This window comes from Macaca mulatta, chromosome 10 (genome assembly GCF_049350105.2).
Source record: "Macaca mulatta isolate MMU2019108-1 chromosome 10, T2T-MMU8v2.0, whole genome shotgun sequence".
In the NCBI taxonomy this organism is placed as follows: domain Eukaryota; kingdom Metazoa; phylum Chordata; class Mammalia; order Primates; family Cercopithecidae; genus Macaca; species Macaca mulatta.
This window is the reverse complement of record NC_133415.1, coordinates 83,671,131-83,741,659: the sequence shown is the minus strand read 5'-3', so window position 1 is coordinate 83,741,659 and position 70,529 is coordinate 83,671,131. Positions and strand designations below refer to the sequence as shown.

General features: G+C 47.6%; 3 protein-coding genes across 12 annotated transcripts in view; 1 reads left to right on the top strand and 2 right to left on the bottom strand.

Moving 5' to 3' along the window:
* The window catches only part of RBCK1 (RANBP2-type and C3HC4-type zinc finger containing 1), a 21,459-nt gene extending 7,144 nt beyond the window's left edge, over positions 1–14,315 (top strand). For 2 of the 8 annotated variants that reach the window (XM_077948773.1, XM_028827373.2), the window contains 10 exons: positions 2,712–2,805; positions 2,918–3,116; positions 4,552–4,673; positions 4,777–4,950; positions 5,941–6,192; positions 7,294–7,405; positions 10,604–10,783; positions 11,777–11,875; positions 12,237–12,380; positions 13,640–14,315. In XM_077948773.1, coding sequence (XP_077804899.1) covers positions 3,006–3,116; positions 4,552–4,673; positions 4,777–4,950; positions 5,941–6,192; positions 7,294–7,405; positions 10,604–10,783; positions 11,777–11,875; positions 12,237–12,380; positions 13,640–13,720 — 1,275 coding nt within the window. In that variant the 5' untranslated portion in view covers positions 2,712–2,805; positions 2,918–3,005 and the 3' untranslated portion in view covers positions 13,721–14,315. 8 annotated transcript variants of the gene reach the window in all.
* A 5,208-nt stretch (positions 14,316–19,523) lies between these two features.
* Positions 19,524–46,709, bottom strand: TBC1D20 (TBC1 domain family member 20). The gene is made up of 8 exons (XM_015149310.3): positions 46,530–46,709; positions 31,042–31,227; positions 28,189–28,269; positions 25,291–25,477; positions 25,021–25,122; positions 23,690–23,831; positions 22,444–22,631; positions 19,524–22,176 (listed from the first exon to the last, which is right to left on the bottom strand). Exons 1-8 carry the CDS (start codon positions 46,597–46,599, stop codon positions 21,921–21,923), a joined length of 1,212 nt encoding a protein of 403 aa, XP_015004796.2. The 5' UTR covers positions 46,600–46,709; the 3' UTR covers positions 19,524–21,920.
* A 22,047-nt stretch (positions 46,710–68,756) lies between these two features.
* Positions 68,757–70,529, bottom strand: part of CSNK2A1 (casein kinase 2 alpha 1) — a 63,388-nt gene continuing 61,615 nt past the window's right edge. For 2 of the 3 annotated variants that reach the window (XM_015149293.3, XM_015149295.3), the window contains one exon: positions 68,757–70,151. In XM_015149293.3, the coding sequence (XP_015004779.1) occupies positions 70,036–70,151 (116 nt within the window). In that variant the 3' untranslated portion in view covers positions 68,757–70,035. 3 annotated transcript variants of the gene reach the window in all.

Sequence of the window (70,529 nt, the reverse complement as noted above, 5' to 3'; positions counted from 1 at the left end):
ACTTTGGGAGGCTGAGGCAGGTGGATTGCTTGAATCCAGGAGTTCAGAACCAGCCTGGGCAACATAGTGAAACCTTATCTCTACAAAATATTAGCTGGACATGGTGGTGCACCCCTCTAGTCCCAGCTACCCGGGAGGCTGAGGTGGGAGGGTCACTGCAGTCCAGGAGATTGAAGCTGCAGTGAGCCAAGATCATGCCACTACACTCCAGCCTGGGTGACAGAAGTGAAACCCTGTCTCAAAAAAAACAAAAAACAAACAAAAAACCCTCAATACTATTATCACACCTTAGAAAAGGAATAAGAATTCCTTAAAATCCCCTAATGCACTGTTTATATTCAAATTTTCCTATTTCATTAGTGCTTTTTACAGTTTGTTTTCTTCAAATCAAGAACCAAACAAGATCTACACATAGCATTTCTTAATATGTCTTAAGTCTCTTTTATTCTTCTCTATTTTTATGCCACTAGTTTTTTTTTAAGAAACCTGGTCTTTTGACCTCTAGAATTTTCCCCATATTCTGGATCTATCCATTACCTCTTCATGGTATGTATTAGCCACTCTAGCATTGTTACAAAGAAATATCTGAGACTGGGTAATTTACAAAGAAAAGAGGTTTGGCGGGGCGCGGTGGCTCACGCCTGTAATCCCAGCAGTTTGGGAGGCCAAGGTGGGCAGATCACAAGGTCAGGAGATGGAGACCATCATGGCTAACACGGTGAAACCCGTCTCTACGAAAAATACAAAAAATTAGCCGGGCGTGGCGGTGGGCACCTGTAGCCCTAGCCACTGGGGAGGCTGAGGCAGGAGAATGGCGTGAACCTGGGAAGTGGAGTTTGCAGTGAGCCAAGATCGCGCCACTGCACTCCAGCCTGGGCGACAGAGCAAAACTCTGTCTCAGGAAAAAAAAAAAAAGGAAAAGAGGTTTAATTGACTCAGTTCTGCAGGTTGCATAGGAAGCATGGTCCTGACATTTGCTTGGCTTTTGGGGAGGCCTCAGTGAGCTTTTACTGAAGCGGGAGCAGGCACTTCACATGGTGAGAGAGGGAGAAAGAGAGATAGTTGCGGGGGAGGTGCCACACTTTACAACAGCCAGATCTCACGAGGACTCACTGTGGCGAGAAGTCACTACGGTGAGAGCGGCTCCAGGCTGTGAGGGAGCTGTGCCTATGACCCAAACATCTCCCACCAGGCCTCACCTTCAATACTGAGGATTACAGTTCAAGATAAGATTTGGGCGGGGACAAATACCCAGACTGTCATAGTGTCATTTACTATCTCCCATTTTTCCTGTAACTGGTAGTTAGAGATAAAGGTTCAGGTAGTCAGCAGTCACTTTTTTTTTTTCCTTTTTTTTTTTTAAGACAGAGTTTCACTCTGTCGCCCAGGCTAGAGTGCAGTGGTGCAATCTTGGCTCACTGCAACATCCGCCTCCCGGGTTCATGCCATTCTCCTGCCTCAGTCTCCCGAGTAGCTGGGACTACAGGCGCCCACCACAGCGCCCAGCTAATTTTTTTTTTTTTTTTTTGTATTTTTAGTAGAAACAGGGTTTCACTGTGTTAACCAGGATGGTCTTGATCTCCTGACCTTGTGATCCACCCACCTCAGCCTCCCAAAGTGCTGGGATTCAGCAGTCACTTTTAACGTGCAGGACTCTTTCTCATTTTTTGGTTACTTCATGCCTTTTCTTGCTTTCTGAACGCAATGTTTTCCCAAATCTCTCTGAAGGTACTACTTAGACTTCACTGTTGCTTATTGTTCTATACCCTAAATGATCTCTGTTTGCTTTGGGGTCAGTTCTGCTTTTTCATCTTCTCATGCTTTTGATTTTTCAAAAATGTTGGAGGATCCTCGAGAAAGTTAAAACCACTTTCTCTGGAATAATACCATGTGGATTTAAATCCTGCCTCTGGCTGAACACAGTGGCTTACTCCTGTAATCCCACTTCAGGAGGCCAAGGCAGGAGGATCACTTGAGGCTAAGAGTTCGAGACCAGCTTTGGCAACACAGTGACACCCTGTCTCTACAAAAACTTAAAAAATTAGCCATGGGGTCATGAGCCTGTGGTCCCAGCTACTTAGGAGGCTGAGATGGGAAGATCCCTTGAGCCCAGGAGGTTGACGCTGCAGTGAGCCAAGGTAGCACTACTGCACTCCAGCCTGGGCCACAGAAAGAGAGCCTGTGCCTTAAAAGTAAATCAATATATACAAATGAATCCTGCCTCTAACAGTTATTAGTTGCTTAGTTTGGCAGAGTCACTGTAACCTATCTGTGCCTCACATTTTTATCTGTAAAACAGGGATACAGCAGTACCTGCCTGATGGGTTCATTAAGAGGATTAAATGAGTTAATACACATTCAGTGCATTGAATAGTCTTAGCATATAGTAAACAACAACTTTTGGTGGTTTGACTAAGGAGCAGGAGAGAGAAGATAGAAGAGGTTGGAGAGGTCAGGGAGGCGCCAGATCATGGAGGCCCTCGTGTGCTGCCATGAGTTGATTCTAAGAGTAGCATGGAGCCATTGGAGGGGCCTAACTTTGGGTTCTAATAAAGGAGGAAGCATGGGTGGGGGCCTACCCCAGACTGGGGGTTGTGTGTGTGTATGTGCATGGCCATGCGCCTGTGTGCAAATACGTACATGTCTGTAGCCGGTGGCTGAGGCTGGACCCCTGGCCAGAGCCCATGCTGAGCCCCTGCTGTTCTCTGCAGGCTGTGGGTGAGCGTGGAGGATGCTCAGATGCACACTGTCACCATCTGGCTCACAGTGCGCCCTGATATGACAGTGGCATCCCTCAAAGACATGGTGAGTGAGGAGGCTGAGGGCGACACTGGGGTGGAGGCTCTCCCTTTCGCTCCTGCTTCCTCTCTCTCCTCTGGCCCTGCCTTCCCACTCTCTCTCTCGGTGCCCCCACCAGGTTTTTCTGGACTATGGCTTCCCACCAGTCTTGCAGCAGTGGGTGATTGGGCAGCGGCTGGCACGAGACCAGGAGACCCTGCACTCCCATGGGGTGCGGCAGAATGGGGACAGTGCCTACCTCTATCTGCTATCAGCCCGCAACACCTCCCTCAACCCTCAGGAGCTGCAGCGGGAGCGGCAGCTGCGGATGCTGGAAGGTGAGGCTCTGCCCGAGCACCGTGGGACCCAGCAGGGGCCCTGGACTCACTTGAGAGTGTAGGGCAAGCAGGGGCAGAGCCCCTGGGTTTTTAGTCAGGGGCTCACCCAGAGGACCCTATCCAAGTGGGGAAGAGAGGACCTAAGACACATGGGAGGGAGCATTTCAGGGACCCATCATGACAACAGCTGGCATGGGGACGGGTGGATTCCATCCAGGCTCTGGCATTCCCAGCTGTGTGACCTTGGGCAAGGTTAGTCCCATCTGCTGCCCAGTTTGCTAAAATCATAAACTGGGTATGACGGTGATGATAACTAGTGTTTATTCTTAATTTTTTTTTTTTTTTTTTTTTTTTTTTTTTTTTTTTTTGAGACGTAGTCTCGCTCTGTCACCCAGGCTGGAGTGCAGTGGCCGGATCTCGGCTCACTGCAAGCTCCGCCTCCCGGGTTCACGCCATTCTCTTGCCTCAGCCTCCCGAGTAGCTGGGACTACAGGCGCCCGCCGCCTCGCCCGGCTAGTTTTTTGTATTTTTTAGTAGAGACGGGGTTTCACCGTGTTAGCCAGGATGGTCTCGATCTCCTGACCTCGTGATCCGCCCGCCTCGGCCTCCCAAAGTGCTGGGATTACAGGCGTGAGCCACCACGCCCGGCCTATTCTTAATTTTTAACTTGTGAAATGTTTCAGACCTACAGAAAAGTTGCCAAATTTTACAAAGTAGTATATAAAGAATTCCCGTGTGCCTTTCATGTGGGTTTTACCATATTTGCTTTCTTTTATCATTCTCTTTCTATATAAAATTATTTTATTTTCTGAACCATTTTGAGAGTAAGTTGCAGCCATGGTGTCTCTTTCCCCTAAATAATTCAGTGTGCATTCCCTTGAAAAGAAAGGTCATTTTCTTACATTACTAGGCCTAACAATCCAACTCAGGAAACTAACACTGATACAGTACTGGTATCTGATCTACAGATCTTACTCAGATTTTACCAGCTGTCCCACTATTAGCATTTATAGCAAAGACTTGGCATTCAACTGTCATGTCTCAATCCCTTTCAAAGAGTCTAGGCCAGTTTCTTTTTTGTGGCGGGGGTAGGGGCTGATGTTTCCTGGGGAATGGAGTGAGCCACTGTTTTGGCAGGACCGCCTCAGCGGTGCTCTTGTGTCCCACTTGGTGAATCCTTCAGGAGGCACAGAAAGGCAGGTGTTATGGTAGATTTTGAAGCTCAGAGGACATAGAAGCATTTGCGGGTGGAGTAGGGACCCTGACCCTGGAGGAGCCAGGATGCCCATTTGGCCAGATGGAAGCTGGAGATGCCCCCAGGGAGGAGGGAGAGGATAGGGGGAGGGTCTGCCTGGCTGGCTCAGGGAGACCCACCCCCATGGGTGTGGACCAAGCGGGCCACGTGGAACCACCACCCCTTAACCCTTCTCCACAGATCTGGGCTTCAAGGACCTCACGCTGCAGCCACGGGGCCCTCTGGAACCAGGTCCCCCAAAGCCCAGGGTCCCCCAGGAACCCGGACGGGGGCAGCCAGATGCAGTGCCCGAGCCCCCACCGGTAAGCTGTCCCTGACAACACTTCCCTGGCCTCAGTATCCTCTTCTGTGCCCCTCCCTTGCCCCACCCTGTCCAGTCCGGCTCACAGCCCGCCCTGCTCCCAGGTGGGCTGGCAGTGCCCCGGGTGCACCTTCATCAACAAGCCCACGCGGCCTGGCTGTGAGATGTGCTGCCGGGCACGCCCCGAGGCCTACCAGGTCCCCGCCTCATACCAGCCCGACGAGGAGGAGCGAGCTCGCCTGGCGGGCGAGGAGGAGGCGCTGCGTCAGTACCAGCAGGTGGGTGCGGAAGTCCCTGGACAGACACCTGCAGACCGCACGGGGGAGGTGTAGGCCAGGAAGGGAGACACCTGTGCATTGCTGCTCCTCCCCATTATTGCCTTGCCCCTCCCAACCACGCTGCTGGCAGTGACCCTGCACCTGGCTGTGACCTGCCCTCTTTCAAAGGTCACCCTGTGGCTGAGACCCACTCCCTGGCTGTGACGCACATCCAGATTCACATGCCTCACTCCCACGTGAGCTGTGGCTCCATCCCTAGCTTTGACACACCACACAAGTATGGCTGGCTATGACCCTAGCATCCTAGCCATGACCACACCTCAGCTCGGACCTCACCCTCACCTGCCTGTGACCTAATCCTACTCCACCTCCCCGTGACCTCCCCCTGTACTCTCCTACTCCTGACCTCATCCCTCTCGGGCTTGGCCCACCCTTGACTTCCTGAGAGCCTGGCCTGGCCCCTCACTGCTCCCTAGGGGGATGACCCCCAACCCTGGTCTTGCGCCTTAGCCCTCCCCCGCCCCCATCATGACACACACACTAATGACACAGACAGTGACCCCCGAGTGCTCCCCATTCTGATCTCACCCCTGGCCCACCTGTATTCCCCTTGGACCCGGTGCTACCCCTGGCCAGCCCACTCCTGTTCTCATCTCAGCCTTGCTCTGCTCCCCGGCTTTGTCACTTCCTCACCCCTGACCTTGAGCTGGCTCCACCAGCCCTGGCCCAGGCCCTGCCCTGCTACCTGACTCACCACTCAGACCCTGGCCCCCTTCCTTTCCCTGCTGCCACTGCTCCCTCTCCTGATGCCTTCCCTGGCTACCTGGCCGGCCTCCCCTCCCTTGGCTTCCCCATGGTCCGCCTGGCCTCTCTCCCAGCCCCGCCCCTCCCAACCTTCCTGCTCCTGACCACCCCTGCCCACCCCCATCCCGGATACCCGATCCCGATCCCGACTGGCTCCCAGCTTTGCCTCTTGCTGGTCTGACCCAGCCCTGACCACGCCCTCCGGTCCTTCCCCCTTCGTGGTCTGACCCGCCCCCGAGGCCCTGACCCACCCCGTGGCCCCGCCCCGTGTGCCCAGCGGAAGCAGCAGCAGCAGGAGGGGAACTACCTGCAGCACGTCCAGCTGGACCAGAGGAGCCTGGTGCTGAACACGGAGCCCGCCGAGTGCCCCGTGTGCTACTCGGTGCTGGCGCCCGGCGAGGCCGTGGTGCTGCGTGAGTGTCTGCACACCTTCTGCAGGTGCGGCCCCCAATCCCACCCCCGGCAATGCAGCTTTATTAAAGCCGCCAGTTACGCAGGGCTGGACGTGGGTGGGGCCCTGTGCTCTGATACCTCACTGGACGCCCGCGAAAACCTACGAGGTAGGCTCCGTCTCCCCATTTTGCAGATGAGGAACCTGAGGTGCAGAGAGGCCAAGCAGCTTACCCAAGGCCACATGGCTCGTAAGAGAAGCAGCCTAGACATGAACGCAGGCATGGGTGGAGACTCCAGAGCCTCCCTTCCCCTCTACCTTTCACCACCCAGGCTCCTGCAGCCACGCTGCTCTGAGCCTCGCTGTGGGCATCTGCCAGTTTCTGAGTCTCCTGTCATGGCCCTTCCACCCCTGAATGTGGGGAACACAGACCCACTCACCACAGCAGACCCTTGTGGAGCAGTCCCTGGGTGACAGGCTCCATGCCTGCCTCCTGGAGCTTACATTCCAGCAGAGAGGCTGATGTGAATTGGATAATCACTGGTTGATGTCCTTGTGAATTATGTCAAATGCTACATACAGTACGTTAAGAGACAACAGGAGTCCTTCCTGGAAAGGGTGGTCTGGAAGCTTCCAAGGAGGTAGCTCCAGAGCTGGGACTGGAAGCCCTGCTGTAGGTGTGGGCCTGGCGTGTTGGAGGAGGCTGAGGAGGTCTCTTGGTGGCTGGAGCAGAGGGATGAAGGGGGTAATCAAAGAGCAGGATAGAGAGGTGTTGGGTCTGTGAGCAGCGATGAGGAGTTGGGATTTGTTCTGGGTGGGATGGGGGTCACTGGGGAGACATGGCTGCTGTTCTGAGATAGACTTTAGGGGCCAGATGGATGCAGGGAGCCCAGTGAGGAGGCTCCTGAAGTCGCCCAGGCGGGGGATGTGGGGCCTGGACCAGAGAATTGGAGCGGCCATATGGAGACAGGATTGGAGGCCTTGGTGATGGGTTGGTGAGAGGGATGGGAAGGAAGGGGATATTGAGGAGAAGCCCACCTGGGGTGACTGAGTGAGGCCCCTGGGGTCAGGCCTTGCCATGTGAGGGGTGGAGTCCCCAGTGGATGGGGTTCCTATGATCCTAACTCTTCTCCCCTCCCCTCCCCTAGGGAGTGCCTGCAGGGCACCATCCGCAACAGCCAGGAGGCGGAGGTCTCCTGCCCCTTCATTGACAACACCTACTCGTGCTCGGGCAAGCTGCTGGAGAGGGAGATCAAGGCGGTAAGGCCTCGGGGTGGGAGACATACCCCAGTCCTAAGGAACTGGGCCCGGAGCAGGCAGCTAGGGACTGGCTGAGGCAGCAGGCATCTTTTCTTTCTTTTTCTTTTCTTTTCTTTTTTTTTTTTTTGGAGATGGGGGTCTCCCTATGTGGTCCAAGCTGGTCTCAAACTCCTGGGCTTAAGCGATCATCCATCCTTGGCCCCCCAGACATTTTTCAAGAGATTTGTCTATGTGGGGTGCTGAGACCCCAAGCAGAGAAAGAATTGAGGGGAGTAGCTAGTCAAGAAACCACATCTATGAAGGAAAGACAGCAGAGTTGCTAAGAGTCAGGGACTTGGCTCGGCGTGGCAGCTCACACCTGTAATCCCAGCACTTTGGGAGGCCAAGGTGGGCAGATTGCTTGAACCCATGAGCTCCAGACCAGCCTGGGCAACGTGGCAAAACCCTGTCTCTCCAAAAAATATTCAAAAAATAGCCAGTCGCGAGGGCGTGCGCCTGTAGTCCCAGCTACTCGGGCGGGGGTCAGGAGTGAGTGGGCTGAGGTGGGAGGATTGCTTGAGCCTGGGAGGTCAAGGTTACGGTGAGCTGTGATTGTGCCACTACACTCCAGCCTGGGCAACAGAGTGAGACCTTGCCTCAAAAAAAGAAAAAAAAATAGTCGGGGAACTCTGGAGCCTGGTGGCCTGGGTGTGTGACCATAAGTCAGATATTTAACCTCTCTATGCCTCTATCTCATCTCTGTTAGAGTCAGAGTTACAGCTTCTATTTCCAGGATTACAAAGATTATGGCAGAGCATATGTGTATAGAATTTAGAGTAGTGCGGCCAGGCACAGTGGCTCATTCCTGTAATCCCAGCGCTTTGGGAGGCCAAGATGGGTAGATCACCTGAGGTCGGGAATTCGAGACCAGCCTGACTAACATGGAGAAACCCCATCTCTACTAAAAATACAAAATTAGCTGGGTATGGTGGCACATGCCTGAAATCCCAGCTACTCCAGAGGCTGAGGCAGGGGAATCGCTTGATCCCAGGAGGTGGAGGTTGCAGTGAGCTGAGATTGCGCCATTGCACTCCAGCCTGGGCAACCAGAGCGAAACTCCGTCTCAAAAACTATATATATATTTAGAGTAGTGCTTGTCACATGGTAAGCCTTTGTTGTTGTTAGCACTTACTGTGTAACAAATCACTGCAGGCTCAAAACAACAGTCATTTATTTAGCTCATAAATCTGCAAGTTGGCCGGGCGCGGCGGCTCACGCCTGCAATCCCAGCACTTTGGGAGGCCGAGGCGGGCGGATCACAAGGTCAGGAGATCGAGACCACGGTGAAACCCCGTCTCTACTAAAAATACAAAAAAAAATTAGCTGGGCGCGGTTGTGGGCACCTGTAGTCCCAGCTACTCGGGAGGCTGAGGCAGGAGAATGGCGTGAACCCGGGAGGCGGAGCTTGCAGTGAGCCGAGATCGCGCCACTGCACTCCAGCCTGGGCGACAGAGCGAGACTCCGTCTCAAAAAAAAAAAAAAAAAAAAAAAAAAATCTGCAAGTTGAGTTGGCCGTCTGTATCTGTGGGTACCACACTGGAGAATTCAACAACGGTGGATAGAACATATTCTTAAGAAAACAAAAAAATTACAGTAAAAACCAAATTTTGGAAACAATACAGCATGAACTGTTTATATAACATTTATGTTATATTAGGTATTATAAGTAATTTACAGGTGATTTAAAGTGTATGGGAGGATGTTGGTAGGTTGTATGCAAATACTATGCCGTTTTATATAAAGAGTTTGAGCATCCCTGGATTTGGGTATCTGCAGGGATCTTGGAACCAATTCTCTCTGGATACCGAGGGATGACTATAATTTGGATTGGACTTACCCGGATGGTTCTTCTGATCTGGGCGGGGCCTCGCTGATTTCACCTGGGCCTCGCTGGTGGGTCAGCTGTTTGTTTAATTTTTATTTTTTATTTTTGAGGGTACATAGTTGGTGTATACATTTCTGGGGTACATGAAATACTTTGATACAGGCATGCAGTGCGTAATAATCACATCATGGAGAATGGGGAAGCCATCCCCTCAAGCATTTATCCTTTGTGTTATGGACAGTCCAGTTATGCTTTCTTAGTTATTATAAAATGTACAATTAAATTATTGACTATAGTCTGTCTGTTGTGCTATCAAATACCAGTTCTTATTCTATTTCTTTGTACCAATTTACCATCCCCACTCCCTTCCCATGCCCCACTACCCTTCGCTGCTTCTGGTAACCATCCTTTTACTCTCTGTCTTCGATAGTTCAGTTGTTTTGATTTTTAGCACCTGCAAATAAGTGAGAACATGTAATGTTTGTCTGTCTGTGCCTGGCTTATTTCATTTAACATAATGACCTCCAGTTCCTCCATGTTGCTCTAAATGACAGAATTGCATTCTTTTTTTATGGCCGAGTAGTACTCCATTGTGTATATGTACCACATTTTCTTTATAGAATACTAGTTTAATCATGTCTTTCCCAACATTGCTTATTGTTTATGTTCCTTTCTTTATTGTGAGAAAGTAGACATAACATTTACCATTTTAACCAGTTTTTAAGTGTACCGTTCAGTGGCATTTAGTACATTCACACTGCTGTGCAACCATTACCACCATCCACCACCAAAACTTTTAGAAATTCCCCCTACTTTCTTTTTACTTTTCTTTTCCTTTTTTTTTTTTTTTTTTTTTCCAGCTAGGATTTCATTCTGTCACCCAGGTTGGAGTGCAGTGCATCAGTCATGGCTCACTGCAGTCTTGACCTTCTGGGCTCAAGCGATCCTCACAACCCAGCCTCCCAAGTAGCTGGGACTACAGGTGTGAGCACCACACCTGCTTTTTTTTTTTTTTTTTTTTTTTTTTTTAATTTTTTTGTAGAGATGAGGTCTCACTGTATTTCTCAGGCTGATCTTAAACTCTTGGCCTCAAGGAATCCTCCTGCCTTGATTGACCTCCCAAAGTGCTGGGATTACAGGTATAAGCCACCACGCCTGGCCTAAAATCCACTTTTTGAATGGAGTTTTTCAACACTATGAGGATCACATGAAGGAAAAAGCCTGGCCTGGGTTGGAGTTTATGGGCTGGGGGCTTTCTGGAAGGTATATGGTGGTCAAGGGTCATATGTCAGGTGTTCTGAATCCTGAGCAACAAGGACGTGGTCTGTTGGCAGCTCCTGACCCCTGAGGATTACCAGCGATTTCTAGACCTGGGCATCTCCATTGCTGAAAACCGCAGTGCCTTCAGCTACCATTGCAAGACCCCAGATTGCAAGGGATGGTGCTTCTTTGAGGATGATGTCAACGAGTTCACCTGCCCTGTGTGTTTCCACGTCAACTGCCTGCTCTGCAAGGTGGGGCCAGGGACTCACCCCACCTAGTCACTGTCATCTTGCCTGGAGCTTACCACTGCAAGTGCGTGTTCTCCTGGGAAGGGAGCTATGACCCTGGCCTGCTAGTCATGACTTAGAGCTGCATGTCGGTGGGAGAGTGTGGCTCGAGCCTGAACCAAGCCCTGGCCCCACAGATGGGGTCCCAGACCCGGCCCCAGATGGAGCCTCCAACCTAGGCAGCCCTGGTCCACAATGGAGCCCTGACCTGGGACCAGTCAACCCCGGTCACAGACTGAATCCCAGTCCCACACTGAGCCCTGACCCCATCCAAGTCCATAGACTCGGCCTCTGACCAAACCTGACCCTGCACTTGTCACTTAAGGTGGTTCCATATTCAGCCCAGACCCTGAACTAAGCTCTGACCCTGGCTTCTGACTGAACCTGTCACAGACTAATGCCCGACCCTGGCCCTATGCCACGTCTCCGCCCCTGTCCTGAACTGAGTGCTGACCCCAAACCCAGACAGCCCTGCATGATCCTTCCCCTAGGCCTGTCCCTGCCCCTTCATCTCAAAAGTGGAAGGTGAGGAGCCGGTAAACAGGTCTGGAGCCTGGTCTCACACTCAGCCTGAGCAAGCTCAGTCTGGGGTCATTGGGCCTGTAACCCCGGGCAGGGCCTTGGCAGGGATGCAGGGTTTCACCTTACGGGTGTAAGGGATTTCCGTGCCCATCAGAACTTAAATAAGCTGGGTGTGGCAGCATGTGCTGATAGCTTGTGCTACTCAAGAGGCTGAGGTATATTTTGCTGTTAGCATATGTGATGACCTTGACTTCACCTCCCTGGTGCCAGTATCCTCTTCTGTAAAATGGCTTATGCTTGACAAAGTGAGGTCCTGCCAGTGACTACACCTAGAGGCATTAAGTGCCTTTGTGGACTCCTGCCCTGCGCCTCACCTCTCCCAGCTTCTTAACCCCCTGAGGAACCTTCTCACCTTGAGTCCCTCACCTGCTGCAGGCCATCCACGAGCAGATGAACTGCAAGGAGTATCAGGAGGACCTGGCCCTGCGGGCTCAGAATGATGTGGCTGCCCGGCAGACGACAGAGATGCTGAAGGTGAGGCTGGGACAGGGCCGAGGCCTAGGGATTTTAAGTTCTGGGATCCAGGTGGGGACTGGGGGCTTCTCAGCAAGGGCTGTGCTCACACATCCCTGGAGGCTCTGGTCTCCCTTCTGGCTGTCACTTCCATCCAGAGATGGGACTTAGGCCAAGTTGTCATGTTGGGAAGAGCGTCTGGGTGGAGGGTGGAGACCATAGGAATGAAGAGGGGCTTGCTGGACGGAGCCTGGCCTGGCGGAGCTGCACAGGATAGACTCCACAGCACCAGAGGGTCTCTATCTTCTCCCTGCCATGGGGAGGAGCCAGGCTGGGTGACTGCCCCAGCCCCGCCCCAAGGCCAGCGCCTGTCCCGCTCCAGGTGATGCTGCTGCAGGGCGAGGCCATGCGCTGCCCCCAGTGCCAGATCGTGGTACAGAAGAAGGACGGCTGCGACTGGATCCGCTGCACCGTCTGCCACACCGAGATCTGCTGGGTCACCAAGGGCCCACGCTGGGGCCCCGGGGTGAGTCTTCGCTGGTGGTGGTGTGGAGAGGGTGCCCTTGTGGGTTTGCCTTAGAGGAGGGCTTGGAAAACTACAGCCCATGGGCCATATCCAACCCAGCACCTGACTTCGTACAGCTCCCGAGGTCAGAGTGTTGTTTCTTTTGAAACGGAGTTTTGCTCTTGTCGCCCAGGCTGGAGTGCAATAGCGCAGTCTCGGCTCACCGCAACCTCTGCCTCTCAGGTTCAAGCAATTCTCCTGCCGCAGCCTCCCAAGTAGATGGGATTACAGGCGCCACCATGCCTGGCTGATTTTGTATTTTTAGTAGAGACAGGGTTTCTCCATGTTGGTCAGGCTGGTCTCAAATTCCTGACCGCAGGTGATCCGCCTGCCTCAGCCTCCCAAAGTGCTGGGATTACAGGCGTGAGCCACCGTGCCCGGCCACAGGAATGTCCTTTACATCTTTAAATGGTTGAAAAAATACCAAAAGATGACTATCTTGTGACATGAAAATTACATGAAATCCACATTTCAGTGTCCATAGGTAAAGTGCTTTGGAGCACAGCCGTGCTCGTTCATTTACATGTTGTCTGTGGTTGCTTTCACACTGCAGAGGCAGAGGCCATATGGCTGCCCAGCCCAAAATGACCGGCCCTTTGTAGAAAAGGTGTTTGCCCACCCTTGCCCTAGAGGACAGCAAGTAAAGGTTCCATCTGGAGTTAGAGGTGGATTGGCCCCTGGCTCTGGCACATACTGACTGTGTGATTAGGCTGCCGCTCACCTCTCTCAGCCCTGTTTCCTCTGTGAAATGGAGATGATAGCTGGACTTATCTCAGGCTTGTTGTCAGAATCAAGTGGAAAAATTGCAAGAGAAGTGCTTAGAGAGTCTGTCATTTGGTGAGCACTCTTGCAAATGGTAGCTGTCATTATTAGGGGTGTGCTCTGGAACTGGGAGCCTGTTGTAACGTTCAGGTAGACTTTCAGACAGGTAGAGGCGGAGGAAACTGCCTTCTTGCATGCTGCCAGTATGCTGACATGTCTAGAATATGCAGAGTGGTCAGATCCTCTCCCTGGCCTGTTCCTGGATCTAGGCTTGGGTAGACTGAGTGCTGTGGGAGCCCAGAAAAGGCCTCAGTGACTCTCCATCAGGCAGCTGAGGCCGACAAGGCCATTCTTGCAGGAGGGCCTGCAGAGGCAAAGGCCCAGGTGGGAGAGTACTCGGCTGTGGGGGCAGTCTCTGCACTGCCCTGACATTCTCTTCTCTTCCTGTCATCTTCTAGGGCCCAGGAGACACCAGCGGGGGCTGCCGCTGCAGGGTGAATGGGATTCCTTGCCACCCAAGCTGTCAGAACTGCCACTGAGCAAGTGGTGGGACCCCATGCTGACCCAGCCCCACATCCACATTCTGTTACGGGGCAGGGCTGGGCTTGGGGCTTTGGCTCCAACTTCTGGCTGGGAGATGCTTTTGTGCGGAGACCAAGTCCCTGAGCTTCGTGGACGGCCTTGCTTGCTGTAGCGTTGTAGGGGCCCTGCCTGCACTGCTGTTGTCCATGGTCACATCTGCCCCAGTGCGTTTGTCCTTCCCTTGGGGCTTGCCAGCCAGACTTCTCTCCCCTGCAGCTCCCACCTCTGCCTGACCCCAGCCTTAAACACAGCCCCTGGCCAGAGGCCTTGCTGGGTGGAGCCTCTGTGTGACTCCATACTCCGCCCACCACAACACTCATCTTTCGAATACCAAGCACTCTCAGCCTCCCTGCCTTCCCCTGTCAGCTTTCCGGGGCTAACTGTTCTCTGCCTTTGTGGTTGGAGGCCCGGGGCGCTTAGAACTCTTGCTAACCTGTTCAGAGCCGGGAAGGAGACTGGGCAGTTTGAAAGCACAGCCCCTCAGGTCCAGTTCTGCGTCTCCCTCTCTGCAGCGTGTGTAAGCTATTATAATTAAAATGGTTTTCCGCGAAAGGATGAGTGTGATGTCCTTGAGAGGAACTGAATGTCCTGGGCTGGGACCCTACACACAGGTAGGATCCCGAGGTCTCTGGGAACTGCCTCAGAAAGTTGACTTGTCAGTCCATCGATGGTAGAATGAGGCTGTGACTGAGCACTGGGACCTTTCTACCAGACGTGGACCCCATGCCCAGCCTTGGACCAGGATGCGCTTGGGTCCCCGTCAGCCAGAACAGGCGGAGTGTGCAGTATGTGAAGTCTGCAGAGAAGGATGGGCTTAGGGGCGGGAGGGGAAGTCTTGCCACTCCTGCTCCCTTTTGACCTCTCAGCAGGCATCCAGGGTTGGCAGGTCGATAGTTCAAGAAGGAACCAAGCTGCTGCAGTTGAGGGGTGAGGTCCATCCTAATTTTCACATCTCAAGCAAGACGGCAAAGTATCGATTCAGCAGTGTTGATTAGCACCCACTCAGTGCTGGTCAGAGGTGACTAAGACATGGTCCTGGGATGCTCATTCTGTAAGTTTTTCCTCCATTCTGTGACCCACCCTCCTTCCCCTTTTGAGATCTGGTATTTATTGTCCACGCTGTGATGTGACCATCATCATAGCAGGTGGAGGGCGCCTCTTCTGCTGAAGGCCTGTGGTTTTGTGGGGAAGGGCCTGTTCTGGCCTCTGGAAAGGCACTGCCACCTGCTGTTGGATGCCAAGACTCAAGAGCTGGCCCCAGTCACTGTGCGCAGAGCTGTCCCAGAATGTGTGAGTGGACTGGGTCCTGCCGGCACTACCTGCATTGGCTCAGGGCAGTCGACCATCGCAGAGGATGAGGGGCGCACTCAGGCAGCCTTCCCGGCCCTGGAGGCAGAAAGGCCCAGGCAGAACCACCAACTGGGAGGAAACAGAAAAAGCAGAGGAGAGCCAGGCTGCAGGCGCGTGGATGGGACCCACTTGGGCAGATGCTGTCTCATACCCACTCTTCCCTCTCTTGCCAGGGCCTGGCCTAGTGTCTCTCAGGAGCCTGGGCACCAGACAAAAGCAGAGATTGTTCTCTTGTGGTGCCGTCGGCTGTAATCAGTCCACCTAATGTTTTAGAAATTTAAATTGGTTGCCAATCTTTTTAAATTGGCAACATCTTTTACTACATTAAAATCTCGATGCCCGGCTTCTCTTGAAAATGTCAAAGCTTGGTAATGCCAGGTCCTCACTTCCACATGGGGGGAATGGAGTCGCAGAGATGTCAAGTCTCTTCATGTGGTATATACCCTCCGGTTTGCCACAGTCCTGACCACCCCAGGACTCACGCCCAGGCCTTTCCAGTGCCCTTGCACCATCCTTTTTCTCTTAAGAGGAAAATGAAGTGGGTGTCTACCCACAGTGTATCACAGGTGAGGGTGAGACGGTCAGAGAGGGCTGTGCTGGCTGTGGCTTTGCTTGACCCGCCCTGTCCATGCTGCAGTGGTGCGGAGGGGCAGCGAGGTATGCGGGGCCAACTCCGGTTCCTGCCTCAGCTCCATGCTCCTCGCACCTGTGAGTGAAAGATCTAAGACGAGCAGGCCCAGGGCACCCTCTACTGCAGGGCCAGGTGGAGGGGCCTCCACCTCCCAAGGCTCCCCCCATGCCGGGGGCCCAGACCTTGAGAGCCCAGCACCAGCTCTCCAGAGCAGAATGAAAACTACACCCCAGGGCTTTGGACTCAAACCATCTAGAGGAAGCAGCAGGAGGTCCCAAATGTACTTGCGTGACACAATGATCATTCTCTCCTCAGGTGCAGGACAGGGGCAGGGGAAGGTGAGTGGAAGCCCATTGCTCAGATAAAGAGCAGCTGCCACTGAGGTGGCCCCGTGGCCTATGCCGGTGCTCACTGATATCTTCCTCTAGTGCCTGGGGCTGGCATGGAATCTGCTCAAATGCAGGCAGCTGGAGGTGAGCCCGCAGCCTGGTGCTCCCAAGTGCCAACCATGAGGAAGTCTGGAGAAAAGACCAGGGAGCAGGGGCCCTCGTGAGGAGCAGGAATTGGCAGCAGGGGCCACCAGAACACCAGAGGGGATAGTGGCAGCGGGAGGAAGATAGAGCCAGGCTGAGTCTCAGCCCCGTCACCTCTTGGCTGGTGAAGCCTCTGGCCTGTTCCTCCTTTCAGTCACCACTTCATCCCTGGGTGATCGTGGGCCCAGTGCAGGACTGGCTACAGGTGTTTGTTGATTGATAACTGCTGACGAAAATGCACAGCTTCACAAACAGAAATTCATTTCACCAACACTCTTGCAGGAAGCCCTCCAGGAGAGACAAAACCATCCCTGCTTTACTGTTATGGACGTGAGCCTCCGAGAGGCAGTGACTTAGATGCTCATCCAGCCAGGAAGGAAGGGACACACTTGACCCTCAGTCTGAGACCCCATCAGGCCACCAATAATTCTCCCTCCAAACCCAGCTCAGGTCAAGGCCTATCTTCACCCTCAAATCACCCTCAAGGCAGGCTTAACTCCTCTCCACAGCACTATAGCCATCCCCACCCGGCCCCGATGCTCCACGGACAGGGCCACCTTCCTCCACAGACCCTAAACCAGAGCCCTCTTGGGCTTTGCTGGCCCGAAACCACCTAAACTTGTTACTCGTGTTATTTTTACACTGGCGTTTCCCCTCAGCCTTGCATACTGTGTGGTGTTTTCTGACACCACTTTTCCAGATGTCTGACACCAACGTCAGGGCTACCCACACTTCCTGGCCAACTACACATTCAGGGGTTCCCATGACTCCACCCCCTCAGGTTCAATAATTTGCCAGAGTGACTCAGAACTGAGGATCGCCCTGCCCTGACGCTTCCTGGTGTGGTGTCCTCAGGGATGCAGTGCGGGCAGGAACAGCCACACTCGAGATGAACAGGGTAAGGGATGGGAGCAACTGGCAGCCACTGGAATCTCAAGTTTTGGGGTTTTTGTTTGTTTTTTTGAGACGGAGTCTTGCTCTGTCTCCCAGGCTGGGAGTGCAGTGGTATAGTCTTGGCTCACTGCAACTTCCACCTCCCAAGTTCAAGTAATTCTTCTGCCTCAGCCTCCCGAGTAGCTGGGATTACAGGCACCCACCACCATGCCCGGCTAATTTTTGTATTTTAATACAGATGGGGTTTCACCATGTTGGCCAGGCTGGTCTCAAACTCCTGACCTCAGGTGATCTGCCCACCTCGGCCTCCCAAAGTGCTGGAATTACAGGCGTGAGCCACCGCGCGCCCAGCCCTGAATCTCAAGTTTGTAAAGTGCTCCACCTCAGTCAGCCGGACTCCCAGGAGTCACTGCTTGGGATTGAAAGTTTCCACCTTCGAAATCACCTGGACTTTCTGGTGCAGGAGCGACCCTGAGGCAATCTAGGGGCCCTACTGTAACAACTTCATTAGCATTAACTCAAATGGGCTGGAAAGGGGTTATGAATACCAAGACATTCACCACTCATGAAATTTCAAGGGTTGTTGGAGCTTGGAGCCCCGTGTTAGGAACCCAGGAGGAAGACCAAATATTTCTTAGTATCCCACACATACCCTTCCTCAGTTCTCCAATTATCATAATTCTATTCATCCTCCACATTCCACCCTCACCTTCTATGAAAGCGCCCCTGAATTTGCTGCAGGATACAGATTGCTCCTGGAGTACAGTTCTGGTGTGAGCTTGCAGAGGCAGCACAGTGCCCTGGGCAGCCCTGTGTACCCCACGACTGTCAGATCAAAGGGCAACGTGACCCTGGCCCACAGTGGCAGGAGCCGAGTGCCACTGGCTTGGCCCTGGGAACCTGCACATCTCCCCTCTGGGCCAAGGAAATGAACAACACAGACAACAGGGTCTCCCTGATGGCCCCATCCCCAGGGTGGAGGCCCTGTACCAGGCACTGCTCTGTGCTCGCTTGCGCTCCCCAGCCGCCGGCAGTGTCTGGAGGATGTTGGAAAGCTTGGGAAGAGCAGGCTGAGCAGCTCCTTTGTGGACAGAAAGGCCATGTGGAGAAGAAGCGGCACATCAAGCTCTGGTTAGGATCCAAAAACAAATGCCAGCTCCTAGGATCCCCAGACCAGGGTGTGAAACGTAGCCCAGAGCACCCCAGACCCGCACCAGTTGCGTCAACTGTGACAGTACCCAGAGTGGAAAAAACATGAACTCAAACTGTGTTTTCCTCCGCTGCTCTCTCAACGCCAAGAGACATCTGTGGCCAAATGTGTTGGGGATTTCTCCCGACACCAAGCAAGCAAGCAATTCTGCAGCCTACACCAGCTGGGTATCCTCCAATTCAATTCAGTGCTGACCGTACCTATAGTATCTGGAAATGGAATCCACAGGTTCAGGGCTCTGTCCCACGAGACTGCCCCCTCCGCACGTTGGACTGACCACCCTCTTTGGGTGGGATGATTTGCCAGAGTGGCTCACAGAACTTAGGGAAACTTATGTTTACCAGTTTATTACAAATGTTATTAGAAAGGATACAAATAAGTAAACAGCCAGATGAAGATACACACTGGGTGAGGTCTGGAAGGGTCCTGGGCAAATGAGGGAGCTTCTGTCCCCATGGAGTAGGGGTGTGCCATCCTCTTGGCACATGGACAAATTCTCGTTCCCCTCCCTCCCTCCACATGTTCAGCTCTCCAGAAGCTCCCCAAAGCCTACCTTCCTGGGCCTTTTATGGAGACATCATTGGATAGGCATGGCTGAAGCATGGCAACCATGTTGAGATGAAACTGGACAAAAAGCATAAGGTCTAAACCCAGCAAGTCCTGTCGGTCTAGATGCTTCCTGATCTCTCTGTGCAGTGTTCCTCCTTCCCAGGTATGGGGCAGGACCCTCTCTGGAATGAGGGTCTTATGAGCTACAGTCAGATTAGAGTCGCATTGAGCAAGTGAAATGAGGGCATAAGGTCACAGACAGAGATTCCATTTTTGAGGCCTGCAGTGCCCCAACAAAGGGCTATGGAAGTGATGAACCAGAACTGTGGACAAAAACATCTACACACACACACACACATATAAAATATCACGGTGCCCTGGGCAGCAGCTGGAGCATGTGGGTCATACTTCTTGCAGATGAAATAGAAACAGCAGGACTGTAGATATTGCCCAAGGTCTCCTAGCCAGTCAAGGCCGACCACGATCCACAGGCCACGGCATAGTTCTGGGCCTGACATGGAAGGTGGGGAGCATCCAGATCAGAGACCATTCCCACTGAGTGATGGGCAAGGACAGAATGACAGAAGAGGTGATTAGTAACCACATATGGCTATTTATTTGATACAGGGCTCTGTACAAAATATTTACACATATTCTTTACAGAATAAGTAAACCACCTGAAGGTAATTAGATAATGCTTTCTTCTCAATGACAGGGAGAATCCTGGTGTCAGCAAAGTTACAAAACAGATAAACATGATCCTTCCGAGGCCACAACTCAAGCAAATGCCACTTGCTTCCTAGGATCTGAAAAGCTGTGGCCTTGGGACCCTGGTCACATGAACCTCTTTTCCTCAACCCCATCAATTCCTTCAGTATTTACAAACAGGTTTGAGTGCTTGTGGAAGGAGGGGCAGCTGCTGCCGCCCACTGAAATGATGACAAGAGGGCCAGCTTGCTGTGGGAGAGCACTGGGAATATATGCCGCATCATCACCTCTGGAAGAATTTCCTTTGCCCTGATAAATACACCACTTTCTAAATTAATCCATCTACATTAGGCTTACCCCAAGGTGGGGCTCCTGCCATGGACAATGATCCATCACTTTGAGCTTTTTTTGGTTTTAAAGTGCGTAGTGGCTGGGCGTGGTGGCTCACGCCTGTAATCCCAGCACTTTGGGAGAACGAGACGGGCATATCACTTGAGGTCAGGAGTTTGAGACCAGCCTGGCCAATGTGGTGAAACCCCATCTCTACTAAAAATACAAAAATTAGCCAGGCATGGTAGCAGATGCCTGTAGTCCCAGCTACTCAGGAAGCTGAGGCAGGGAGAACTGCTTGAACCTGGGAGACGGAGGGTGCAGTAAGCCGAGATTGCACCACTGCACTCCAGCCTGGGCAACAGAGACTCCATCTCAGAAAAAAGAAAATAATAATAAAATAAATAAAAATAAAGTGCTTAGTGTAACTCAGTGGACAGGGCTCCCAGCTGCTCTGGCTCGCCAGCTGCCTGGCATGTGGGACACCCTCCACCCTGCACACAACAGGCATGCAAGGAGGGCATGGAGGTCTGGATATGGTGGGGTGGAGTGCTTCTGGTGTGTTCACTTTAAGAAAACACCTGCCAAGAGAGATCAGTGCCCAGGAAAGACCAGGAAAATACAAGTACATGGCTGCTTCATACCATATACCCCAATTCTTTAAAGCAGCAAAAGGCACTTTTTTTTTTTTCAGGCCAGAGTTAATCTAAAACAAACCTGGCTTTGCTTAGAGGGAAGCTGTCCCGGAAGGACTGAGTGATGCCTCTTGTTCCCTAAGGCCTGGAGAGTCTTTGGAGAAGCTTGGGCAGGGAAGTTGGCTGTTCCAGGCTCCTGCCAAGCTCTTCAGGCTCCATTTGTTCCTTTCTGGGTGCCAGCAAGTTTCCAATGACATTTCCAACCAGGTGGGAGAGACCAGTTGACGAGACAAATCAGACCCAAAAAACGACGCTAAGGTAGTGAATGGGCGCCTATGTGGGAGTAGTATGATTTGAGGAAAACAGGAAGAAAAACTGGTCAGAAAGTGGCACTTTGGAAGTGGAAAGCTGTTTGCAAATAGCAACTCTGTCTAAAGTGAAATGTTAATCAAGTAGAAAATAAAATTCAGGATCTTAGAAGCTCATCCTTCTGATGAGAACTATTTTTTTTTTCTGTGAAGGAACTATTATTACTTTAAAAGTGAGGGTAATTTACATATGGGGTGTATATATTCTAAAAATAGTAACAAAAGTACTTTTTATAAGCAATGTTTTGTGGCTTGTAGAAGAAAACAGGGAGGAAAAAAAAAAAAAGGCAGGCAAAACTAGTCTAGGTCTAGGCCCTAAAAATGAGCATTCCTTCCCACTTGACTGGAAATGCCCATGCAATCTCTAGGCGGAAAATAAGTAGGATTTAACAAGTAACCTAGTTCCCTTCTGTCTCTGATTTCGGAGCTGCTAGTAAGAGGGGCCGATCATGCTCCCAGACGCGTCCTCTGGCCTCTTGTTCTCAATCTCGAGCCTGACTCCCTCAGCAGCAGCCCCTCCTCCTGTGTTCATTGGATGCGGGCAGACCAGGAGCAGTGAAGAGGGCATCCCGTGCTCCAGCTCACTTTCTACGGGGTAACTAGGAGGTTCCCGGTAACTAGGGCAGCCCAGGCCCAGCAGGTTGCAAAGGCAGCTGGAAGCTTCAGAAACCCACTTCCTCCACCACCACAGGAGGTGGCAGAGAGCCCATCCAAAAGCCCACTGGGAGGGGCATAAGATTCTGTGCCAGGCCCCCAAGTGCCCTCTGTGTCAGGTAGGCTCTCCTATTGGCCTCTGAAGTAAAGGCAAACACCAACAGGCAGGGCAGGGTGGCAGGAATAGAAAACTCTAGACAGAAACCCTTTTAATAAAGGAAATTCCACCCCGCCCAATCCTTCCATGGAAGGGTGAGACCTTAATGTGATGTAAGAGGAAGGTCTTCTCTGGCTTTCAGGGAAACAGCTGCAGCTGAAACTTAGGGGCCCACTCCAGGGCACTTTTCACCACAGCCAGTGCGGCCGCTCCAAGTGCCACCGTCAGCCCCATCACTGCCAATTTCACAAAGCGGTTGGTCCTTGGTTTGGTCAGGACATCTTTTGTTCGATCTTCAGGCCGCAGAAGTCCCCGAAACCGCTGCCGCAGCACCATATCAGGCCTCTGCTGGGCTGATGCCAGCTCAAAGTCTTTGAAGGTAGAGGCTGCCGTCCTGCAGGGGAAAGAGACAGAAGGAAGGAAGTGGTATGAAAGAAGAGGAGAAAAGAAAAACTACACCACATAGGCGGCGGGCAGAGCCTTTCATTGCTGGGAAAGCTCTTCTTGATAAAGACCCATATGTCTACAGTGGGGATTCCACTGGCCTAAGCTCAATCTCTGAAAACATGCCCCAATCCTGTCCCACCAGACACAAACCTTCCCTCACTTAGCTGCTCATTTACAGCCACCCCCACTCAACCAGCATCCCAGCCTTGCTCACCTCTCGGCTTGCTGTTGGGCGGCGGCCTCCCGAGCAAGTTCGGATGGGGGAAACTGAACAAAAAGGTCCCCTGCTCTGCTGATCAGTGTCTCATAGGGCAAGTCCTGAGGGATCTGGGACAACAGGTGGTGAACCGAGGCCATGTCACAGTCACAGTCCAGGACTTCCTGCTCGCGATACAACACAATCTGTGGGGAGGTAGTAAAGCCTTGCGGTCAGAGGCCAGACACACGGGCCTGGGCCGCCTGCATTCCATTATCCTTGGAGATGAATTTAAACTGGTTACAGACAGGACTCAGCCCAAATGTTCAGCAAACTCTTGTATCCATCAAGGAAGTAATAACATATATACTCTCAGCGCTACTCCTACTGTCTGGCCCTTCCTGCGAACTCCCACCACGTGACATGAAAGGCTGACCAGTTACAATCTGAGTCCTTCAGGTACACTGGGCTGCTCAGGTGTCCCTTTAAATCTTGAAAGAAATGAAGGAGATTCTTTTAGAAGAAAGGAGAAGAATACTGGGAGATTCCTGGAGCTCCAGCATAGAAGACATGGTTCAAAACAGTAGAAAGAACAGTCTTGCTCCCTTTAAGCATCTTCCTTCTGACTTTTGGTCCACAAACCCACGGATGCTCAAGGGACCAGTGGCCACTGAAAGACTTCCCTGAACTCCCATCTCCACCCCATCCCTCAGGCCCTTCTCCCTGAACTCCCATCTCCACGCCATCCCTCAGGCCCTTCTCCCTGAACTCCCATCTCCACGCCATCCATCAGGCCCTTCTCCCTGAACTCCCATCTCCACGCCATCCCTCAGGCCCTTCTACTAACTGGAGCCCCCACCCTCCACCAAAAGCCACTCCCTTGTCTATCATGACACCAGATCTCTTCTTAAATCTGGAGTTGGCAGCTTGTACTACTACTTCCCTAATTGTGTTCATCAGCTGAATATATGTTCCAGGCAATGTCAATAGGAACCCTGACAATTCACAATGCAGATTAGTGTTTTAAAGGTTCAGAAGAGCCATGCAGCAAAAAAATCTGATTTTGTTTACCCAGCATTTCACAACTTACTATTTTTTTTGTGACACCCCCATTAATATTGCATAGAATGGTGTCCAGGCACACCAGCCTCAAAAGTGCTGTCTTTTGCATCTTTCCATAATCCCCAGGTTTCCCTTCAGGGAAAATGACCACAGTGGGATGGGTGATGGTGAATCTAGTTGCTGGCTCGTGGCCTGTACCTACCACGGCTGCAAAGTAAATGGGCATCAGTGGGTGGCAGGCCAGGAAGAAGTCATATAACCGCACGACGTGCCTGAAGTCAGACAGGACATGCCCAAACCAGGTGATGAGCCAGCTGAGGGCAAAGATGGTCCCCACCTCAGCACTAAAAACAAAGGAAAGCCAGGTGTCAGATCCTGTGGGCCATCCCGTCCCTCTCTCTGGGCCTTCTTTGTCCTCAGTGCTGGTGATAAGGAAGCATTAAGGAATAGAATTTCTGGAAAATTCAGCTACCAAGGAATTCAGCATCTTCTCCTCAGAAAATACTTAATACAAAGTCTTCAAGGTGTACCATGACACTAACACCACAACAGGGTCCTGGCTGCTTTATCTCACTGGGTGCTCTCCTAATGGCCAACAAATGTCAACTACAGGAATGAGAAGCAGTTGTTTTCAGAGAACTACACCATGATTCTCCTTCTGAGTAAGTCTTACCCTTGTGGGGGGCACAGGTACATATTCCCAGGCCTGAAAACATGACCGCATTAATTTTTCAATTAACATGAGACAAATGAAATATCTTAAGATGTAGCTGCCAGGCGCGGTGACTCACGCCTATAATCTCAGCATTTTGGGAGGCCGAAGTGGGTGGATCACCTGAGATCGGGAGTTCGAGATCAGCCTGACCAACATGGAGAAACCCCATCTCTACTAAAAAAACAAAATTAGCCTGGTGTGGTAGCACATGCCTATAATCCCAGCTACTTGGGAGACTGGGGCAGGAGAATCGCTTGAACCTGGAAGGTAGAGGCTGCGGTGAACTGAGAGCACGCTATTATACTCCAGCCTGGGCAATGAGCAAATACTCCGTCTCAGAGAAAAAAAGGCATAGCCATTACCTTTTAAAATTTTTTTTAAAAAGAGGCATTGGCCAAGAACACATTTCCAACTAAACAGAGAAGAAACAAAACATCACATGGGATTTGCAAAAAAATAGTTCTTCTCTTTGGTACTTAGGAAATAAAACAACCCATTGTCAGCCTTCTCCTTCTCGCCGCTGGATCCCACAGGACTTCGTGTTTCTCTTGTGGCAATCATCTCAACATCTACCTTGGCATACATACCTTATCCACCTCTCCCCACTAGATGTAAACTCAAGGGATGGGATATGTCCCCCAAAGAGCACAGTCCCCAAAAAGTGCTCCAAGAACGGAATTATCCAGATTGCTGGTGACTGGAACAACTTGGGAGAACTTAACAAATCCCCCCAAGACAATGAGGAGACTGCGCTCGGCTTGTGAGGAGGGGTGTGGGTGTGTGTATGCATGCACACACAAATGCGGACACACATGTACCTCTGCATGAAGTCATGGAGCTCTGGATTCACCTGGTCAATGATGGGCATCAGATAGTTTAATATATGCTTGGTGTTGTCCATTGTTGGATCCATAAAATCCCTGGAGGGAGACAATTCAATAAGCCTGGTCACCAAACACTTAGATCAGGGCTGGGGATGGCAAGGGCTCAAGCTCCTAAAAAAAGTTGACCAGAAAATGGGCCAATGAGTTATCCCCAGGATGGCTGAGGAGTGATGCCTGTCCTCTCACGTCCTTCTGTACTGGTACCTGAGGTGGTGGGTAGATAATTTTTCTACCAGGGATGTTGCCAGCCTCTCGCCTACCACCAGCAGAAATGTGACCACAATGTCATGGTAGCCCTGGTAGTAGTGCAGCTGAGGGTTGCGCTCCAAGATGAGGAGGATGATGTCAATCAGTTCTTCCTGGAGCCCTTCTCTCTGTTCTTCTGGCATGCCTGGGGACAGGAACAGAGAGGAGATGCCTTTGAACACACCAAGCAGCCTAGTTAATAAGGAGGTCGAAGAAGGCCAGCAATGAATTTTCAGAGAAAAAAGGAAAATGAATTACAAATAATTTGGCAACGCATATCAGGATCCACTGTTGATACCACCTGGCATACAGGAAAAGGCAGCCGCTAGCTCTCCAGTGGGGGAAGCCGCAGACACCACCTTAACCAAGTCGCTGCAGTTAATACTGCTGGGACACATTATTTAACTGCAGTATTTCAACCATGGGAGCCGCAGAAGCCTCTGCCTCCCGATGCGATGCACTGACAGAGCTCAGCATCACGCCTGCAGGATTCCTATCAACAGCGCACAGACCTACATCTCGCGATGAAGAAATACCCAATACACCCAAAGTAAGAGAAATTTCACAAAAATAACTGGCCTCTCATACAGTACAAAGGAACTGTTCCAGATTAAAAATGGCTAAAGAGATATGATGACAGCATGAGAAACGCATAAATCTGTATTTCCTTCTCCAGTGAAGCACATGACTCGAAGAAATGGTGAAATGTGAGTAAAATCTGTGGATTAATTAGTTAACTATTTTTCAGTGTTGTTACTGATGTTGCTCAGTGTACTGTGATTTTGTGAGAGCCTTATATTTAGGAAATATATCCTGAAACATTTAGGGGTAAAAAGATGTCATGTTTGCAACTTAAATAGTTCAGAGAAAAAGTGTATGTCTATGTGTAAAGTGAAGGAAAGAGAGAAAGCAGCTAAAAAAGCAAATGTAGTAAAATGTGAAAACAAAACGAAATCTGGGTAAAAGGTATCTGGGGAATTCTTTGTCCTATTTTTACAACTTTTCAGTAAGTATGAAATTATATAAAAATAAAAAAATGTTAAAGTTGCATGTTTCCCTTTAAACCAAAGCAAACGTTACGGGAAAAACCGATCTTCTTGATCCAAAGATGTATTATAGCTGGAAACAGGGAAGCCTGTCTTGGGAGTTCTTTCAGAGTCCAGAGCTAGTCCTGCCAGCAGTAAAAATGCCAAGCCTTGGCCTCATGAGCCACGTTAGAAGAACGGCACATGCACAGCTTCCCTACACCATTAGCTTTTAGTTACAAACACATACTTAGAGAGAGAAAGCAGCTAATGTAAGGGCCCAAACTAAACTGGACAAAGGATTGCAGGTAAGAGCAAAGCTCACCTCTTGCCCATATTTACCCCATCCCTTCTCAAATAGAAAGCATACCCTAAAAGATAAATAAGGAAATGAAGCAAACCCAGGGCTGCTGATAGGTGAAGCAGTGAAAGGAGTGAGAGTAAAAATTAAACTTTGTGTGAATTTTCAGCAAAAGAGCAGTGAGTCAAGCCCAGAAGACCATGAATGGAAAAAGAATATGAAGCCACATGGTAAGTTCAGCCTACAGAAAGAATATCACAGATATTACATCAATGGAAGAGGAATAAAGGGTTCAGAGGGAAAACAGGCTACCTAGGAAAAAATGGGGGCCAGGCACGGTGGCTCTCGCCTGTAATCCCAGCACTTTGGGAGGCCGAGGTACGTGGATCACCTAAGGTCAGGAGTTCGAGACCAGACTGGCCAACATAGTGAAACCCCCTCTCTATTAAAAACACACACACACAAAATTAGCCGGGCGCGGTGGCAGGCACCTGTTATCCCAGCTACTTGGGAGGCTGACGCAGGAGAACTGCTTGAACCCGGGAGGCGGAGGTTATAGTGAGCTGAGACAGTGCCATTGCACTCCAGCCTGGGCAACAAGAGTGAAACTCTGTCTTTTAAAAAAAAAAAAAGAAAAGGGAGGCATCTGTCCTATGTGATCTCATCCAAACCAGCAGGCTAGGAAAAGGGAATGGACCGTGGGCATGTGCTTTTATCAAAACCACGCTGGCAGACTACTGCTACCTGGGGATTGCAAAAGTCTGTCCAGGAAGCAGGAATGCCAGCAGGAAAGCAGCCCCTTCAACAACAAAAGCCAGGCCAGAGCACAGTCCAGAAGAGGGAGGCAGTGAGCTCAGAGGCTCCTGTTCCCTTTAGCAATTCTCCTTTCTTCACAACCTAAAGGTGGAGTTGCCAGAGGAAGAAAAATAGGTCATCCATGCGACATTTGTTGCCCAGTTCCCTTCACTGTGAAAACTGAGACAACGGTCCTTCTTTTCTTTCTTCCAGAAATGAAGAGGTAATTTTAGGAATATATTCTCTTTTTTTTGTTTTCTTTGTATTTATTTATGTTTTATCTATCGCTGCTGAACAAATTAAGGAATATACTCTTACACAAACAGGGACTGTCCTCTCTTCCCTCTAAGGAATCTTACATATGTATGCGCAAGATATCATTATTTTTAAACCTAATTAAGATATTAATCATTCTTGTTGGTGCCCAATTCCACACCAATCTGCTCTTAAACACCAGACTGATGGCTCTAACAATTCTTATTAACTCCTTTTTGTGGCTTCAAGGAAAAACAAACCCTCTTCTCTCATTCACCACCTCTAGGCCAGGAGAAATTATTTTTGGTTCAGGCTTTCACAGTGGGGGTCTGAAAGTGACCAGGCAACAAAAGGATGACTCAGCAAAAGGAGAGTTCTGAAGGTCCCTGAGGAGGCAGGGTCCAGCATACTAGGTCACATGGTATGACCTGGGACAGATACAGTCTTTCCAAATGTGGCAGGACCGCGAGAGCTTCTCACCAGGAGGGAACCGCCGCAACGACCGCCGGACGTCCAGCAACACTTGTTGGTAGTCCTTGCTTATCTGCCGTAGGTTCTTCCCTATTGAGGGAAAAGGAACGTTACTGCAGGAATGTCCAAGAAGCCAGACCAGAAGCAAAACATTCTAGGATGACGCAAAAGGCCTAGAGGACACATGTCAGCTTTCTCCCAAAGAGTAGGATATGACTCAAGATACAACATTTGGCAGGGAATCCCTAGTTTAGTTCCAAACATTATGTTTCCTGCAAGTCACAATGACCCTAAGAGAAGGGAGCACAGACTTCCCAGGAGGTAATACAATGGGGTGAGAAGGAGAACAAAGATGTAAGGAGAACAGGCGCCTCGTGCAGAAGGCCACTGCTCATCACTGGGAACTGCTCTGAATTTCAAAGTCCACAGCTACAAAATGAGGATATTCCCTTCCAAGGATCAAATAAAATCATGAATGTGGGAACAATACACCACTGAAAAAAACCCTAACACCTATAAAGTTGTGGGAGCACTAAGCTGTTTAGAAAGGTATACTGAGACTCACACAAAGAACCACCTAACATCTCTTGACCCAGCAATTCTAAAACTAAGACGCTGCGAAGACGAGACAGTCCTTGTGTTCAGCTGGTACGTCCAATACAGTGTGAAAGTAAGGAGGCAGTCTCTAGCTGTTATATATATAACAAGTGTACATTTTCCCCAAACAAACCAAGGGCTGTATAATAAGCATACATTTCCCTTGCAACCCAAATCAAAAGCTAGTAAGGCTGGGCAACACTTCCTCACATGCAGGCTTCATGGTATAAAAAGATGAGGGAAGTTTGGAACCTGGTAGAACATCATCTCAGGATTCAGGGTGTGAATATGGCACTGCCTTAGCCTTCCAACAAAAAGCTGACTGCTCTGAAGCAGCCAATTCCAAGGATAGTAACAAGTGGCAACTCGACACCTACTGGGTGACATCATGACACTGTGAACTTTTTGGTGGCAGAAGTCCTGTTTCAATCACCTCCAGTACCTGGCACACAATCATAGCACAACTAATATTTGCCAACTGAATGAAAGAATCCTCAGCAGTTGGCATTTTGCCATGATGGCAGGAAAGCTACAAGGTGAGCTCACTGTGAATGGCCAGCAGGGTGGATTCACTGTTCTGCAGGACTTTTCTTTACTATTTTGAACTGCATTCCAAGGAACTCTTTTTACTACATAGGCCTTGCATATTAGTTAGGTAACTCTTTTCACAGAATTACAGGATTTTACAACTCCAAAGGATCTCAGTATTTCCAAATAAAAAGAGAGTGTTTCCTTTTTTTTGAGAGTGTCTCACTCTGTCGCCCAGGCTGGAGTACACTGGCACAATCTCGGCTCATTGCAACTTCCACCTCCCGGGTACAAGCGATTCTCCTGCCTCAGCTTCCCTAGTAGCTGGAATTACAGGCGTGCGCCATCACACCCAGCTAATTTTTGTATTTTTACTAGAGACGGGGTTTCACCATGTTGGCCAGGCTGGTCTCGAACTCCTAACCTCAAGTGATTCACTTGCCTCAGCCTCCCAAAATGCTATAATTATAGGCGTGAGCCACTGTGTCTGGACAAAAGAGGGTGTTTTTGTGTGTGTTTAATTTTACTTTACTTTTAGAGATGGAATCTTGCCATGTTGCCCAGGCTGGCCTCAAACTCCTGGGCTCAAATAATCCTGCCTCAGCCTCCCAAGCAACTAAGACTACAGCGGTGCACCACCACGTCTGGCTAACTTTTAACTTTTTGTAGACAGGGTTTTGCAATGTTGCCCATGCTGGCTTCAAATTTCCAGTCTCAAGTGATCCTCCTGCCTCAGCTTCCAACAGTGCTGGAATTACAGGTGTGAGCCACTTTGCCCAGCCACAAAATATGCTTTTTTTTTTTTTTTTTTTTTTTTGAGACGGAGTCTCGCTCTGTCACCCAGGCTGGAGGGCAGTGGTGCAATCTTAGCTCGCTGCAACCTCCACCTCCTGGGTTCAAGCAATTCTCTGCCTCAGCCTCCCAAGTAGCTGGGATTACAGGCACCCACCACCATACCTGGCTAATTTTTGTATTTTTTTTTTTTTTTTTTAGTAGAGACGGGGTTTCACCCTCTTGACCAGGCTGGTCTTGAACTTCTGACCTCAAGATCCACCCGCCTCGGCCTCCCAAAGTGCTGGGATTACAGGCGTGAGCCACAGCGCCCAGCCCAAAATATGCATTTTTAAAAGATACTTGCCAAGCAAGTATGTAGAACAAAGCATATACATTTTTAATAAACTCACTTGCCTAGGCGATATTTTAATCCCTAATAAAAAAAGAACTTGGCTGGGCGTGGTAGCTCACTCCTGTAATCCCCGCACTTTGGGAGGCCGAAGCAGGCGAATCACTTGAGGTCAGGAATTCGAGCCTGATCAACATGACAAAACCCCGTCTCTACTAAAAATACAAAAATTAGCCAGGGGTGGTAGTGCACATCTATAATCCCAGCTACTAGGAAGGCTGAGGCAGGAGAATTGCTTGAACCCAGGGGGCAGAGGTTGCAGTGAGCTGAGATTGTGCCATTGCACTCCAGCCTGGGCAACAGAGCGAGATTCCGTCTTAAAAATAAATAAATAAGTAAAATAAAAGCAAAAAAAGAACTCATCCCACTTTTGAATTAAATTCTACTTATTGGTTTGGCCTTATTTTCAGAGTGGGCCCAAGCATTTCCCAAAACACTCTAGATTTATTCATATACCCTTGGTTTGAAAGGACCATAAAAATTAAAGATCCTGGACTTCTTTTCTCCCTGTCTCCTAGATACACTCCCCTCACAGCCTCCCCGACTCCCCTTACCTGATATAGGAGGTGGGTCATTGGCATTGACATTGAGGAGCTTGGGCCACACTTTTCGTCTGATCTCATCAGTCAGGAGCCCTCCTTCACTGATAGCCATGCGTCTAAGGGCAGCCACATCAGTGGGATCACTGTTCAGAGCCTGGTGTATCTCTGCCACTTTCTTTTTCCTTTTGGCGTTAAAGTCTGAAAATAACGATAGGGAAGAATTAGGCGTATATTCAGCACGTGCATGTTTTCTGCCTAGGACTCAATCTCCTTTTTGATGTGAGGTACAGGTAGTATCTCCTCTGAGCTCTAAGACTGCCTGCTGGCATAAAGGCTCATAGCCACATGTACTGTCATTTCAGGCCCAGTCTACTGGCCCTCATGGGGGAGGCTTGGAGAGCCCATTATAAAACAGATTTTAAATCGCCAAAAAAGGAAGTCTCTTTTTATAGGTCTGAACCAAAAATCATAGGCACAGACTGGAAATAATTATTAGTTGTTGTTTTTAAGAGACAGTGTCGGCTGGGTGTGGTGGCTCATGCCTGTAATCCCAGAACTTTGGGAGGCCGAGGCAGGCGGATCACAAGGTCAGGAGTTTGAGACCAGCCTGGTCAATATGGTGAACCCCCGTCTCTAATAAAAATACAAAAATTAGCTGGGCATGGTGGTGCTCACCTGTAGTCCCAGCTACTCAGAAGGCTAAAGCAGAAGAATAACTTAAACCCGGGAGGCAGAGGTTGCAGTGAGCCAAGATCGTGCCACTGCACTCCAGCCAGGATGACAAAAAAAAAAAAAAAAAGAAGAAGAAGAAAAATAAAGAGACAGTGTCTCTCTAAGTTGCCCAGGCTGGCCTCAAACACCTAGGCAACACTGATCCTCCCACCTCAGCCTCCCAAAGAGCTGGGACTACAGGTGCATGCCACCATGCCTGGCCCAGAAATAATTATACGTTTTTAAAATTATTTTTATTTTTGAGATGGAGTCTCGGTCTGTAGCCCAGGCTAGAGTACAGTGGCGGAATCTCAGCTCACTGCAACTCTGCCTCCCGGGTCCCAGTTCAAGCAATTCTCCTGCCTCAGCCTACCAAGTAGCTCAGATTTCAGGCATGCACCACCATGCCTAGCAATATTTTTGTATTTTTAGTAGAGATGGGCTTTCACCATGTTGGCCAGGGTGGTCTTGAACTCCTGACCTTGTGATCCTCCTGCCTCAGTCTCCCAAAGTGCTGGGATTACAGGTGTGAGCCACCATGCCCAGCCTATACGTACATTTTTTTTTTTTTTTGAGATGGAGTCTTGGTCTGTCACCAGGCTGGAGAGCAGCGGCACAATCTCAGCTCACTGCAACCTCTGCCTCCTGGGTTCAAGTGATTCTCCTGCCTCAGCCTCCCAATACATTTAAAAAAAAAACAGGTAAGCCAGGCTGGGCGCGGTGACTCATGCCTGTAATCCCAGCACTTTGGGAGGCCGAGGTGGGTGGATCACCTGAGGTCAGGAGTTTGAGACCAGCCTGGCCAACATGGTGAAACCTCGTCTCTACTAAAAATACAAAAAAAATTAGCTGGGCATGGTGGCCTGCGCCTGTAATCCCAGCTAGTCGGAAGGCTGAGACAGGAGAATCGCTTGAACCCGGGAGGCGGAGGTTGCAGTGAGCCAAGATTGCGCCACTCCACTACAGCCTGAAACAGAGTGAGACTCTGTCTCAAAAAAAAAAAAAAAAAAGATAAGTGAAAAAAGAGATGTGTTAAAATCAGACAGATCTTGGTTCACATCCTGGGTCTGCCACTTATCTGATCCATAATCTTGGGCAGATGACTTCCCTGCTCTGGGCCTCTGGACTGACACCCTCTTGTCAGGATAGTTACCATGGTACACAGTAGACACTTATTAAATTTTAGTTCCTCTCCTCACTCTGAAACAACACGTATTTTACAAATCAACCTACAGATATTTAATTAGTACGTAATATGCAAAGCACTAAGGAGATATACTGTGTAAGTAACAAGCAAGGAATTACAATTATAATAAATGCTCAGTAAATTCAGGCATATCTAGCAGTTAGTGTCAATGTTTTCATAAAAGAATGTCTGTTCATTCTTAATTCCCAAACTTCACAGAGCATATACATCTCTTACTGTAACAATTTTTTCCTGTTGTTTAGATAGGAAAAATGCATGTCACCAAAACTCAGTACTACATTGAAAACAAAACCACATGAAAAAGTCTCCTGTTACACGTTACTACAACTGGTAAAAACATTAGAATCACATAGAGATTTTTTTTTTTTTTTGAGATGGAGTCTTACTCTGTCGCCCAGGCTGGAGTGTAGTGGTGCAATCTCAGCTCACTACAACCTCCCTGTCCCAGGTTCAAGTGATTTTCCTGCCTCAGCCTCCCGGGTAGCTGGAATTACAGGCATGCACCACCACGCTCAGCTAATTTTTTTTTTTTTTGATGGGGTTTCACCATGTTGGCCAGGGTGGTCTCGAACTCCTGACCTCAAGTGATCCACCTGCCTCAGCCTCCCAAAGTTCTGAGATTACAGGTGTGAGCCACCATGCCTGGCCAACACAGAGTTGTTTTCAAAACCAGAGTGTCAAAGGGTACTTGGGTTTCCAGTGTGGCTGGTGGGGTGAGGGGCTGTGACACTGCATACAAAGGAACTGTTCCTTAAAAACCATAATAAGTAATGTTTTAAGCATCTTACATCCTTATGCGATAGTCTGTTACTCATAGGCATTTTGCCATGTTTAAACTGCTTTTTAGGGCTGGTCTCCTGTGTGGTGCTGTTTACAACTCATTCATGACAATCAGATTTCTTTGTTCCTTTTCCACTCCCACTGCTTTACTTGACTAGCCTTCCAATACATAAATAAACAAATAAATAAATAAATAAATAACTTTTTTAGGAAATTGGTTGGGAATTTGTGGTTAGTAACCATCATATCATTTTTCTATGTGAAATAACAGAGTATTGCTTTTTGTCCTTTTGGCTAAGATCAGGGGAAATAAAGGAGTAAAAGGCTCTGAGAGTTTGCATACAGAATGTCTGCTTTTAGGGACGGCTTGCTGAAGTTTAAATGGATGATTCCTGTATTTCGGTTCTTTCTGGTTGTCGGTACCATTGAGAAAATATGTCAAAAACACAAGAAACATTACACGAGACAACACCAAATGTCACAAGGCAGTAGACTATAATTGTCAAAAAAGGCGCGTGCAGACAATAATGACCAAGAGCTCAGAGACTACAGTGGGTCAGGGCCAAGCTAACCTGAGAACTGTACCTTAAAAAGGAAGGGGAGCAAAACTCTCTTGACATGCTTAATTGTGATGTTTAACGGACATCCTTGCAGTGCAAGACAACCTTTTTAAAATAAATTCTCGGCCGGGGACAGTGGTTCACGTCTGTAATCCCAGTACTTTGCGGGGCCAAGGCAGGCAGATCACCTGAGGTCAGGAGTTTGAGACCAGCCTGGCCAACATGGTGAAACCCTGTCTCTACTTTAAAAATACAAAAAACTAGCAAGGCATGGTGGCGGGCGCCTGTGGTCCCAGCTAGTCAGGAGGCTGAGGCAGGAGAATCGCTTGAACCCGCAAGGTGGAGGTTATAGTGAGCCGAGATAGCGTCACTGCACTCCAGCCTGAGCATCAGAGCAAGACTCTGTCTCAATCAATCAATCAATCAATCAATACATTCTCTCGGCTTCAGACCCACCTATCTTTGGTCTCTTAAGTTAAATCCAAAGCAGCACCCATCACATCTGCCTTTTCTTCACTTTTGTCTCCCATTGCTTCCGGATACCTTCTTCCTTTTCCTGCAAAGCCCATTCTGCTGGAGTGGAAAAGTCCAACGCCTTGATGCCAGGATCTTGCTCAGTCACCCAAGATGGAGTGCAGTGGCACAATCATGGCTCACTGCAGCCTCAACCATATATATATAGTTTAAATAAATCAATAAATTCTCTCTTAATGATGGTTCGAGCCTCACCACTTGATTAGGAGAATCAGCATAACCTGTAGGATCTTACTTGGAATTGAATTCTGTATTGTAATTTTGTTCCTGTTCATTTTTAAATTTTATTTTTGTTTCACTGGAAAGATGATGCTCAGTTTTAAATGTTAAAAGTGTACGGGCAAAAGGCCAGGTGCAGTGGCTCACACCTGTAATCCCAGCACTTTGGGAGGCCAAGGCAGGCGGATCACGAAATCAGGCGTTCAAGACCAGCCTGACCAACATGGTGAAAACCCCGTCTCTACTAAAAACACAAAAATGAGCCTGGCCTGGTGGCGCGCGCCTGTAATCCCAGCTACTCAGGAGGCTGAGGCAGGAGAATCGCTTGAACCCCGGTGGTGGAGGTTGGAGTGAGCCAAGATCGCACCACTGTACTCCAGCCTGGGAGGCATAGTGAGACTCCATCTCAAAAACAAACAAACAAAAGTGTATGAGTTAAGGGAACCAGGTACAATGGCTCACGCCTGTAATCCCAGTGCTGTGAAGGGCCGCAGTGTGAGAATCGCTTGAGCCCACAAGATTGAGAACAGCCTGGGCAACAAAGTGAGACCCTGTCTCTACAAAATGTACGAAAAGTTAGCCAGGCATGGTGGTCCCAGCTACTTAGGAGGCTGGGGCGAGAGGATCACTTGAGCCCAGGAGTATAAGGCTGCAGTGAGCTATGATAGCACCACTGCACTTCAGCCTAGGTGACAGAGCAAGACCCTATTATCAAGGCACTGGACTTTTCCACTCCAGCAGAATGGGCTTGGCAGGAAAAGGAGGAAGGTATCCTGGTGACCTGTCTTTAAAAACAAAAACAAGGCTGGGCACGGTGGCTCATGCCTGTAATCCCAGCACTTTGGGAGGCCGAGACGGACAGATCACCTGAGATCAGGAGTTCGAGACCAGCCTGACCAACATGGAGAGACCCCGTCCCTACTAAAAATACAAAATTAGCTGGGCGTGGTGGCGCAGGCCGGTAATCCCAGCTACTCAGGAGGCTGAAGTAGGAGAATTGCTTGAACCCAGGGGACAGAGGTTGCGGTGAGCTGAGACTGCAGATCGCGCCATTGCACTCCAGCCTGGGCAACAAGAGCAAAACTCTGTTTCAAAACAACAACAACAACAGCCAGGCGCATGTGGCTCATGCTTGTAATCCTAGCACTGTGGGAGGCCGAGGTGGGCAGATCACCTGAGGTCGGCAGTTCGAGGCCAGCCTGACCAACATGGAGAAACCCCATCTCTACTAGAAGTACAAAAAATTATCTGGGCATGGTGGCACATGCCTGTAATCCCAGCTACTCGGGAGGCTGAGACAGGAGAATTGCTTGAACCTGGGAGGCAGAGGTTGCAGTGAGCCGAGACGATGCCATATGCCACTGCACTCCAGCCTAGGCAACAAGAGCAAAACTCCGTCTCAAAAAACAAACAAACAAAAAACAAAAACCAAAAGCAGCCAGGGACTGTGGCTCATGCCTGTAATCCTACCCTTTTTTTTTTTTTTTTTTTTTTTGAGACAGAGTCTCGCCCTGTCACCCAGGCTGGAGTGCAGAGACGCAATCTCAGCTTACTGCAACCTCCACCTCCCAGGTTCAAGTGATTCTCCTGCCTCAGCCTCCTGAGTAGCTGGGATTACAGGCGCGCGCCACCATGCCTGGCTAATTTTTTCTTTTCTTTTTTGTATTTTTAGTAGAGACAGGGTTTCACCATGTTGGTCAGACTAGTCTCGAACTTCTGACTTTGTGACCCGCAAGTCTCGGCCTCCCAAAGTACTGGGATTACAGGCGTGAGCCACCACACCCAGCCTATCCCAGCACTTCAGGAGGCTGAGGCAGGTGGATCACTGAGGTCAGGAGATTTGAGACCAGCCTGGCCAACATGGTGAAACCCCATCTCTATTAAAAATACAAAAATTAGGCGTGGCGCGGTGGCTCACACCTGTAATCCCAGCACTTTGGGAGGCCAAGGCAGGCGGATCATGAGGTCAGGAGATCAAGACCATCCTGGCTATTACGGTGAAACCTCATCTTTACTAGAAAAATACAAAAAAATTAGTCAGGTGTGGTGGCAGGCACCTGTCGTCCCAGCTATTCGGGAGGCTGAGGCAGGAGAATAGCGTGAACCTGGGAGGCGGAGCTTGCAGTGAGCCGAGATCGCACCACTGCACTCCAGCCTGGGGCACAGAGCGAGACTCCATCTCAAAAAAAAAAAAAAAAAATTAGCTGGGCATGGTGGCAGTTACCTGTAATCTCAGCTACTCAGGAGGCTGAGGCAGGAGAATCGCTTAAACCTGGGAGGTGGGGAATGCAGTGAGCTGAGATCATGCCACTGTACTCCAGCATGAGTGAAAAGAGCAACACTCTGTCTCAAAAAAAAAAAAGGCAAAAAGAACATGGATTCACCTGCTTATATAAGAAAAAAGGGGAAAAAAAAGTACAAGTTGCCTTGTTACAATAAAACTAAATGTGTATACACATAAAGGAAAGGAAGGACATTCAGGGCCTGGGATGAAGGATACAGAAGAAAGGCCAAGAGATACGGCCCTTCCATTTGACAGTAAATAGACTAATGAAAAAACATTTATGTAGTATATATTAGACGCAAGGCACCAGAGTTCATGTGAAGTGGAAGATATCACCAGAAGATAGGGTAGATTTTAGAAAGGACTAACATCAGAAGGTACATTAGATTTTAGAAGGGACACTAAGCAGCTTCCCCAGCAATGTTCTTGTCTGAGACCACAGTCTACAAACTGTTTGCATGACAAAGCTGTACATTATTATTATTATTTTATTTTTATCTATTTATTTTGCAACAGTCTTGCTTTGTATCCCAGGCTGGAGTGCAGTGGAGCAATCTTGGTTCGCTGGAACCTCTGTCTCTCGGGTTCAAATGATTCTCAGGCCTCAGCCTCCCAGGTAGCCAGGATTGTAAGCGCATACTGCCACCACGCCTGGCTAAGTTTTTTGTGTTTTAGTAGAGATGGGGTTTCACCATGCCAGGCTGGTCTTGAACTCCTGACCTCAAGTGATCTGCCTGCCTCAGCCTCCCAAAGTGCTGGGATTATAGGCATGAGCCATCACATCCGGCCCATTATTAACATAAATTAAAGTTGGTAGTAAGTCACAGGTGAGCTACCTACGAGACCTGAAACATAAAAACCACATAAACAGAGGCACTAACTGGTTTGGAGTCATGTGCAATTGGAGGTGCAGACAGAAAGATAATACAAGTGACTTTTCACCTCGGTAAACCTGCCCTCCTGGCTTCACTGCTGTTTCCTGGTAACCTAGTACGGTGACCATTTGTTCTCGTTTGTCTGAGATCTTCCTGGTTTATACCTAGAGTACTGGCAAATTGTTCACAGCAAACCCTTTTTGTTCCCTGTACTTTCAAATATGTCCCAGTTTGGATGCCAAATTAAATGGTTACCCTACCTAGAAATCATTAAAAATAAAACCCCTTCTGGGCACGCCTGTAATCGCAGTACTTTGGGGGGCCGAGGCGGGCAGATTACCTGAGGTCTGGAGATCGAGATCAGCCTGACCAACATGTTGAAACCCTGTCTCTACTAAAAATACAAAAATCAGCCAAGTGTGGTGGTGCACGCTTGTAGTCCCAGCTACTCAGGAGGCTGAGGCAGGAGAATTGCTTGAATCCGGGAGGCAGAGGTTACAGTATGCCGAGATCGCGCCACTGTACTCCAGACTGGGCAACAGAGTGAGACTCTGTCTCATAAAATAAATAAATAAATAATAAAATAAAATAGGCTGGTGGCTCATGCCTGTAATCCCAGCACTTTGAGAGGTCGAGGCAGGCGGATCACCTGAGGTCAGGTGTTCCGAGACCAGCCTGACCAACATGGCAAAACCCCATCTCTACTAAAAATACAAAATTAGCCAGGTGTAGTGGCGGGTGCCTGTAATCCCAGTTACTTGGGAGGCTGAGGCAGGAGAATCGCTTGAACCCAGGAGGTGGAGGTTACAATGAGCTGAGATCGTGCCATTGCACTCCAGCCTTGGCAACAAGAGCAAAACTCCGTCTCAAAAAAATAAATAAATAAAATAAAAATAAGGCCGGGCGCGGTGGCTCAAGCCTGTAATCCCAGCACTTTGGGAGGCCGAGACGGGCGGATCACGAGGTCAGGAGATCAAGACCATCCTGGCTAACACGGTGAAACCCCATCTCTACTAAAAAATACAAAAAACTAGCCGGGCAAGGTGGCGGGCGCCTGTAGTCCCAGCTACTCGGGAGGCTGAGGCAGGAGAATGGCGTAAACCCGGGAGGCGGAGCTTGCAGTGAGCTGAGATCCGGCCACTGCACTCCAGCCTGGGCCACAGAGCGAGACTCCGTCTAAAAAAAATAAATAAATAAAATAAAATAAAAATAAAAATAAAATAAAATAAAATAAAATAAAAAGCACTGCCGGCATGGTTTTTAGTTGAGACGGGGCTCATGCCTATAATCCCAGCACTTTAGGAAGCCAAGGTGGGTGGATTGCTTGACCCCGGTATTTGGAGAGCAACCAGCCTGCGCAACATGGCAAAATCTTGTCTCTACAAAAAATAGCTGGGTGTGACAGCGTGCACCTGTAATTCCAGCTGCTTAGGAGGCAGAGGCGGGTTGTAGTGAGGCATGATTGTGCCACTGCACTCCAGCCTGGGTGACGGAGTAAGGCTCTGTCTCAAAAATAAACAAACAAAAATCTCCAGTTTCTTCTGTCAGCATAGCACCTAGTCAATTGTTCATGAGATGTGTCAAGCTCTTGACTCAGGTGTGCCCTTCTATCCATTCATCTGCCTGCCCATTTGTCCAGTCATTCTTCAGTCTGTCACTTAATGAGTGTCTACTTGTATTAAGCACTGTACTGGGGATACAAAAGATGAATTACTCCCTCCTGGCCCTTGAAGGGCTCACAGCAGGGACACAAACAATTATTATATATAATAGAATCTAAGGGATTATGAAAATCCAGAGGAAAGAATGACTATTTCTTTGTTTTTTTTTTTGAGATGGAGTTACGCTCTTGTTGCCCAGGCTGGAGTGCAGTGGCACGATCTCGGTTCACCGCAACCTCCGCCTCCCGGGTTCGAGCAATTTTCCTGCCTCAGCCTCCAGAGTAGCTGGGATTACAGACATTCACCACCATGCCTGGCTAATTTTTTGTACTTTTAGTAGAGACGGGGTTTTGCCATGTTGGTCAGGCTGGTCTCGAAATCCTGACCTGAGGTGATCCACCTGCCTCGGCCTCCCAAAGTGCTGGGATTACAGCAGTGAGCTACCGTGCCCGGCCAAGAATGACTACTTCTAAAGCAGTCAGGAAAGGCTTCACCAAGAACATATTCTGGATCCTTCTTTTCAATTTTTTTTTCTTTTTTTTGAGATGGAGTTTCACTCTTGTTGCCCAGGCTGGAGTGCAGTGGCGTGATCTTGGCTTACTGCAACCTCCGCATCCCAGGTTCAAGCGATTCTCCTGCCTCAGCCTCCCGAGTAGCTGGGATTACAGGCACGCGCCACCATGCCTGGCTAATTTTGTATTTTTGGTAGAGATGGGATTTCTCCATGTTGGTCAGGTTGGTCTCAAACTCCCAACCTCAGGTGATCCACCCACCTCGACCTCCCAAAGTGTTAGGATTACAGGTGTGAGCCACCGCATCTGGCCCTTCTTTTTAATTTTTATTTATTTATTTAGGCAGGGTCTCACTCTGTTGCCGTGGCTGGAGTACAGCGGCACGATCACAGCTCACTGCAGCCTCAACCTCTAGGGCTCAAGCGATCCTCCCACCTCAGACTTCTGTGCCACCATGCCTAATTTAAAAAAATTTTTTATAGAGGTGGGGTCTCACTATGTTGCCCAGACTGATCTTGAACTCCTGGGCTCAAGCAATCCTCCTGCCTCAACCTCCCAAAGTGATAGGATTACAGATGTGAGCCACCACACTGGGCTCTGGTACCTTCTTAAAGAAAATTTTGCCAAAGGGAAGAGTGTGTTAAGGGGAAAGTACTCCAGGCAGAAGAAAAGAGTTATATGCAAAGACCTTGTCACATGAAAGAAACACCATATCCAGGAAACAAAGAGTTCTATGACGCTGAAGTGTCAGGTAAAGGGAGAGAACAGAAGCAGGTAGCACCGCAGTAAAAGAGGCCGGGCTGCATTTATCCCGCACAGGAGTCTGGGTTTATCCCGCACTCAGGAGGAACACGGGGAGGGATTTTACTTTGGGCCTGAGGGCCATCCTTTGGAAGACCAGGCTGTATGTTTTCAAGAGGGGTCAAAAACACGCAGGAAACAGAGAAGACTTTTTATATAACATTGGTGGAGGCAAAACCTGAGAAGAATTTCCAACAAAGAGAAAAAAATCTAACATATTTAATTTTTTTTAACTTGGGAGTACCCCTGCACTTTCCACACATCACAAATTGACAGCACTTGAGCGGCAATACTGAATACTGCTTGAGGGAAGCTGACATTCAAAAATCTTGTTAACCTATTTGCTAAGAGTATGATAATTTTTCTTCAGTTTGTTTAGACATACATCCACCTCACCTCTCTTTCTAAATAAGTTATTCGGCAATCTGGGGGAAAGGAAATCTTGTATCTTGGGGGAAAAAACACTATGCAGTCAACTGAATTTCCATGAGGTTTTGGCAAACCATATGCCAGAATGTTACTTAATTCTAAACTCAAATCCTCAAATCATACCTCCCATAACTCATTTCTCTTAAGATTCTGTCCCAATTTTTTTTTTTTTTTTTTTTTTTTTGAGGCAGGGTCTTACTCTGTTACCCAGGCTGGAGTACAGTGGCACGATCGTGGCTCACTGCAGACTTGACCTCCTGGGCTCAAGTGATCCTCCTGCCTCAGCCTCCCAGGTAGCTGGGACCACAGACAGGCTCCATCTGGCCCAGTTACTCTGTGTGTGTGTGTGTGTGTGTGTGTGTGTGTGTGTGTGTGTATATATATATTTTTTTTTTTGGTAGAGAAAAAAAATGTTGCCCTGTGTGTGTGTGTGTATGTATATTTTTTTTTTGGTAGAGAAAAAAAATGTTGCCCAGGCTGATCTTGAACTCCTGGATTCTAGTGATCCTCCCACCTCGATCTCCCAAAGTGCTGGGATTACAGGCATTGAGCCACCATACCTGGCCTCCAATTCTATTTTTAATACTGCATTTCAAAATTTACTTACTATTTCAAAATTTTTGGCACTCTGTGGGAACGCAACAAATACACGCAGAATATAATAAGTGATTTAGTTTATCGTTCCTCTGGAAAAAACTGGCTTGCAGTAAATGACATTATTTTTCCCATACTGTTAAGATGATGCTCACTGCAGAACTCTCTATAAACAGATCTGCAGACTCTTTGGCCTGTTTCTAAAACTACTGGTGTTTCCCAGAGTAGGATGCTGCCCCAGTGTGGATTTCGACTGCTGTTTTTTTCAGGCCCCAACACCACCTTCCTCAACCCCACACCCTAGTGAGTAAATGTCAGTGGCCGATGGAGAAAGCACTCACACGTGTGCCACTCTGACAAATACTTTATTCCAACTAAATGTATAGACTTTCACTGTGACATAAAAAGGGAAGAGGAAACAGAAAACTCAAGTGAGCAAAAGATGTATGAATACAGAGTGAGATCAACTGCTAGATGACACAGGGAGGGAGGTTAGCAGCATCTCCACTGAAAAACAAATTCACAGACATCCTGTTTATTTCCGAAAGAGAAACACCATAGAGCTATTCTTGGGATGTTCAGGAAAAGATTAAAATAAACGCCTATTATGCATTGTATTTCAAGATAAACTTTATAGATTTAGAGCAGGACACGCATTTCTGGACTTGAGAATGCCATATCTGCTTGGAATAAAAGCCCACATTTCATCTAGAGGTAGAATGTATGTCATTCTAATCTCCCTCAATCCTTTCTTCTCCAATTTCTTTATTGCCCCATTTACAAGAGAGTGCACTATTATTCCAAAGCCGAAACCTTCCAAATTCCTTTACAGTAGAGGTCTTGGCTATCATAACCATGATGGAACAAAATGACTGTCCTACAGCTGGCTGCAAAATATAAGACTGCTATAAATAAATCCCTGATGCCTGAAAAGTAATTCATTCGACAAAGGAAGATAGGTATGACTTTGGCCTACTCTTCATTAGAATGCTTATTTTTATTTATTTATTTATAAAGAGTGCAAAGCAGACTTCATTTGAGGGGTACCACAGCAACAGGTATAGAAACAACTGCAACAGGGTCTTGTAGTCAGGGAGAGAGATCAGACTCAACTCCCTAAAATGTTAATTTTAACAATGGTACACTTTAACTGAACTGTTGTTCTTTTTTTTTTTTTTTTTTTTTTTTTTTTTGAGACGGAGTCTCGCTCTGTCACCCAGGCTGGAGTGCAGTGGCCGGATCTCAGCTCACTGCAAGCTCCGCCTCCCGGGTTCACGCCATTCTCCTGCCTCAGCCTCCCGAGTAGCTGGGACTACAGGCGCCCGCCACCTCGCCCGGCTAGTTTTTTGTATTTTTTAGTAGAGACGGGGTTTCACCGTGTTAACCAGGATGGTCTCGATCTCCTGACCTCGTGATCCGCCCGTCTCGGCCTCCCAAAGTGCTGGGATTACAGGCTTGAGCCACCGCGCCCGGCCTGAACTGTTGTTCTTAATGGTTCAGATGAAGATGACACAACCCACTACTGTCTTACATTTCTCCCAACTCTGGCTACAGAATCCAGGTAAAGATTTCTGCCTCCTCATAGTAATAGGCATGTCCAAAATCACCTGGATTAGGGCACTTAATATACAGGGAAGGGACAATAACAACTAAAGATGACCACTATCCATGCCTCATCTAAAAGTTTTTTCATGTATTTTTCCATATCACCAAAACAAATACGAACTTGGATCAACTAATTTATATAATGGAATCTCGTGTGAGAGTACAAAATTCCATACTGATTATTTGGTTTAAGCTTGCATTATCATAAAAGCTTTACAGTCTTTAAACTGAAGTTAAGCTCACATTAAGCAATGCTAGTCTTAAAACAATGGAGGGTTGGGGACGTTTTCTGTGGAGGGAAGGAGACAGACATCCCCCTACACCCACCCACAACTCCTGACATTGACATTGGAAATTAACTTAAAAATTTATGCCTGTAGTCCCAGCTACTCAGGAGGCTGAGGTAGGAGGATCACTTAAGTCCAGGAGTTGGGAGGTGACAGTGAGCTTTGACTGTGACACTGCACTCCAGCCCGGGGGACAGAGCAAGATCCCATCTCTCAAAAAAAAAAAAAAAAAAAAAAAAAGCTTTAACTCCATGTCTGTACCAGAAGACCACAGCAGGAGACCACAGAGACTCTTCAGTCTGGGTAAGAGTCCTATTAAACACAAAATAAAACAAAGTAGCCTCTGTTTTTGGAGGTCTTAACTAGTAGTTTCTACAAAACAGTATCCAAATTAGCAAAAATTCTGTTAACTACCTGGAACATAAAGCAGGTTATAAAGACTTAAGAATGTTTCACCCCTATAATGGAAAAAAACCAGTCTAGTGAGTAAACCAATCTGATCATAAACGCTACAAAAGAGGGATAAGCATTAGGAACTTTGCCAACAATACTCTGATATGATTAAAAAACAAAACAGTAACAAAAACAAAAAACCTCACTTTTAAATTTGTCCCATTCATCCAGAGAAGCAAAATCAAGGAAACTAGAGGCGGTAAAGTCTTGCAACAGACACACAGCTGCACTGCCAACAGGTCACAAGACCCATGTTGCCTAGGGCATTGACTATTATGCCACTGAGGACAGACATCACACAAACACCAGTAATGAAAGGGTTACGGTGCCAAAGGGTTCAGAGCTCCATCCACTTTCATTCAGTATCAGAACATGAGAAAAAGGGAAAAAACAGAAAATGAGCCCAAATAAAATATAAAATAAAATATGAATACCAGCAGCTTCCTCAAAATACGTGGGTTGAATAACGTGTTTGGCTCTGTTATGGGTACCATCCATCAGAGGACTGGAAATGGGGAATGTCACCTTAGTCTTCCTCAAGGAAAAAAGATTATTTAACTTGGTTCACGGTGTACATTCATAATTTTAACTGTCATGTATTTATTGAATGAAAAACATTTGAGAACATAATGTGCAACAAAAACATGAGTTCACAGAAATGGTCCAAACTAAAAGAGTATAAAAATAGAATCGCGGCCGGGTGCGGTGGCTCAAGCCTGTAATCCCAGCACTTTGGGAGGCCGAGACGGGCAGATCACGAGGTCAGGAGATCGAGACCACCCTGGCTGACACGGTGAAACCCCGTCTCTACTAAAAAATACAAAAAACTAGCCGGGGGAGGTGGCGGGCGCCTGCAGTCCCAGCTACTCGGGAGGCTGAGGCAGGAGAATGGCATGAATCCGGGAGGCGGAGCTTGCAGTGAGCTGAGATCCGACCACTGCACTCCAGCCTGGGCGGCAGAGCGAGACTCCGTCTCAAAAAAAAAAAAAAAAAAAAAATAGAATCGCTTTGTATACAATAATTTACTCATTATTGAGATAGGGTCTCCATCTGTCACCCAGGCTGGAGTGCAATGGCGCAATCATAGAGTAGCCTCCAAGTCCTGGGTTCAAGCGATCCTCCCGCCTCAGCCTCCTGAGTCGTTGGGATCACAGGCTCAAGCCTCCACATCTGGCGTTAAAAAAAAAACTTTTTGTAGAGATGAGGCCTCGCTATGCTTCCCAGCCTGACCTCGAAATCCTGGCCTCAATCGATCCTCCAACCACGGCCTCCCAAAGCGCTGGGATTACAGGCGGGAGCCATAGCGCCAGGTCGCTTTTACACAACTAATCAACATTAAAATAGGTGGCAGAAGACAGACAGAAAGTCTATTTGTGGTTGCCAGGCTTCGTGAATACTGGGGAATGGGGAGTGCCTGCTAATGGGTAAGGGTTTCATTTCGGAATCAGACAGCGGCGATGGCTGCACAACTTTGTGAATGTGCTAAGAATCACTGAACTGTGCACCTTAAAGGGAGAATTGTATGGTAATTAAATCGGCGGTACGCGGACAGCGCGTCAATCAAGCCGGCGACAGTGAATGAAGTTCGGGAGAGCTGATTTCCCTCGGGGAGGCGGCTCCGGGAGTCTGCGAACGTGGCGGACGCCTGGGACGGGGTGGGCCTGCCAGCGCTCGGGGAGTCCCGGTCCTCTCCAGACGGAAGAAAGCCGGGGCGCGGAGCTCCCGCCCGCTCTTCTGCCTGGGGACGCTACTCTGCCGCCAGACTCCCTCGGGTCAGCTCGGCACCCGCCCGAGCCCCCCCGTTCCAGGCCCTCTCCCCATCAGACGTGCCTCGGGCCCTCCGCCTCTTCCTCTCTCGCCGCCCGGAACCCCGCCGCAGCCCCGGGTCGCCAGCCCGCGCCCCTCCGGCACCGCCTCCGCCACCAGCTGCCACTGCCCCCTGGGCCGCCCTCGCAGGCCGCTCCCGGCGCCCTGGTCGGCTTCCGTACCTGCCTTCTCCGTGCCGCCGTCCCAGTGGCTGGAGTTGGGGCCGTCGCCCTGCGCACTCCGGAGGGCCATGCCCCGGGGGCCCGGGCCCCCACCCGAGCCCCGGCTGGTGGCGGAGCCGGGAGAAAACGCGGCTCCGACCGCTGGACGTAGCGCCCGCTCGGCATCGGCAGGCTCCGCTCGGTCGGCCAGCGGCGCGCAGGCGCGAAGGCGCCCCGCTGGCCCCGCCCCGCGCCGGCACGTGACCTTGCGCTACGCCTGGACGCGGAAGGAGGGCGGTGAGCGCGCTGAGCAGTTAGTTTCCTCTGCGCTGTAGACTCTACGGTGTAGAGTGTGGCGCTTTTGAACGAGTGTGCTCAAGACCGGCTGTCATTTCCTTTGCTTCTTTCATCTGTTAAATAGTATAGATGATAATAAAAATATTGAACTCACAGGGTTATTGAGAGTGTTTAGAACATTACCAAGCATATAGTAAATACTCCACAATTATGACAAATCTTTGCTTACCAAGGATTTTTATTTTTTTTTACCTCCTGTCTCATCTCCCCACACGAACTCCTGTCATCAGTTCTTGGGTACTTGGGGATCTAGCAGGTTCATCTCATACGGGTCCGCAGGTTATGCACTGCACAAGGCCTGGGAGCGCCATTCACGTAGACGTTCATGTGAGCAGTGCCCCGCTTACATTGTGCAAAATAGTGGCCACTCATCTAAAGTAGCACTCTGGCTTATCAGGTCTGATTTCCTTCTCGTCTCCAGTGACGTTCCTTTCTTTCCAGTTGGACATCCATTCCCTTACTTACGTCCCTGATACTGTGATTGTGGCCTCCCGAATTTCTAGTACTAGCTCTTTATGCTGAGGTTCTTATAATTCCAGTTGCTTGATGACTCTCTTCCACCTCCCACCCCCAACTACAACAGTTCTTTATTATCCTGAGACCTCCAACCCATGAAACTCCTGACCTCGTGATCCACCCGCCTCAGCCTTCCAAAGTGCTGGGATTACAGGCAGCCACCGCGCACAGCCAAATTTTACAGTTTTATTCATAAATCTAGTAAATTATATCACTTATTTGGTCCCATTAATAAACTTAGCTAATTAAAATTCTTTGAACATTTGAAACTGCATTTATAAATTTAATTCATTTTTCTAAGTATCAGTTTTCTGTCTAGCAAAGCCTTTCAAGTCCTTGTGTAATTCTTGTAAATATAATAAATTTATAAGAATACTGAGTCATGAGTACTTTTAAATGTGTCAATACAAATGAGATTTCATCTTAAAATCAACAGTCTGAATCTATTATTCAAATACATATTTGTAATTAGTACAAGAATAATCTATTAGAATTCTCAAAATTCTTTCTTTTTTTTTTTTTTTTTTGAGACAGAGTCTCACTCTGTCACCCAGGCTGGAGTGCAATAGTGATCATAGCTCACTGCAGCCTCAAGCTCCTGGGCTCAAGCTATCCTCCTGTTGCAGCCTCCTGAGTAGCTAAGACTACCATGCCTGGCTAATTTTTTTAGTTTTTATAGAGGGGGTGGGGAATCTCGCTATGTTGCCCAGGCTGGTCTCAAACTCCTGGCCTCAAAGGATCCTCCTGCCTTGGCCTCCCAAAGCTCTGGGATTACAGGCATGAGTCACAGTGCCAAGCTCTTGAAATTATCTTAAACATTATAAGAATTTAAAGTATCATGTTTACACATTAATGCAAAATTAACACTAGAAGTTTGAAAACATTTCTAGTCTTTGTTCTAAGTCATCTTTGAGACCTGGCACAATGGCTCATGCCTGTAATCCCAGCACTTTGGGAGGCCAAGGCCCACAGATCACTTGAGGTCTGGAGTTCAAGACCAGCCTCGCCAACGTGGTGAAACTCCGTCTCTACTAAAAATACAAAAATTAGCTGGGCATGGTGGCGCTTGCCTATAATCTCAGCTACTTGGGAGGCTGAGGCAGGAGAATTGCTTGAACCTGGGAGGTGGAGGTTTCAGTGAGCCAAGATTGTGCCACTGCACTCCAGCCTAAGAGACAGAGTGAGACTCCATCTCAAAAAAAAAAAAAAAAAAAAAGAAATGAAATGAAATAAATCATCATTGAGGTTAAAAGACGCTTAGTGCCCATTGAAGGAATAATTAAGTGATCGCAATTTAAGAGTAACCTGTTCAAACAATTTGAGGTATTTATTCCCTTCTCAGTTTACTGCGCTGGCCATCTAGTCAGTTGGATTCTTGTTTTTGGTAGTGACTGAACAGTGACCCCCACCCCATTCCCACCACCACAACTCTAGGACTAAACAGTTGTGTGGTCATTGCGAAGCTTGGGCCCCCCTCACCCTCTGTTAAAAAAAAAAAGGAAGTGGCCGGGCGCGGTGGCTCAAGCCTGTAATCCCAGCACTTTGGGAGGCCGAGACGGGCGGATCACGAGGTCAGGAGATCGAGACCATCCTGGCTAACACGGTGAAACCCCGTCTCTACTAAAAATACAAAAAACTAGCCGGGCGAGGTGGCGGGCGCCTGTAGTCCCAGCTACTCCGGAGGCTGAGGCAGGAGAATGGCGTAAACCCGGGAGGCGGAGCTTGCAGTGAGCTGAGATCTGGCCACTGCACTCCAGCCCGGGCTACAGAGCAAGACTCCGTCTCAAAAAAAAAAAAAAAAAAAAAAAAAAAGGAAGTGGCTGGTTCTCAGGGAAAAGGGAGAGATGCTCAAGCTAATGTCAAGTGCTCAGCAGGGTGAAGGAAGAGGTGTGCCTGTTGAGATACTCAGCTCCTGTTCTGGACTGGTACTCTACCTTCCGGGCAGCACATTGCCTAACTACACTCCATCAGCATGGAGCTCTAAATGACAGTCATTTTCTTCGTAATCTCCCACGCCTACCCTTTTTGAAAGGAGTTCCATGTGTTGGGCAATAATTTTTCAAAAATTTTCCTGGACTAATAGAAAACAGGCTGTCAGGCCATGATCTGAGCATTGTGACGGTGCCCTGTGGCCTGGGCTTGGAGACCACAGGGCAGCCAGAGCCTGCCAGGCTGGCCTGCCACGGGGGCCCAGGACACCTGAAAGCACAGACATCTTGGAAGACTCAGAATCACAAACATGGAGAATACTGAACTCGTTTGTTTGGTCAACAAATTGTCTTAACTCTAGATCAGACCTTTCCTGGGACCCAATACAGTTTCATTCTCTACTCTCCAGGACAGCTCAGGCTGGCAGAGGAGAGGGACTCTTAACATAGAAGGCATGACAAGTTCTAGGAAAGGAGAAGGAAGCTTAGAGGGTTGTGGAAGCCCATACAGGGGCACGAACCACACAATGGGGCAGGAGAGGGTGATGAGGAAGTTTCCTGGGTAGGTAACCTCCAAGCTGTTTATCAAGGGATGGGTACGAGTCAGTCAGTCAATGATGTAAGGAAGAGCATCCTAGGTCAAGAAAACAGCACAGGCACTGGAATGGAGCTAAGAGAAAGCAAATCATACATTAGAAACAGGAAGTGATTTAATGTTCTTACAGTATGGTATGAGAGAGAAAGTGAGGTGAGGGCAGAGAAGTGTACAAGGGCAGGTCAGGCAGGGCCTCTTGAGTCATATTTGAATTTGGACTGGATGGAGCCAGTAGGGTAGAACTACAGTATTTTAGCATTTTTATCTTCACTTACAATGTGAGAATCACACCTACTTATCCATTAACAAATGTTTATGGAGCACCAAAGCCATGTCAGGCTGTGAGCTAGGACATAGAGTGACAGGTGAATTGCTCAGCTTTCAACTGGGAAGAGAGACAAGTAAAGCCAGGTGAAAATATATCAGACAGGCTATAGCCTGGAAGTCTGGGAGAACACGGAAAATTCCAGAAACAAAAAGAGAACAGCAGAATTCTAAGATGGTCACCAAGATTCCCACCAATGGTGTGCATGGTACGCATGTGTGGACAGAAATTCCCCTCGAGCGTGTGCAATACTTATGAATATGACAGGGTTTCACTCTCACGATTGGGTTATGTTACATGGCAAAGATGAAGGGATTTTGCAGATATAATGAGGATCCCTAATCAGTTGTCTTTGAAGTAACCGAAAGGGAAATTGGCCTGGGTGAACCTGATCAAGTTGAGTCCTTTAAAAGAGGTTCCGGGCCGGGCGCGGTGGCTCAAGCCTGTAATCCCAGCACTTTGGGAGGCCGAGACGGGCGGATCACGAGGTCAGGAGATCGAGACCATCCTGGCTAACACGGTGAAACCCCGTCTCTACTAAAAAATACAAAAAACTAGCCGGGCGAGGTGGCGGGCGCCTGTAGTCCCAGCTACTCGGGAGGCTGAGGCAGGAGAATGGTCTAAACCCGGGAGGCGGAGCTTGCAGTGAGCTGAGATCTGGCCACTGCACCCCAGCCTGGGCGACAGAGCAAGACTCTGTCTCAAAAAAAAAAAAAAAAAAAGAGGTTCCGGCCGGGCGCGGTGGCTCAAGCCTGTAATCCCAGCACTTTGGGAGGCCGAGACGGGCGGATCACGAGGTCAGGAGATCGAGACCATCCTGGCTAACACGGTGAAACCCCGTCTCTATTAAGAAATACAAAAAACTAGCCGGGCAAGGTGGCGGGCGCCTGTAGTCCCAGCTACTCGGGAGGCTGAGGCAGCAGAATGGCGTAAACCCGGGAGGCGGAGCTTGCAGTGAGCTGAGATCCGGCCACTGCACTCCAGCCTGGGTGACAGAGCGAGACTCCGTCTCAAAAAAAAAAAAAAAAAAAAAAGAGGTTCCAGAGGCTGGGTGCAATGGCTCACGCCTGTAATCCCAGCACTTTGGGAGGCCGAGGCAGGTGGATTACGTGAGGTCAGGAGTTTGAGATGGGCCTGACCAACATGGTGAAACCCCGTCTCTACTAAAAATACAAAAATTAGCCAGGCGTGGTGGCCCACACTTGTAGTCTCAGCTACTTGGGAGGCTGAGGCAGGAGAATTGCTTGAACCTGGGAGGTGGAGGTTGCAGTGAGCCAAGATCATGCCACTGCGTTCCAGCCTGGGCGGCAGAGTGAGACTCTATCTTAAAAACAACAACAACAACAACAACAAAAACAACAGCAACAAAAAACATCAAAGAGCCTCCAGGCCTTCCCTGAAAGATATTCAAAGCAGCACAGATGCTCTCCTATTGGCTGTTAAGCAGCCACATGGCAGAGAATGACATGCGGCCTCTAGGAGCACAGGGCTTCAGTCCTACACCATAAGGAACTGAATTCAGCAACCTTGGAAGAGGATTGCAAGCCTAAGTTGAAATCACAGCCCTGGCCAATACTTGGATTTCATCCCAATGAGACCCTGAACAAAGGACTCAGCTGACCCACACTTGGACATCTGACCCATGGAGACTGAGATAATTAATTTGTGTCATTTAAGCTGCTAAATTTGTATTAATAGTATTTTGTTACACAACCAAGTGATTGAAAATCCCACCCAAAACAAGTTCCCAAGAGGAGGATTTTTTGGCTTCTGTAATTAAAAAGTTATTACCCCTCTGCATAGCCTCTCTCCATCACTCATCTCTTTACCTCTTCATGTTGAATGCATCCTCCAACAGGTTTTGGGGTCCTAGCATGACTCTGGTGGCTGCAGATGTCACATATGTCCCGGTCTTACTCTGTGAAATAGAGCAACTGCCATTGTCCCAGCATTTCCAAGCAAAGTTTTGCAGTGTCTCACTGTCTCTGACTCAGTCACCAATCGGTCACTGTGGCCAGAAGAATGCCATGAGCTCATTGGCTAGGCCTGTTTCATGCTCCGCCACTGAGCATGGGGCTGAGTCGGAAAGATATGGAAAAGTTAATGTTTACGATTGACCTAGGATTTATAGTACACATCATTGTTTTCTTTGTCTTTTTCTTTTTCTTTTTTTGAAACAGAGTCTCACTCTGTCGCCCAGGCTGGAGTGCAGTGGCACAATCTCGACTCAGCTCACTGCAACCTCCGCCTCCCATGGTCAAGTGATTCTCCTACCTCAGCCTCCTGAGTAGCTGGGATTACAGTCATGCATGACCATGCCTGGCTAATTTTTGTATTTTTAGTAGAGACAGGGTTTCACCATGCTGGCACACTTTTCCTTCTGTTAGGCCTTTAGTGTGGGGGTTTGAATTAACCTAGTCAGGAGCTGTGATAGGCTGGGTGGGTGGCTCATGCCTGTAATCCCAGCACTTTGGGAGGCCAAGGCAGGAAGATTGATTGAACACAGGAGTTTGAGATCAGCCTGGACAACATAGTGAAACCCCATCTCTATAAAAAAATAATAAAAATTACTTGCGCATTTTTGGTGCTCGCCTGTTGTCCTAGCTACTGGGAAGGTTTGCCGAGTCTGTCCCACACACTCTGCCCGAGCAATGGATGAAAGGAGTACTCAGACACAGATATCTGGTGAAAGGGCGGGATAGGGGACTGCCAGCACCAGGGGCTGAAGAAAATTAGCAGTTCCCCTAAGCTGGCAGCCCTCACATTTATTTAGTACAGATTTAATGACAAAGGCTTGGAGCAAACACAATTTGTGGGTAATAAACATTGTTGATCCCCCAAGTCCTGCATGCAAATGATCAAAGGTTGGTTTCTGGAGACAGGAGTAGACAATTTTATCTAGATTAAGTTCCTTTACATTCCCTTGTTATCTGCTCTTTGCTCTCAGGCTCCAGGTAAGAGAATTTGGCTGCCTTCAGCCATAATTTCCTTCCAAAGCTTTTGCAAGACCTCCCGGCCTTTCAAGAAGATTTGTGTCTTTCCTATAATTTCTCGCACCACACTGACCAATCTCCTACATCTCCCCCTTTTCTGTTTTTTGTATCAGGTTTTGTTGGTTGAAGAGTACAGACGTGTGCAGCAACAGGTTTGTCAGGTGTAGTGGTCATTGCTTGTATTCTGGCTTTGCATCCTAGAATTAGTAAATAACATAAGATAAACATGAATATAATCAGTAACATTATTTTTTTCCAGTCAAGGAGTGACATGTAGTGTTACTTGCCACCTCAGTTCAGTGTGTGTCATTACTAAGGAACCCCACTGGGGTATGTTAACCCCTTCCAGCCAAGCAGTTACGTTATTAGAGCCTGGGAAGGGGGTGTCCACCCAGGTAATAGGGTGGAAGAAAAGTGGATGTAGAAGATGGACCCAGCTGGGCGCGGTGGCTCACGCCTGTAATCCCAGCACTTTGGGAGGCCGAGGCGGGCGGATCACAAGGTCAGGAGATCGAGACCACAGTGAAACCCCGTCTCTACTAAAAATACAAAAAATTAGCCGGGCGCGATTGTGGGCGCCTGTAGTCCCAGCTACTCGGGAGGCTGAGGCAGGAGAATGGCGTGAACCCGGGAGGCGGAGCTTGCAGTGAGCCGAGATTGCGCCACTGCACTCCAGCCTGGGCGACAGAGCGAGACTCCGTCTCAAAAAAAAAAAAAAAAAAAAAAAAAAAGAAGATGGACCCAATAGAGTGTAGCAGGTACTGGTTGCAGACAGAGTGAGGGAATTAAAAAAGGTTAATAAAGCATAGCAAGGAATAAATTATCTGGAGTGAATGGTGTTTGTGTCCAGAGCAAGATTCGCTCAGCCTCCTCGGTTGTTTTCTTCAGCATCCCCCAGGTAATGTCCGGGACTTGTGTCGTCTGAGGAAGCTGCATTGTTCAGGGCTGTGGGTCCTGAAGGAACATTTCTTTCATTTCTGGTACCAGGTTGGGTCCTAGCCACACCATAAGGTTGATGCATTGTGCTGGAATCCAAAGAGGACCTGAGGTGATGTGAACACAAGCGTATCCTCTTCCCCTTGTTAGCAATTCATCTGGACCACACCATATATTACTGTTTACATCTTTCAATAAAACTGTGGGGTTTTTTTTGTTTTTTTTTTTTTTTTTTTTGAGACGGAGTCTCGCTCTGTCACCCAGGCTGGAGTACAGTGGCCGGATCTCAGCTCACTGCAAGCTCCGCCTCCCGGGTTTACGCCATTCTCCTGCCTCAGCCTCCCGAGTAGCTGGGACTACAGGCGCCCGCCACCACGCCCGGCTAATTTTTTGTATTTTTAGTAGAGACGGGGTTTCACCGTGTTAGCCAGGATGGTCTTGAACTCCTGACCTCGTGATCCACCCGTCTCGGCCTCCCAAAGTGCTGGGATTACAGGCTTGAGCCACCGCACCCGGCCGAAAACTGTGGGTTTTATGTCTTGAGAGGTTTTAGCAAAGTGCTTTTCTACAGCTGATTGAAATTTATCGTTTAAATTTAAGAAATTAAGGTCAAATAAGGCTTTTGCTAGTAGTGTTGCAGGGTCCTTATTCATATTCCCCCTTTTTTGTTTTTTGAGCATATTTTTAAGAGTGGACACGTTCTACTATGGCCTGTCCTTGGGGGTTATATGGGATGCCTGTGGAATGTTGGATGTTCCACGTGTGACAAAATTGTTGACATTGTGAGTTGGCATAAGCTGGGCCACTATCAGTTTTAGTTTTTGTGGGCTGCCCCATAAATGCAAAAGTTAAGAGATGTTTAATAACATATCAGGTGGACTTTCCAGGAAGAGCATGTGCACTAAGTAGGTGAGAATAGGTATCAATGGATACATGTACATATCTTAGTTTTCCAAAGTCAGGGATGTGAGTAACATCTGTTTGCCATAACTGATTAGGTTCTAGTCCTCTAGGGTTAATGCCTGTTGAAGGAGGGGACATGCCTATAAGCTGGCAATCCAGGCATCACAGGATAATTTGTTTAGCTAGTCTTTGGGAAAGTTGAAATTGTTAAGTTCCTCCAATTTTGGTGGAAAAATTGATGCGACTGCGTGGCTTGGTCAAGCAGTGATGTCGTAAGTTGCAGGTCTGCTTGTTCATTGCCATAAGCCAGTGGGCCAGGCAGTGAACTGTGATAAAAATAGGATGTGTACGTTGATCCAGCAATTGCTGAAGTTGAAGAAAAAGTGCACACAGGGTGGGCTCGAGAGTGAACTTAATGAGGGCTGTTTTAAGGTTTTGCAATAAACAAACAGAGTAAGCAGAGTCACTAACGATATTGATAGGCAGAGTGGAAAAGGCCTCCAGGGGCAATATTAAGGCTCCAAACTCAGCTCTCTGAGTGCTAGTAAATCCAGAATGAGTGAGGAAATTATGCAGTTTCCACCAAATAGCTGCTTTTCCATTTTTACCAGAGCCATCAGTAAAAAGCATTAAAGCATTGGGGTATGGGAGAGTGAACTACTTTTGTAGGCACAACTACAGGAGTACGAGATAAGAACTGAATTAGGTTGTCAGCAGGAAGGGCATGCTCTATATGGCCTGTGTAATCAAAGAATGCTATCTGAAGATCTAGAGATAGGGGCAATACTGCTCCAAATTGCCTTTTACTCAAAGGAATTCTTATGACATCAGGGTCATAACCTAGCAACTGATTGCATTGTCTGCAGCCTGTGTAGATAACTTTACTAACTAGCTGGATATAGGAAGACAGTGTTTTAGTCCTGGTATGTGAGTAAAAAACCCAATCTAGGAAGCGTAGTCCTGGGGTCATCTGTCCTATTAATCCTGTTGGGGAATGTTTAGTAGGAAAAACAAACAATTGAACTGAATATTGTGGGTCTATGTGATACAGTTGCCTCTGAGAAATCGTTTGCTTTATTTCCTCAATTTCCCCTTTTTGCTGCAGGAGTCAAATACCTGGGAGAGTCTAGGGCTGTATTGCCCTTTAGGATAGAAAACAGGTTTTGTAACTTATCAGTAGTTATGCCCAAGGTGGGGCAAAGCCAATTAATATTGCCCAGTAATTTTTGATAATAATTTAAGGTGTGTAAATTGCTAGTATTTAACATTTTGAGGTCTTACTGCGAAGTTAGTATGTATCCAAGATATTTCAATTGTACTTTTTCAGGTGCTATGATTAAACCTCTTAACTGAGTATTCTTTATGATAGAGGCATATAAACTTAAAAGTACTGGCTCTGTTTGGGCTGCTAGTAAAATATCATCCATAAAATGAACAATCTTGCAACTAGGAAATTCTTTTCTACTGGGGAGCAAAGCCTGATTTACATGATACTGACACATGGTAGGACAGAACAGCATCCCTTGAGGAAGTACTTTCCAATGAAATCAGCAAGCTGGCCGCCCTCTCATTATTGATAGCTGGTATTGTAAATGCCAATTTTTCTGAGTCCTGTTCTGCAAGGGGAATAGTATAAAAGCAGTCTTTTAAGTCAATAATGACTATAGGCCAATCTTGAGGAATCACCTCAAGGGGGAAGGGAGGCCCTGTTGAAGGGGCCCCATAGGTTGCAAATTAGCATTGATAGCCTGTAAGTCATGCAAAAGTCTCCATTTGCCAGACCTTTTGGGAATGACAAAAATGGGCGAATTCCAAGGGTTGTTTGACGGTTCTATATGGCCAGCTTTTAATTGCTCCTCAACTAATTCATGGGCTTTTTGTAATTTCTCTCTCTAAAGGCTACTGTTCTACCCAAATAGGATTTTGAGAGAGCCACATCAGGGGTAGGGGAGGAATAACAGTGGCCATAATTAGAAAAAGGTTTGCTGTTCACATAATTTATCAAATTCTGCCCTCCAGAGGAGGTATTGACTGGCCTTTAAAGTTGTTTTAGCTAGCACTGACCAATCCCATGGGGTGATATGGAAGTTGTCTGCTATGGCTTCTACTATTCCTTTCATAAATGGGCTAGTGGATGTGTTTTCTTTAATGCTTTTTCTTATCTCTTTATAAGTGTCAAAAGAAGTTGTCTGCTATGGCTTCAATTATTCCTTTCATAAACAGGCTAGCAGCTCCATTTCCTTTAATGTTTTTTTCTTATCTCTTTATAAGCGTCAAAAGAAATGGGCTCATATACCTGATTGCCTTGTCAATCTTGCATTACCGGGCAGGCTAAGAGCTCCCCTTCTAATGCTGCTTGCCTAAGACAGGGTCCCATAGCTGTAGTGTATCCCTTGTCTTTTTTCCAATTTATTGGAGGAGGGGGCTCAGGCAAAACCTCTGTTTCCTCTTTGTTATTTTTGCCTGTTAATGGCAGGGCTGAGGGAGAAGGAAGAGGCGGCAGGGTAGGTGACGGTTCCACCTCCCTTACCTTTTTAGGCTCTTCTGTGTAGAGTGGGACCAAAGCAGTCCTAACTAAAGCCCCATAACGTTAAAGATGTTACTAGCAACCATTGCCCTCGTGCATGATGTTAAGATTTCTCCCCACTTGTTCCCAGAGCTTTACGTCTAGTGTACCTTCTTCCGAGAACCATGGGTTATGGGAAACAACAGTTTGCATTAGGTCCCATAATTGAGCCTGTGAAACTGAGGCTCTGCTAGCTTTTAGCAGCTCTTTTAATACTTCTATATTCTGTTGCTGTTGAGCTGACAACTGTTGTTCCATGATGAAACCCTAGCCTGCGCAATTCCCTTGAACTTGGAAATGCTGAGGAGGCACCAATGACTTACTGACTGCGCGGTCTCTTCACCTTCATTTTTGAGGGCTCCATTGCAATCTGTTGCAGCATTCCTCACACAGGGAACCACCTGTCAAGTCTGTCTCACAGACTCTGGCCAAACGACAGATGAAAGGAGTACTCGGACACAGATATCCAGTGAAAGAGCAGGCTAGGGGACTGCCGGCACTAGGGGCCGAATAGAGTTAGCAGTCCCCCTAAGCTGGTGGCCCTCGCATTTATTTAGTACAAATTTAATGACAAAGCCTTGGAGCAAACACAATTTGTGGGTAATAAACATTGTCAACACCCCAAGTAGAGAGCAGTCCTGTGTGTGAATGATCAAAGGTTGGTTTCTGGACACAGGAATAAACAAATTTATCTAGATAAGTTCCTATACAATTCCCTTGTTATCTGCCCTTTGCTCTCAGGCTCCAGATAAGAATTTGGCTGCCTTCAGCCATAATTTCCTTCCGAAGCTTTTGCAAAACCTCTCGGCCTTCCAAGATGGTTTGTGTCTTTCCTACAATTTCTCCCACCACCCTGACTGATCTCCTACAAAGGCTGAGGCAGGAGGATCGCTTGAGCCCAGGAGTTTGAGGCTGCAGTGAGCTGCGATCACACCACTGCACTTCAGCCTGGGCAACAGAGCAAGACCCTGTCTCTAAAAAATAAATGAGAAAAAAAGAGTTGGGCTAGGTTTGAGGTTTATTGTTGTGATGGTTACCCCCAATGCAGAAGCTTCAAGTTCCTCCAATGACACCTTGGACCGAGGGTGCGGGCTGGCCTGCCAGAGGTATTTTCCTCCTTCCATGTGTGCTCCCCACTCAGCTTCAAGTCTTCCCTCTGTGACCCTCAGAAAGGGTCTTCTTTCCATGCTCTTGTCCCTCTCCTCCAACATTTTTACTTTCTACTCAAGGCTTGTCAGCTTACCATTGGCAGGTGGAGGAGGAGGGAATTCTCTGTTCTGATCAAGTCTGTCTCTGTCAGGCCCTTTGTGTCCCTGGGTTTTGGGGTTATGGCCTCCTTAGTGCTTCTGTTCCTCCCCCAGTTCTGGGCCCAGTGTGTATTCCTGCCCCTGCCCAGGGAAAGTTTTGTTTTGTTCTGGTTCATTCCCCCAGATGCAAGGGGGCTTCACCCAAGGGGGTGACAGGATTTGGGAAGGGTCTGGGTGGAGCACTGTGATCCTTTCACAGTGACTGCCATTGTCTTCTTCCAGATCTTGAGACATTTTATTAAAACTTTCTCCAGTCTTCTGTGTGCTCCCAGTGGGGTTCATGGTGAAAAACCCTGAAAAAGGTAAAGACTCCTGCAATCTCCATGACCCAGTCCCTCACCAGTGTCCACTTGTGTTTACCAGGTAACCAGTGCCCATGTCATCTCTTCCATTTTGTGCCTCTCCTTAGATTTGAAGCCAGTTGATTGTCCTCTGATCTCAGCTCTCCAGAAGACCTCTCCCTGCGTGTCCACCTGTAAACCAGTCACAACTGCCCGAGTCTCACAGCAGCAGGCTGGAGATCCTGCTGCCCCTCAAACTGGGGCTCTGTCAACAAAGAGGAAGGGAGGAGACAACATTGCCTGCGATCTAGTCTTTGAAAGGCTTTTAAGCAAGGGACTGAGATAAAATTTATTTATTATTTTTAAGAGAGAGGGTCTCACTCTGTCACCCAGGTCTCAATGAGAGTAGTGTGATCATAGCTCACTGCAGCCTCCAACTCCTGGAGAATCCATTGATTCTCCCACCCAGCCTCCCCAGTAGCTAGCACTACAGGCACACGCCACCACACTAGTTAATGTTTTTACTTTTATTTTTTGTAGAAGGGGACTCACTGTGTTACCAGGCCTCAAGTGATCATCTGGCCTTGGTCTCCCAAAATGCTGGGGTTATAGATATGAGCCACTGTGCCTGGCCTAGAATATTGGTTTTTGAAAGATCTCTGGTTGCAGATGTCAGATGAATCAGGAATTGAGAGAGATGGGAAGGCATCAAGACCAATTATCTGCTATGATACTCCAAGCAAGAGAGGATGGTGGCCTGCACGAGAAATTTGGCAATTGGAAAGGTGGGGAGTGGATGCATTCAAGATAAATACCCATTTATTAAAATGTAGTTGCTTTTTCACCACAGTAATACATAAATATAGTTTTAAAAGTAAATACTGCTACTACATTAACAATAATTTAAAAAATCTCAAAATAACATGCAACTGGTTGATTTTTCAATTTTAGGCATTAGTTCCCCTTATAAATGATGAGAGTTTAGAGCTTAGACTGCACTGTTACCAACAGTACCACACATGCCAACATTTCCCATCACTCCTCTTTCCATTGTAATAATGGAATCATACTGTAATCCTGGTTAGACCAGTATTCAGTGTTTCCATTATGACTATGTAAATTCTAATCACAGCTGAACCAGCAGTATGATATTTAGTTTTCCTTCCTTGCATAACTTTTCCCATTCCTGCTGAGTTAATACTTTTTTGGCTTGTCTTACTCTGCTCAGTCTTCCTTTTATTTTGTAAACTTTTAAACATTTGAACTCTAGCAAATATACTGAGAAGTGCCCCAAACATAAATGGAGAGTTAAACAAATAATTATACAGCAAATATAACATGTAACTACCACTCCAATAAACAGAACACTGAGGACCCCCAAAGCACCCTGTATACAGTGGAATGTTGTGCTGTTTCTGGCCATGGAGTCTCAAAGACTGATTCTCGAATTTTGTTGCTTGAAAACAAGTATTCTCAGCCGGGCACGGTGGCTCACACCTGTAATCTCAGCACTTTTGGAGGCCGAGGCAGGCAGATCACTTAAGGTCAGGAGTTCGAGACCAGCCTGGCCAACACGGTGAAACCTTGTCTCTACTAAAAATACAAACACTATCCGGGTGTGGTGGCATGCATCTATAATCCCAGCTACTTGGGAGGCTGAAGCAGGAGAATCGCTTGAACCTGGGAGGTGGAGGTTGCAATGAGCCGAGATCATGCCACCGCACTCCAGCCTGGGCAACAGAGTTAAGACTCCATCTCAAAAAAAAAAAAAAAAAAAAAAGAGTTGGTGTAATCCTTTCCACACACATATATACATAGATGTTATATGTGGTTACCTTCTATTCCTACTGATATATATTAATAGTATGGCTGATTGCATTATTGGTTTTGTTTCTTCACTCCCCTGTAATAAGACAACACATACACACCTTTCGCCATATAACCTCATAAAGTTTTCCCAACACAGGCTCTATACTTCCCTACTCCACTGATGTTGGGCTTGGCTATGTAATTTGCTTTAGCCAGTGGAATGATAGTTCTTGTGACACAGCAGAGGCTTGAAATGTGCTTGTGTGATTTCATCTGGTCTCTTATGTTTCTGTGATCCATGAGAAGAGCGTGCCCTGGGTAGCTGCTGCAACTTCTGCCACATTGGGCAAACCTGAATCCAGTTCACATGGAGGTGTCCAGCCCAGCCGACCCACAACCTGAAAAACAGCTGCTTGGGCTGAACTGGATCTAGATCAGCTAAAGTACAGTTGCCTTAGAAATTTGCATGAGACTAAGACTAGACAGAGAGCAAAAACAAGAGAAAGAAAAAATTTATCTGCAATGACTGGCTAGAAACCTGGACAGACTCCTGACAACACAGCTGTGCAAAAGCAGCCCCGCAAGCAAAACTGAGCCAGAAGACAGGGTTCTGATCTCAGGCATGGGCCTTGGCAGCTGAAACTTTTTAGGTTGGGCCTCTCCCTAGCCAGTTCAGGCAGCCCCTCCTCTGAGGCCTCACTAACTGTTCTCCCTTCTCCAAGACTTCAAGATTCCTTCCTAGTGAGTTTTTCTTTTTTCTTTTAGATGGGAGTCTGGCTCTGTCACCCAGGCTGGAGTACAGTGGCATGATCTCAGCTCACTGCAACCACCACCTCCTAGGCTCAAGTGACTCTCCTGCCTCAGCCTCCCGAGTAGCTGGGACTGCAGGGCACACGTCACCATGCCCAGCTAATTTTTGTATTTTTTTAGCAGAAACAGGGTGTCACCATGTTGTTCAGTCTGGTTGCAAACTCCTGACCTCCGGTGGTCAACCCGCCTCGGTCTCCCAAAGTGCTGGATTACAAGCTTGAGCCACCATGCCCGGCACCTAGTGAGTTTTTCTTTTTTCTTTTTTTTTTTTTTTTTTTGAGTCAGGGTCTCCCTGTTGCACAGGCTGGAGTGCAGTGGTGAAATCATGGCTCACTGAAGCCTCAACCTCCTGGGCTCAATCAATTCTTCCACCTCAACCTCCCAGGTAGCTGGGACTACAGGCATGCACCACCATGCCCAGTTAATTTGTGTATTTTTTTGGTAGAGATAGGGATTCGTCATGTTTCCCAGGCTGGCCTTGAATTCCTGAGTTGAAGTGAGTTGCCTGCCTCCACCTCTCAAATTGCTGAGATTACAGGTGTGAGCCACTGCACCCAGTCTGTTAAATCTTTTTTCAATTAATAACAACTTCTTTTACAGACAGGGTTTCTCACTCTGTTGCTCAGTCTGGGGTGCAGTGGCACTATCATAGCTCACTGCAGCCTTGAACTCCTGGGCTCAAGTGATCCTCCTGCCTCAGCCTCCATAGTAGTTAGCACTATAGGCATGTATCACCACATCCAGCTAATTTTTAATTTTGGTAGAGTCGGGGTCTCCCTATGTTGCCCAGGCTGGTCTCCAAATCTCAGCCTCAAGCAATCCTCCTGCCTCAGCCTCCCAAAGAGCTGCGATTACAGGTATGAACCACCACACCCAGCTTCCGTGACTTAAAAAAAAATTTTTTTAGACAGGGTCTTGCTCTGTCACTTGGGCTCAAGTACTGTGGTGCAATCACACCTCACTGCAGCCTCGACTTCCTGGGCTCAGGCAATTAATTCTCATCCTTTGGCCTCCTCTGTAGCTGGGACACAGGCGCACACCACCACATTCAGCTAATCTATTTTTTGTAGAGATGGGTTTTCGCCATGTTGTCTAGGCTGGTCTGGGGCTCCCGGGCTCCCAAAGTGTTCCAACCACAAGCATGTGGGCCTTCAGTGGTATCAACCTCATCTCCCAGAGGCAACAACAGCTAGTATTCTTCCAGTTTTTACCGCCCCCCACCACCTCAATCCCACCCCTGCAGCCTTTCCAAGTGCCACAGCATTGTTTCAGTTTCTATCTTACGAGGCCCTGAGTCTGTGTCCTATCTCCCTGGCGGCATTCAAACCTTAGTCCCTAGCCTGAGGCCCACCTATACCCAGACCTATTGTCTTGGAGACACTGTGACTTTAATACTCACTTAGGCCAGGGGCAGTGGCTCACACCTGTAATCCCAGCACTTTGGGAGGCCGAAGGGGCGGGTCACCAGAGGTCGGGAATTCGAGACCAGCCTGACCAACATGGAGAAACCCCGTCTCTACTGAAAATACAAAACTAGCTGGGCGTGGTGGCGCATGCCTGTAATCTCAGCTACTTGGGAGGCTGAGGCAGAAGAATCGCTTGAACCCGGGAGGCAGAGGTTGCAGTGAGCGGAGATCGCGCCATTCCACTCCAGCCTGGGCAACAAGAGCGAAGCTCTGTCTCAGAAACAAAACAAATGAACAAAAAAACCCAAACCAAACCAAACAAAAAAACCCCACTTATATTCAGGATGAATTCTGCCTTCTTTTTTGCCACCTTGAGATTTCCATTTCTGTCTTTGAAATAGGCTATTTGAAAAGTGATGCTACTTTGGTCAGCATCCCCATTTATTCAAATAAATGGGGGTTTAAGAGGTGGGTACCTACCTGAGTTAGCTCAGTCAACCATGCTGATTTGGAAATTTGCATTTTTCCTAGGATTTTTTTTTTAAACAGTTGGAATTATCCCATATACACAATTTTGTTTTTCACTTTTCTAATTAACAACATACATTTCCCCATGGGCTTGTGTCTCATCTCTCAATCCCCAGTGTTTAGCAAAGGACCAGGCTCAGGGGCACTTACAAATGTTTGTTGAATCCAAGGACATCCTATATTATAGAAATGAACTTCGGAAAGACCAGTTAGCGTGGGTGGGTGAGGAATGCCGGAGACAGGGGAACAGAATGAGGTATACCATCAGGTTTGAAGACTTGAGGGTTATCGAGGGTTTGTCATAGGAAGTTCACCATGGAGTTCTTGGAACCATACAACACACAGAAGCAAGGTCCTCTCTTTCCAGGTATGGCTAGAAATGTTTATCAACAGCTGAGACTCTGATTCCTAGGGTGGGATGAGGAAGCCAGCCTCAGCTGCTGCTGCATTTCCCCCCCTTTTTCTCATTACAGGAGCCAAGAAAACTGTCAAAGCAGATGATGCAAGAGTGAAGCTGATTCAGAAATACTCAATGCCCTCTGAAACATCTCTAAGAAACGGACTGACCAACCTGTAAGCTTCCATCTGGAGGTACCTGGGGAAAGGCTTCTTACAGTGAAGTCAGTAAGAATCCCTAGTGGGCCAGGTGTGGTGGTTCATGCCTGTAATCTCAGCACTTTGGGAGGTCAAGGCGGGCTGACTGGTTGAGCTCAGGAGTTCAAGACCAGCCTGGGCAACATGGTAAAATCTCATCTCCACGAAAAAACAAAAAAACAAAAAACAAAAAAAGCCAGGCATGCTAGCTCGAGCCTGTAGACCCTGAAGGCTGAGGTGGGAGTATCACCTGAGCCTGAGGGGTTGATGCTGCAGTGAGCTGTGATGGCGCTACTGTACTCTAGCCTGGGTGACAGAGAAAGACCCATCTCAAAAAACAAAACAAAGCAAACAAACAAATAACCTCTAGTGATTATAGCCACAGGGAGACAAGTTCAGTCTGTAATTTGCTACAGTGCAAAAATATCTGGCTTTCTGTAGAGGGAGTGGGAACAAGGCAATGCTGGCCTTCACGCAATCAGAAACTTGACTTGTACCCGTTGAAAACCTGTCACGTTTAAGGCTTGGGTTTTTTTTCTTCTAGTAAAGACACTTTACTGCCATCTGCTGGAAAAGCATCAGAAATTTTCCAAATGCAAACATCTATGGCTTCCCTATAACGTAGCATCCTTTTACTGTACAGTCTGCACAACTGTACAATTCAGAAGAGAAACTAACATTTGGTGTAACTCTACCATATGTCAGACATCTGTCATCGAACCTGAACAACCACTCTATGAAATCAGTACTTATACTCCAATTTAACAGAGAGAAAATATTGGGACCTCTGGGGAAGGGAGGAAGAGGGTATCAGCAAAAAAGGGCAAAAGGGGGGCGTGGTCTATATTGGTAATGGAAATTCAACTTGGGTGGTAGGATTATGGATGTGTTACAGCTTTCTTTATAATTTGGTACATGCCTAGAATGTTTTACAGTAACAGTTTTTTTTTTTTTTTGAGACGGAGTCTTGCTCCGTTGCCCAGGCTGGAGTGTAGTGGCGCGATCTCGGCTCATTGCAAGCTCCGCCTCCCGGGTTCATGCCATTCTCCTGCCTCAGCCTCCCGGGTAGCTGGGACTACAGGCGCCCGCCACTATGCCCGGCTAATTTTTTGTATTTTTAGTAGAGACGGGGTTTCACCGTGTTAGCCAGGATGGTCTCCATCTCCTGACCTCATGATCCACCCGCCTTGGTCTCCCAAAGTGCTGGGATTACAGGTGCAAGCCACCGCGCCCGGCTACAATAACAATTTAAATCACCTGTGAAGAAAAGATTCAGCGAGGTTAACTGATCCAAAAAATCACATTGCCAGACAGAACTCTATTAGAGGTAGGCCACTTGCAGTAACATTACATTGCTTATCTGATGGTTAAATTTAGCACAGAATCAAAGGAGAGCTATAAAGTCTAGGAAGTACTTATTTATTTAGGATTGAGTCCAGAACATCTTGTGACACCTTCTACATATCTGTTTTACTTGGAGAATAGTCTGAATTTTCTATTACAGGTTGAGCATTCCTAATTTGAAAATATAAAATCCTCAAAAATCTTAAAATTTTTGAGCATCAACATGATGCCTAAAGTAAATGCTCATTGGAATATTTCAAATTTCAGATTAGGAATATTCAACTGGTATATATTCTGCAAATATTCCAAAGTCCAAAAAAATTCAAAACACTTCTGGTCTGAACCATTTTGGATAAGGGATATTCAACCTATATTACATACAGGTAATATAGCAAGGGAAAAGCAGGGAGACTGAAGCATCTAAGTCTACTAGCCTTCAGATGCCTTCAGATACCTATTTATCAGGGTCTCTTAAATAAACTTACTTCTCATGTTAGTTCAGTCTGGCCTGTGGCTTGTAATTACAGCTGCAAACTCAAGGACAAAGTTCTTATGATTTTGAGATGCTCTTTATGCAACAATACTTTCTTTTACTTTGTGTGTGTGTGTAGGGAGAGTAAAGAGGATGGCAATGGAGTGGAGAGTGGAACTACAATTTATTAAGCACCTATTATTACAAGCCAAGTGGGGTGTTGAGCATTTTTCTTGTGCCATTCTATTCAATACTCTTCGATCCTGAGGGAAAATGAACCTACTTAAAAAACAAAACAAAACAAAACAAAAGGTTTTAATGAGGATTGCATAAGACATGCAAGGTCACCAGGGAGTTTACATGCAAGTGGGGAGACACAAAATAATACAACAAAAGTTCAGGTATTCTGAGGAAAAAGAAGGGCAAGGATAGTGATGACAGTAGGGGAAGCAGGACTCAAGGTAAAAAAAATTTTAGACTCATTTTTTGAGGAAGGAACTGAGGATGACCTTACTACATAGCCTTTTTGGTTAAGTGTTTCTTTAACTAGGAAAAGGCCGTGGGAAGACAGCCTCTCTACTATGCAAACCCAATTCCAATCTTGGGAGAGAATCTCCTGGTGGGACAAAATTAGGTTTTTCAAGAGATACTTAAATGGTCAGTTCTAATTATAACCATACTTGTCAAAAGGCGAAGCAAAGATGAAAGTTAAAAACTGAGAAGAAATTAAAATGCCCACATCTGTCAACCAATCTCTAATTTTCTCTGCTACTTTAGGACTATAGTAATTAGCCATACCCTGAGGATCTACTTTACAAAATATATTGTCTGACCAGTCCCACTCTAACAATTTAATCTATCTCATGTAAGTTGGACAGGCATTTCAAGTACAAGAAACAGAATTCAAAACTTGAAAACTGAGCCATCTATCACACACGGTGTCGGTTGGAGAAGCATATTGCTCAGGCTGCAGGGACATTTCATTTATTTAAATGTTTTTATTAAAAAAAAAAAATTAAAGACCTTCATGGCACAACTTCTTCCCAGCACAATTATGTTTTAGTTATACCAATTACAATACAATTACAACCAATAAATCAAGGTGGGGGAGGGACTTCTGGCTTCAAACTTAAAGAAAAGCAGAGGAAGAGGGGAGGGACCACTTCAAACAAAGTTTAAAAATACTTTAAAAAATCTTTCAGAGTAATTGCCAACATAACTTTTTATATCGGCCATTCCATCTCCTGCCATCTAAGCAATGCAGACACAGGTAGTGCTGAGAAATAAAGTGTCCCAATACAAGGTATACAGATGAGGTAATTTACAACAACACATAAGTTGTTACTCTGTAAACCCTTGCCTCCCCCCCACCCCCCACCCAACTGGGTCTTTTGTTTTTTTGTTTTTCTCTCTCCATGCTTCTGCAGTGACTCTAAGTAGCATTTTTAAAAACTTCTATTTATTTTAAAAGGCTCTTGGGTGGCACCTCAGAGTCCTCTGCATTCACCTTCGGTTTCTTCCAAGGTCTGATGGGTGTAAGGAGGTCCAGCTGTCTGCAGCTCTCCGCATCAGCCTAAGCTACACCTAAATTTCCGAGCTACAAGGATCGGGTGTGAAGTCTTGATTTACAACCCTCTCCCCACCTCAAAAGAAAGAACTCATTAGTTATAAGTGTCCTGTTCAAATCACAATCCAGTGCAAACATAATCACAAATTGCATCTCTGGCACATCTGGTGCTTTTAGCTTCTGCACAAATTCAACATGGTAACCCTCACAGCATTCTAGGGCATAAAAGGGTCAAGTACAATAAATATCCACTGTAAGTGGTCATAAGGAAGAAAATCACCCTGCCACACAGTCAGAATGTTTTCCCTTCAACTCTCCCTATCGTTGAGAAGCGCTATGAAAGGAGGCTTTAGCGTCCTCTAAAGTTAACCATTAAATTCACTAAAGCCACCACCTTGATAAAGTTACTAAAGCCAAGATGGGTTACAAAGTTAGATAAGTTCATTAAATTCAACTCCCCAAACAATTACGTTTACCTATGATGCCTAGGTGAGAAAGGCCTGTGAATCTATAAAGGTAAGAGAATGGGGAACTAAGATTTTAGGCCTTAAAGTATGTTGGAAGAATTTTTCCTAGTTCCCACAAGCAGCTACTGTAATGAATTAACAGGAGAAAATACAGAGCTGATGGTTTTGCTATTGTGCTTAAAAAACTAGGCTTCCTCAGTGAAGCACCTGATAAACTTAGGTGGTTGGATTACAGTGGAAAGTCCACTTTACACACACACACACAAACACACAAAAACTGGCGACTTTTTCCATCCCCAATCCCTGCACTGCTGAGACACAAAATGAGTTTTATGGCAAAGGATCCTTAATCCCCAGAGACGCTTTGGCTTGTGGTGCTTTTTTTTAAGGCCTCTCTGCCCTGCCCGGTACCATGGGTCGAACGAGGGGTGTATAAAAGTGGGGGCCTTGGGAAGCCTCCACGGTACAGGGCTGCAGGCCCCTCAGATGTGAACATGAGACACCCACCCAGCAAGACCTTTACACAGGGAACTTAAATCTAACCTTGATAAATAAAACCAAACGTTTATTTACACCAAAGAATTCCAACACTGGATCTTTCACATATGAAGGACAAAGTATTATATATATACACACAGCAAGGGGTGGCAAGGCTGTAACAAGAGAGTTTATAGTTTTCCCACAATTACAGGTCTACCATTTCAGCTTCAATGGAGATAGTGGCTTTGCTCCTATCTCTCAAGATACATTTACAAGACTGAGGAGCAGGTCTTCTCACTGGATGGCATGTGAGGGAAGGGGAAGGTCAGAGGAAAAGAAGTAGAAAGCTTAAAATGGAACTCAGTGTGGCCACATCTCCCATTAGCTCTAGCATGAAACCTGTATAGACAATGTTTGTTTCTTTTGTAAAAAGCAATAAGTTATGCCCAGTAACTAAATGAATTCAAAACGGCCAAGACAAAGAAAACTGAGAAAGATTTTGCCTTCCCCCTCCTACCAGCTATGGAGCACAGCATATTGGGAGATGAACAGGGAAAACACCAAGGTAAGGAGCCTGGGAGGGAAGGTATCAAAATTTTAAACTGAACTAAAACTAAAATTATAAATGAGTTGGATTTAGGGTTAGATCAATAAGACATGATTCTTACTGAACAGAAGTTTTTAGTATCTGTCTGCATTTCGGGTAGATTTTCAACATCTCGATGTAACTAAGACACACTTCCACGAGAGCCATTAGGATAACCCCACTGAAGCGCTTATGGAGTAAAGTGATGTAAGTGACCAGCAAGCAGTCCACTGCTCCTACAGATTGGGTCCTCCCTTCCTTCTTTCCTTCCTGCCTCCTTTCTTCCCGCCTCCCCTGAGAAGCTACATTTTTGTAATCTCTGAAGAAGGGCACGAGATACCAACCCCCTAAAGTGTGGGATGGTGGAGGACAATGGTGGGAATGGGAAGAAATCTCCACCCAAATGCAGCAGCCGGGATTGAGGCTGGTTTATCTTTGCTCTTTTGTGATGAGGAACTAAATTTGGGAGGGGAGAAAAAAAATTTGTCCATGAAATATTCCACCTGCAGGTAATTTTTCAGGGAATCCCCTGAGTTATGAAAAGTTCGAGTTTAAAAAAAAAAAAAAGAAAAAAGAAAAAAGAAAATCAGCCTATTATAATTTTTTTTTTTATGACTGAACTACTATAAATCCACAAGCAACGGTTCAGACACGGTGCTTCTGAAGTGTTTCACCCCTCCCCACCAGGCGCAAGCTGCATCAAGGAGAGGGTGGACTCCCCCACCTCTGCTCAGGCATCAGGAGACAGATAGGGCCGTTACTGCTGAGCGCCAGCGGCAGCTGGAACAGGCATCCCAAGGGGGTTGGCAGCAGCAATCACTGGTGAGCCTGCCAGAGGTCCAAGGGGTGAAGGGGTTGGCACTGAAGAAATCCCTGAAAGAAAACAGCTGTCAGTGAGCCAAAGACACCAACCATGGCAATATTACCAGTTTCTCATAGCACTCACTGCAAAAGGAACACAGTAATTCTTTATTGAAGACTTCTTCTTAGCCAGATTTTTACTTATACTTCAAGTCTGATCCTCAAATATTCAAGTTAAAGTGGCAAGTCCTAATCAATTTAAGAGGCAGGTAAAGATATCTAGGCTTGGACAGCTTAAGGAGTTTGTCCAAAGTACACAATTAGCAAGTGGCAACCATGGTTTGGATTCTAACCCAGGCCTGTCTAGGGCAGAGATGTCCAACCAGGTGACCAGTAGCCAACCACATGTGGCTGCTGAGCACTTGAAATACGGCTAGTGCAACTGAGGAA

Bases quoted from the DNA above. Each gene is read 5' to 3' on its own strand.
- TBC1D20 (XM_015149310.3), bottom strand. From the start codon at position 46,599: ATGGCCCTCCGGAGTGCGCAGGGCGACGGCCCCAACTCCAGCCACTGG. The intron at 25,478-28,188 runs GTGAGAAGCTCT...TCCTGTCCCCAG, and splicing joins GTTGCGGCGGTTCCCTCCTG to GCATGCCAGAAGAACAGAGA. The intron at 22,632-23,689 runs GTAGGTACAGGC...ACCTCCCCACAG, and splicing joins CCATTTACTTTGCAGCCGTG to ATTGTGTTGTATCGCGAGCA.